At 43.5% G+C, this 72,089-nt stretch overlaps 1 protein-coding gene across 2 annotated transcripts; it reads right to left on the bottom strand.

Annotated features, from left to right (window-relative positions):
• Positions 1-24,873: 24,873 nt before the first annotated feature.
• On the bottom strand, positions 24,874-62,389 carry YTHDF2 (YTH N6-methyladenosine RNA binding protein F2). 2 transcript variants are annotated; one of them, XM_073666245.1, is made up of 6 exons: positions 62,204-62,389; positions 61,210-61,237; positions 53,470-53,549; positions 42,587-43,909; positions 35,460-35,492; positions 24,874-27,109 (listed from the first exon to the last, which is right to left on the bottom strand). In XM_073666245.1, exons 1-5 carry the CDS (start codon positions 62,381-62,383, stop codon positions 35,478-35,480), a joined length of 1,626 nt encoding a protein of 541 aa, XP_073522346.1. In that variant the 5' UTR covers positions 62,384-62,389; the 3' UTR covers positions 24,874-27,109; positions 35,460-35,477. The 2 variants fall into 2 exon arrangements, with proteins under 2 accessions (XP_073522346.1, XP_073522350.1); XM_073666249.1 differs by having other exon boundaries at positions 61,210-61,234; positions 62,204-62,388.
• Positions 62,390-72,089: the final 9,700 nt, after the last annotated feature.

Below are 72,089 nucleotides of genomic sequence, written 5' to 3'. Positions count from 1 at the left end.
TTGTTTGGCAGGAGCGATTCCTCATGAATCCATGTTGGTTTGGGATTAAAAGATTATTAGCATCAAGATGCTCCGTAATTGCCTCTTTAATGAAGCTTTCAAAAATTTTGCCCACAACGGACGTCAGACTCACCGGCCGATAGTTTCCGGCGTCACTTTTCGCTCCCTTTTTGAATATTGGCACTACATTCGCCTGTCGCCAATCAAGTGGCACAGACCCAGTCTCAACAGAGTCCTTAAATATAAGATATAACGGTCTGTCTATCACATTACTTAGTTCCCTTAGTACCCGTGGGTGTATGCCATCAGGTCCTGGTGATTTGTTTATTTTAATGTTACTGAGGCGTTTCTGTACCCCAGCTTGGGTTAGATTTGTCATACTTAGTGGAGGATTAAGCTTGTCACTTCTCATTTCTCCTGTTAGTTCGATTTCCTTTGTGAAAGTTGTCGAAAAAAAATTATTTAATAGATTAGCTTTATCCTCATCTTTCTCTTTGATTTTGCCTTCCTCACTTTTTATCGGTCCAATATTATCCGATTTAATCCTTTTACTATTTATATACGTAAAGAACAGTTTGGGATTTGATCTACTTTCCCTAGTAATACGTTTCTCTATTTCCTCCTTCGCTATTTTTATTTGTTTTTTACAGGTTCTCGTTTTTTCCTTGTAACACATTAGTGCCTCCTTACTGTTTTCCTGTTTTAATCTCTTGAATGCCTCTTTTTTGCTATTTAACGCCCCTTTTACGTTCTTGTTCAACCATATTGGTTTCCTCTTATTTCTGGCCCTTTTATTCCCATACGGTATATACCTCTCGCACTGAGTATTCAGAATTCTTTTGAAGGTTTCCCATTTACTATTCGTATTCCTTTGATTAAGAACTTTGTCCCAGTCAATAAGTTGAAGGCTTTCTTTCAGCTGATCAAACTTCGCCCTCCTAAAGTTTAATGTTTTTGTTGTTCCCTTATTGATAACCCTACTGAAGGGCATTTTGTATATGCTCCAGTCCCAGTGTCTCCTATGTGCTGTATATGCTTTAGCCCTAGTGTATCCTGTGATGTGTATTCACCAGTCTCAATGTCTCCTATGTGATGTACACAGCAGTCTAAGTGTATCCTATGTCGTGTATCCAGCAGACCGCCCACTGCTTAAGTTCTATAAATGTAACATGATCAGTGATGAATTTCCCACTGTGAAGAGATCTTCAGTGAAATATGAATCTTTATTAGCAACAACTTACTGCTGTGAGGCGTTCTTTACAAAACTTAGCACAAAAATTCGACTTCACTCCACTGATGTATGCTAACCTGGAAAAGCAGTTGCGAGTAGCAACACCATCCATACCACTAGCATCACAGCCTCATCAAAGAAAATCAGCTCCAGCCATCACATTAGGGGTAAGTTAATGGGAAGGTGCCATCCAAAAAATTTTTTTTTCCATTTTTTTCAACAATTAAAAAATGTAAAGTATTTTTTTTTTTAAATATTAGCATTTGTTTTTAATGAAGTAAAATATGAAAAATAATTTAAAAAGGGGGGAGCAGCTGCTGAAATTTGCCATGAAAACCTAGTGTACAACTAGCTCACATTACGACTGCAGTAAATGTGGGCTGGATCTGCTCACGTGTGTGACGTTGCTCCTCTCCTCCCCTTCTGGATGTTTGCAAAGAGATAAAGCATGAAGTTGAGGATCACAGTGCGCAACCATTTTGTTGGTGACTGCAAAGTATTACTGACAAGTAAAGTGTGACCGAGGATGGCCGGCAGCACCGATTCTTTTAGTTAGTGCTGCTCATTGTATCATAAACTGGGGTTAGATACGCAAAGTGTAACACACCCTCGGATTATTCACAGCACACGATAAAGTACACGTATCTAGATACAGGGCTCAGTGTAGTGTATCGCACATGATGGGATTAGATACACCGGTCTGGGGAGTATCCCACATGATGGGATTAGATGCACCAGTCTGGGGAGTATCGCACATGATGGGATTAGATGCACCAGTCTGGGGAGTATCACACATGATGGGATTAGATACACCAGTCTCGGGAGTATCGCACATGATGAGATTAGATACACCGGTCTGGGGGGTATCGCACATTTTGTTGGTGACTGCCAGTGATACTGACAAGCACAGTTTCACCGAGGATGGCCGGTAGCGCTGATTCTGTTAGTTGGTGTTGCTTGCTGTATCATAAACTGAGGTGGTGTGTATCACGAGCACGATTAGATACGCTTAGATTAACACACTGGGATTAGATACAGGACTAAGTGTAGTTTATCACATGATGGGATTAGATTTTGAGCTCAGCGGAGTGTATCACACAAGATGGGATTAGATACACAGTATTTAATGTATGGAGCAGGGTCACACATTTTTGGAGCAGTGGGGTAATGTGTGACCCCAGTCCGTCCAATATATTACTGCTCCCATAGAAGTGGACAGAGCGGTGTCACACACTATACCAATGCTCCCATAGAAGTGGACGGAGTGGGCGACACACATTACACCACTGCTCCCATAGAAATGTGACCTTGCTCTGTGCACTTCTATGGGAGCAGTGGTGTAATGTGTGACCCGGCTCTGTCCACTATATTACTGCTCCCATAGCAGTGGATGGTGCGGGGTCACACACAACACCACTGCTCCCACAGAAGTGGACGGAGCAGGGTCACGCATTACACCACTGCTCTCATAAAAGTGGACAGAGCAATGTCACGCATTACACCACTGCTCCCATAAAAGTGGATGGAACGGTGTCACACATTACACCATTGCTCCCTTAGAAATGTATAACCCTGCTCTGTCCACTTCTATGGGAGAAGTGGTATAATAGAATAAACGTCCAGTAGATATAGAATTTCACAATAACACATATTACATATAATAAACTTGCACCCTTTAGTGCCTTTCATGTGGCACTAAAGGGGGTTTACCCTATTAAATGAAAAAGATCAATGTGGGGTCCCCCCTATTTTTGGTAACCAGGCAAGGTAAAGCAGACAGCTGTGAGACAATATTATCAGGCTGCAAAGGTCCCTGGTTTTTGGGCCCTAACCAGCCTAAAAATACAAGCCCGCAGTGGCCTAGAATTGGAGCATCACATTAGATCACGCTTTGACTGCCCCTTCCCGATTTCCCTGGTGCGGTGGCAATCAGGGTAATGATAGCTGGGGTTGATAGCTGTGAATTGTCAAAAATCCCATATGGCATCAAGTCATCAAGGTTAGTAATGGAAAGGTGTCTATCAGATACCCCCATTACTAACCCACTAATGAAAAAAAACAGGCAGAAAAATACATTGGATTTGAATAAAGACTCCCCGATACTTTCCCTGGTTCACCAATTTATTTTTAAAAAATGTATGCAGGTTCGCTGTAGCCAATGGCGTTCCCACGATGATCCCCTGAATCCGACGTCCAAATGCTAGGAAGCCTTGTTCAGAGAACGATGCTCCATAGGCTGTAGCAGCAGCCACTCCGGGTCACGTTGCACTCCACAAGACCTGGCGGCTGTGATGAGCAGTGACATCTGTAATTACACCGCTCATCAGAGTCGCCGAGCTCTCTGTATAATAGCCCCATATAGTGCATCCTGGTATATATGCTCCCACCCTCCTGGTATATATCACCCCCCTATATTCACTACATTAAAAAAAAAAACAACAACTTGTATATACCTTCCCTGCGCTCCCACGCAGCGTTGCGTCCTGTTCAATGTGTTCAGGGCACAACAGATGGATGATCTCCCTGCTGTTCCCTGAACAGGTCGAGGACAGCGGTGACTTGCAGCCTGTACTGTAACACTAACAGGTTTTAATCACCACTGGCCCAGATACTCACCTCACGAGAGCCCTCTGCTCCCCGGAATTTCATCTCCCTGGCATTTCCTCTCCCCAGCAGCTTGTCATCGCACGCACTGAGCAGTGCATGCGATGAAAGGGGAAAATTAAACCCACAGCATACACTATGGGCTTCACAAAGATGGCTGCTATCTACTCCCACAACTGTGACCTGGACAGCCCAGGTCAAAGCTAGAGGCAGGAGGAGTGGCCTCTAACGTTAGACTGCGGTCGCAGTCCAACCGCATCTCTCTTATGCCCAGGACTGCTGTAAGTGAGGCAAGAGTCCTGCTTAGACTCTTACACACCCCTCAAATGAAAATGGCAGCCCCCATTGGCTGAAATAAAAAAAAAAAAAAGTATAAAGCATTACATTTAATAAAAATAATTGATTATATAATCAATAATTATTAATACAAAATTAAAAATCGCGGCACCTTCCCTTCAAGTGTTGGATCATTTTCAAGTTGATGATTTTGTACAGCCTGCGAATGAGGTTATAAATATGCAAATGGCCCATGACAGAAAAAAAGGTTTCCCACCCCTGTGCCAAATGCTTTATTTTCATAATATATTGTGCCCCTTACAGCCCTATTTAGATATACAGTTTTCCTCCTATTTTTAACTTGTTTGTTTATTTCCATATGGTATATATTATGCACAAGTATTACTTAGGATGCTTATAAAAGTCTCCCATTTGCTTTGTGTACTTATATTTTCAAGGATATTGTCCCAGTTTGTGACACCAAGATCATCTCATAGTCATTGGAAATTTCTGAGATTTAATGTCTTTGTAGACCCTCTACTATACATCTTATTAAAGGACACGTGAAAACATATTTTGTGATGGCTACTACCCAAGTGACCCCAACTCGAACATTTGATATTTTGTCTGTCCCCTAGGTTAAAATTAGGTCTAGAAGTGCCCCTACTCTTGAGTCCTGCATCAATTCTGAAAGTAAATGGTCTTTCATTATTGTAAAAAAAACAAAACATCAGGACCTATATTTTCCTGCTCCCTAATTTATATCAGGGTAATTGAAGTCCCCCATAAAAATTACTCCCCCCTGATTTGCTTTATCTTTCTGCTTTAGGCTATGTGCCCACGATGCAGAAATGCTCCGGATTTTTTCCTGAGCGTTTCAGCATTTCCCTGGCAGAAAAAACGCATGCGGATTTTACATGCGGATGTGAAGCGTTCTTCACATGCATTTTTCCGCATGCGGGTTGACAAGCGCTTTCCAAGCGATTTTAGCATCACTTGGAAAGTGCCTGACAACTTGGTCACACTATATAAATCCATGCAGCCGGCATGGATTTATATAGTGCGACCGAAAGAATGTTAAAAAATAAATATATACTTGCCTTCTGATGGCCCGCGGTGTGCTTGTGTTTGCTTGCCGACAGCTCACGATACACTGAAAGGACCTGCCGACGTCAGCGGTTGCGTGACCCGTCACATGACTAAATGACGTCATGGCAGGTCTTTGAGTCCACCGCGATCTGCCGGCAAGCCAGGACAAAGACACCGGAGGCCATCAGAAGTTTTTTTCTGAAAGGCCAAAGGCTGCATCACCATTAAGCAAGAGGTACCCCTAACCAAACAACACCATTAACACCAAGGAGATATCCAAACAAGTCAGGGACAAAGTTGTTGAGAAGTACAATTAGGGTTGGGTTATAAAAAAAATATCTAAATCTCTGCCGATCCTCCGGAGCACTATCAAATGGAAAGAACATGGTACCACAACAAACCTGCCAAGATAGTGCGGCCCACCAAAGCTCTCAGCCCGGGCAAGGAGGGTATTCATCAGAGAGGCAGCACAGAGACCAAATGTAACCCTGAAGGAGCTGCAGAGTTCCCAAGCAGAGACTGAAGTATCTGTCCATACAACCACAATAAGCCATACACTCCATAGAGGTGGCCTTTATGGAAGAGTGGGGAGAAAGAAGCCTTTAGGCTATGTGCCCATGATGCACAAATGCTTCAGATTTTTCCTGAGCGTTTCTGCATCTCCCTGGCAGAAAAAACACATGCAGATTTTACATGCGTATGTGACGCATTTTGCACATGCGATTTCGCATTCGGGTTGTCAAGCGCTTTTCCAAGCGATTTTAGCATCACTTGGAAAAGTGCTTGACAACTTGGTCACACTATATAAATCCATGCAACCAGCATGGATTTATATAGTGTGACCAAGTTAATAGTTAAAGAAAGGATAAAAATGGTAAAAAATAAAAACATTATACTCACCTTCCAATGGCCCCCGGTCTCCTTCTCCGGTGCGTCCGATGTCTTGGGTGGCTCGCGGTGGTGTAAAAGGACCTTCCATGACGTCATTTAGTCATGTGACAGGTCACGCGACCGCCGACGTCAGCGGTCAGGTGACTAAATAACGTCATAGAAGGTCCTTTTACACCACCGCGAGCCGAAGGGGAGCCAGGACACACTGGAGAGAAGACAGTGGGCCATCAGAAGGTGAGTATAATGTTTATTTTTTATTTTAAGTTTTTTTTTTTACAGGTACTATGGTACCTGGGGTCTGGAGGAGAGTCTCCTCTTCTCCAGACCCGAGTACCATCCGCACATTGAATCGCAGAATATCCGCATGTGCACATGTAGTCATGCGGATATTATGCGATTCAATGTAAGTCAATGGCGACGAAAACACGGCGATTACGCAAAATTAATGGTAGTGCTGCAGATTTTTCCGCAATGATAATCCGCAGCGGAATTTTACGCATGTGCACAGCACATGCAGATTATCATTGTGGAACATTGCAGAGCTTCTACCAAGCGTTTTTTAAGCATTTCCGCGACGGAATTGCCGCTGCACATGACCCCAAGAACACCATCCCCACAGTTAAACATAGTGGTGGCAGCATCATGCTGTGAGAATGATTTTCGACAGCAGGGACAGGGAAAATGGTCCAAGTCCAGGGGAAGATGGATGGTGCGAAATACAGCGATATTCTTGAGCAAAACCTTCCTGTTTCAGTCTATCAGTGATTTGAGACTGGGAAGGAGGTTCCCCTTCCAACAAGACAATGACCCAAATCATACTGCAAAAGCAACATTAGAGTGGTTTTACCCCTATCCGACCAAGTCAGTAATAGTACGTAGCAGCGCCTGGGACTTCTGGACCAGCTACGTACTATTACGCATAATGCGATCGCGCCCGAACACAAGCGGTGCGGGGCGATCTCCGCCAGGTGTCAGCTGATAGCACCTGGTGTCAACTGTGACAATGTGATAGGAGTGGTCCCGCACCGCTCCCAGCACATTAACCCCCGCAATGCTGTGATCTAAGTCAATTGCAGCATTGCGGGGGCAAAGAGGGAGGTAAGCGCCGGTACTCACCTCCTCTCCGGCGGCTCGCAGATGTTGTCATGACTACCCGATGTCGTCATAACAACATCAGGGTCACCAGGAGGCGGGAAATTACTTTGGTCATGCGCAGTGCATGACCAAAGTAACTGCAGCGCTGACAGGAGCTGCTGCTCTCTATGCTATACAGCCGATCAGGCTGCAAAAAGTGAAAGTCCCATAGTGGGAAAATGTGTAAAAGTTTAAAAAAAAGTGTAGGAAAGTGGAAAAAAAAAAAAAATCCCTAAAAAATTAAAATATATTATACCCATAATATTTAGTTATTATTAGTGTTGAGCGATACCTTCCGATATCAGGAAATATCGTATCGGATTGGATCGGGCCGATACCCAAAAAGTATCGGATATCGCCGATTCCGATACCGGAAACCAATGCAAGTCAATGGGACACAAATATCGGAATGAAAATAAACCCTTTCTTTCCTTGTAGGTTAATTCTACATGAAGTAAAACAACTAAGAATAATGTAGAATGACATGAAAAGCCGGCAATTCAGCAGCGGCATTCACCGGTACCCGACAATTTACAACAGACAGAATAGAGCTTCACACATAGATTAGATAGATAGAAACATGTCAGCCACATATATAAGAAGTACAGTGACAGTGTTGCTTACTGTACTTGTCATTTAGTGTAAAGGATTTATTTAAAAAAATAATAGTGTTTTCATGCACCGTCTCTTTAAGAAAGCCGGCCGGCAATTCAGCATCTGTACCCGACAATTTAGAATAGAAAGAATAGAGAATCACACATAGATTAGATAGATAGAAACATGTCAGTCACATATATATGAAGTACAGTGATAGTGTTGATTACTGTACTTGTCATTTAGTGTTAAAATAAAGGATTTATTTAAAAAAAAATTGGCGTGGGGTTCCCCTTAATTTTAGGCTCTAGCGGAGGTTAAGCAGACAGCTGGGGCAAATGTTTGAAGCCTGGGAAGGGGGTAATACCCACGGAGCTTCCCAGGCTACTAATATCAGCCCCCAGCTGAATACCTAGCCTTTACTAGCTATTAAAATGGGGGAACCCCCCAAAAAAAATAACGTGGGGTCCCCCCTAATTTAATAGCTAGCACAGGCTAGGCAGACAGCTGGGGGCTGATATTAATAGCCCAGGAAGGGTGCCATGAATATTGGCCCCCTCCCAGGCTAGAAACACCAGCCGTCAGCCGCCCCAGAAATGGCGCATCCATAGGATGCGCCAATTCTGGCACTTAGCCTCGCTCTTCCACGCTGCCCTGGTGCGGTGGCAGGGGGTAATAGGGTTGGGGTTGATGTCAGCTTATAATGCCAGCTGACATCAAGCCCAGGTTAGTAATGGAGAGGCGTCTATAAGACACCCCCATTACTAACCCCATAGTCAAAGTTAAAGAAAAACACAAACACCCAGAATAAAGTCCTTTAATTGAAATAAAGACACAATCCTTTATTGTTCTAAATTAAACCATACTTACCATCACGCCCATTCCAGCTGAAGCCAACGATCTCCTGCAATAAAAGTAAAATAATAAAGCAACCTCATCCTTACCTTTCCATGGTTCCCACGACAGCTTCAGCTCTGCTACATCGAGATGACAGGCTGGACCGCAGCAGAACGCTGCCATCCAGCCTGTCATCCCGCAGACACTGAGAAGCGCAGGCATGCTTGCGCTCCTCAGTGTCTCTCTGTGACGTCATCCAGATGAGCCGAGTTCATGTCCAATGAACTCAGCTCACCTCATGCACGTCACTGACAGCGTGGGAAAATTCTCACGCTGAAGTGCTGAGTGCAGGAGAATTTTCCCACGCTGTCAGTGACGTACATGAGGTGAGCTGAGTTCATTGGACATGACCTCGGCTCATCTGGATGCCGTCACAGCCAGACACTGAGGAGTGGAAGTATGCCTGCGCTTCTCAGTGTCTGCGGGATGACAGGATGGATGGCAGCGTTCTGCTGCGGTCCAGCCTGTCATCTCGATGTAGCAGAGCTGAAGCTGTCGTGGGAGCCATGGAAAGGTAAGGATGATGTTGCTTTATTATTTTACTTTTATTGCAGGAGATCGTTGGCTTCAGCTGGAATGGGCGTGATGGTAAGTATGGTTTAATTTAGAACAATAAAGAATTGTGTGTTTATTTCAATTAAAGGACTTTTTTCTGGGTGTGTTTTTTTAAATACTTTACTAGAAATTCATGGTGGTCATGTCTAATATTGGCGTGACCCCATGAATTTCGGGCTTAGGGCCAGCTGATAATGCCAAGCTGGCCTTAACCCCTTTATTACCCAGTGAGCCACCGCACCAGGGCCCTGGATGAGTTGGGTACAGCGCCAGAAGATGGTGCTTCTATGAACGCGCCATTTTCTGGGGCGGCTGCGGACTGCAATTTGCAGCGGGGGTGGCCCAGAAAGCTTGGGCCTCCCTGCGCTGCGGATTCCAGCCCCCAGCTGCCTAGTTGTATCTGGCTGGGCACAAAAATAGGGCGAAGCCCCACGCATTTTTTTTTTTAAATTATTTCATGAAATTCATGGAATAATTAAGAAAAAAAGGGCTTCCCTATATTGTTGTGTCCAACCAGGTACAAATAGGCAGCTGGTGGTTGGGGGCAGCCCATTCCTGCCTGCTGTACCTGGCTGGACACAAATATAGTGCGAAGCCCCACGTCAATTTTTTTTTAATTATTTCATGAAATAATTTTTTTTAAAAAAGGGCTTCCCTATATTGTTGTGTCCGGCCAGGTACAAATAGGCAGCTGGTGGTTGGGGGCAGCCCGTTCCTGCCTGCTGTACCTGGCTGGACACAAGTATAGTGCGAAGCCCCACGTCAATTTTTTTTTAATTATTTCATGAAATAATTTTTTTAAAAAAGGGCTTCCCTATATTGTTGTGTCCGGCCAGGTACAAATAGGCAGCTGGTGGTTGGGGGCAGCCTGTTCCTGCCTGCTGTACCTGGCTGGACACAAATATAGGGCGAAGCCCCACGTCAATTTTTTTTTAAATAAATCCTTTATTTTAACACTAAATGACATTTGAGGAGTTAATAAAGATGCAGTCCCTAAATTATTATTTATTTTTTAATTAATTTTTCCCAAAACTTTTGACGTGGGCTTCGCCATATTTTTGTATGCCAGCCAGGTACAGCATCCAGCTTCTATGAACGCGCCATTTTCCGGGGTGGCTCCGGACTGCAATTTTCAGCGTGGGGGGGGGGCAGAAAGCTTGGGCCTCCCTGCGCTGCAGATTCCAGCCCCCAGCTGCCTAGTTGTACCTGGCTGGACACAAAAATAGGGAGAAGCTTCAAGTATTTTTTTTTTTTAATTATTTCATGAAATTCATGAAATATTTAAGAAAAAAAGGGCTTCCCTATATTGTTGTGTCCAACCAGGTACAAATAGGCAGCTGGTGGTTGGGGGAAGCCCGTTCCTGCCTGCTGTACCTGGCTGGACACAAATATAGTGCGAAGCCCCACGTCAATTTTTTTTAAATCATTTCAGGAAATTCATGAAATAATTAAAAAAAATTGATGTGGGGCTTCGCCCTATATTTGTGTCCAGTCAGGTACAGCAGGCAGGAACGGGCTGCCCCCAACCACCAGCTGCCTATTTGTACCTAGCCGGACACAACAATATAGGGAAGCCCTTTTTTTCTTAATTATTCCATGAATTTAAAAAAAAAAAACGTGGAGCTTCGCCCTATTTTTGTGTCCAGCCAGGTACAACTAGGCAGCTGGGGGCTGGAATCTGCAGCGCCGGGAGGCCCAAGCTTTCTGGGCCCCACCCGCTGCAAATTGCAGTCCGCAGCCGCCCCGGAAAATGGCGCGTTCATAGAAGCGCCATCTTCTGGCGCTGTACCCAACTCATCCAGGGCCCTGGTGCGGTGGCTCACTGGGTAATAAAGGGGTTAAGGCCAGCTTGGCATTATCAGCTGGCCCTAAGCCCGAAATTCATGGGGTCACGCCAATATTAGACATGACCACCATGAATTTCTAGTAAAGTATTTAAAAAAAACACAAACACCCAGAAAAAAGTCCTTTAATTGAAATAAACACACAATTCTTTATTGTTCTAAAATAAACCATACTTAGTCACGCCCATTCCAGCTGAAGCCAACGATCTCCTGCAATAAAAGAAAAATAATAAACCAACCTCATACTTACCTTTCCATGGCTCCCACGACGGCTCCAGCTCTGCTACATCGAGATGACAGGCTGGACCGCAGCAGAACGCTGCCATCCAGCCTGTCATCCCGCAGACACTGAGAAGCACAGGCATACTTCCACTCCTCAGTGTCTGGCTGTGACGGCATCCAGATGAGCCGACAATGAACTCGGCTCACCTCATGTACGTCACTGACAGCGTGGGAGAATTCTCCTGCACTCAGCGCTTCAGCGTGAGAATTTTCCCACGCTGTCAGTGACGTGCATGAGGTGAGGTCATGTCCAATGAACTCGGCGCACCTCATGCACGTCACTGACAGCGTGGGAAAATTCTCACGCTGAAGCGCTGAGTGCAGGAGAATTTTCCCACGCTGTCAGTGACGTGCATGAGGTGAGCTGAGTTCATTGGACATGACCTCCGCTCATCTGGATGCCGTCACAGCGAGACACTGAGGAGCGCAAGCATGCCTGCGCTTCTCAGTGTCTGCGGGATGACAGGCTGGATGGCAGCGTTCTGCTGCGGTCCAGCCTGTCATCTCGATGTAGCAGAGCTGAAGCTGTCCTGGGAACCATGGAAAGGTAAGGATGAGGTTGCTTTATTATTTTACTTTTATTGCAGGAGATCGTTGGCTTCAGCTGGAATGGGCGTGACTGTAAGTATGGTTTAATTTAGAACAATAAAGAATTGTGTCTTTATTTCAATTAAAGGACTTTTTTCTGGGTGTTGTGTTTTTTTTAAATACTTTACTAGAAATTCATGGTGGTCATGTCTAATATTGGCGTGACCCCATGAATTTCGGGCTTAGGGCCAGCTGATAATGCCAAGCTGGCCTTAACCCCTTTATTACCCAGTGAGCCACCGCACCAGGGCCCTGGATGAGTTGGGTACAGCGCCAGAAGATGGCGCTTCTATGAACGCGCCATTTTCCGGGGCGGCTGCGGACTGCAATTTGCAGCGGGTGGGGCCCAGAAAGCTTGGGCCTCCCTGCGCTGCGGATTCCAGCCCCCAGCTGCCTTGTTGTACCTGGCTGGACACAAAAATAGGGCGAAGCCCCACGTATTTTTTTTTTTAAATTATTTCATGAAATTCATGGAATAATTAAGAAAAAAAGGGCTTCCCTATATTGTTGTGTCCGGCTAGGTACAAATAGGCAGCTGGTGGTTGGGGGCAGCCCGTTCCTGCCTGCTGTACCTGACTGGACACAAATATAGGGCGAAGCCCCACATAATTTTTTTTTAATTATTTCATGAATTTCCTGAAATAATTAAAAAAAAATTGACGTGGGGCTTTGCACTATATTTGGGTCCAGCCAGGTACAGCAGGCAGGAACGGGCTGCCCCCAACCACCAGCTGCCTATTTGTACCTGGTTGGACACAACAATATAGGGAAGCCCTTTTTTTCTTAATTATTCCATGAATTTCATGAAATAATTAAAAAAAAAAAAAAACGTGGAGCTTCTCCCTATTTTTGTGTCCAGCCAGGTACAACTAGGCAGCTGGGGGATGGAATCTGCAGCGCAGGGAGGCCCAAGCTTTCTGCCCCCCGCTGAAAATTGCAGTCCGCAGCCGCCCCGGAAAATGGCGCGTTCATAGAAGCTGGATGCTGTACCTGGCTGGCATACAAAAATATGGCGAAGCCCACGTCAAAAGTTTTGGGAAAAATTAATTAAAAAATAAATAATAATTTAGGGACTGCATCTTTATTAACTCCTCAAATGTCATTTAGTGTTAAAATAATGGATTTATTTAAAAAAAAAATGGCGTGGGATCCCCCATAATTTTAGTCTCTAGCGGAGGTTAAGCAGACGGCTGGGGCAGATGTTTGAAGCCTGGGAAGGGGGTAAAACCCACGGAGCTTCCCAGGCTACTAATATCAGCCCCCAGCTGAATACCTAGCCTTTACTAGCTATTAAAATGGGGGGACCCCCCCCCAAAAAAATGACGTGGGGTCCCCCCTATTTTAATAGCTAGCAAAGGCTAGGCAGACAGCTGGGGGCTGATATTAATAGCCCAGGAAGGGTGCCATGAATATTGGCCCCCTCCCAGGCTAGAAACACCAGTCGTCAGCCGCCCCAGAAATGGCGCATCCATAGGATGCGCCAACTCTGGCACTTAGCCTCGCTCTTCCACGCTGCCCTGGTGCGGTGGCAGGGGGTAATAGTGGTGGGGTTCATGTCAGCGCCAGCTGCCATGAAGCCCAGGTTAGTAATGATGGGCGTCTATAAGACACCTCCATTACTAACCTACAAAGTGTTAAAAAGAAAAAACACACACTACACCCAGAAAAAAATAATTTATTTGAAATAAAACACACAATTTTATTTAATTCTTAGTTTACTAAAAATAATAGTTACCTGTCCACGTTCCTGCGCTGATCTCCCATGCACAGCTGTCACATCTGGAGATGGTGACAGCTGTGCACGGCTGCTGTAAGCTCACGCTGCCGGGAACACGTCCGCTCCCGGCAGCGGGAGCCACTGACTGAGGTCACCGGAGTGCATTCAGTCAGCGCAGCTCCGGAGACCTCCTTTACGGCACTGCTGTACCGTGGGAATTTCTCACTATACAGCAGGGCCGTAAAGCAGCTAACCGGAGCAGCGCTGCCTGAACTCCGGTGAACCCGCTTATGCTGTCATTCTAGCGGCGGCAGCGGTTCAGAGCGGTCACATTCTATGTGGCTGCTCTGAACTGGAGATCTTCGTGGGACACTCGTGGACTACTACGGAGGGGTAAGGATAAGGTTGTGGTTTATTATTTTATATTTTATTACAGGAGATCGATGGCTTCGGGGAATTAGGTGTCTTGGTGAGTATAGGTGTAGTTTTTTATTTTTTACTTTATTTTAGGTGGCGATCGGCGGGGACAGGTAATGTATGAACTAATTTCTTTTAGGTAACCACTGGCCACCAATGACATGTATTTAACATTTATTGGGGACACAGTAGGGCAATTTAAATAGCAGGATCAGGCTGATGGGAACTACTGCTCCCATCGAGCTGATCCTGCTGGCAGGAGTGGACGGGGGACAGACACACCCGCACACATCGCACAGACACCCCGCACACACACCCCGCACACATCGCACAGACACCGCGCACACCCGCACAAACATCGCGCACACACCCCGCACACACACTAATCATGACGGGTCTGGGAGGTGAGGCTGACCTGTGCGGCCGTGGGAAAGTTCATGTGAGTTCATGCAGTCAAGCATGAACTCACATGAACCCTCTGAGGGCAACGCGGCGACTTCAAATGAACAGCTGATCGGCATCACCTGATACCTCAGCTGTTCATTTGAAATAACCGGCGGGAAAGCGCAGCACAGAACGGGAAAGCCGGCAGTGAAGTCTTTTCACTGCCGGCTTCCCCGCCCGGGTCCTTCACTCCCCGCTCCTTGGAGCTGCGCTCCCCGCCCGGTCCTAACTTACGATCGGGATGGGAGGTGGCGAGGGGAGCGGAGGATCGGGGTGGGAGGCTGCGGGGAAGCAGTATGGGGCTGTGTGATTGTTTAAAAGCCGGCGGCTTTATACCGCCCGCCGGCTTTTAAACAATCAGGAGAATTCTCCCCCGCTGGGATGGCATTCTGATGACAGGCTGGATCGCGCTGCCATCCAACTTGTCATCCTTCACAGACACTACAGAGCGCAGGCATTATGGGAACTTCCGATTCCGGTATCCGATATTGTAAAAGTATCGGAATTAAGTATCGGAATTCCGATACTGTAATATCGGGTATCGGCCGATATTCGCGGTATCGGAATGCTCAACACTAGTTATTATGAAAAAAAAACAAAACAAAAGTACACATATTTGGTATTGCCGCGTCCGGAACGACCTGACCTATAAAACTGTTCCGCTAGTTAACCCCTTTAGTGAACACTTTTAAAAAAAAAAAAAAAAAAAAAAAAAATGAAGCAAAATAACCAATGCTTTATCATCATACTGCCAAACCAAACAAAAAATGGACTAACACGTGATCAAAAAGACGAATGTAAATAAAAATGGTACCCCTGAAAACGTAATCTTGTCCCACAAAAAACAAGCCACCATACAGCTCCATCATCTGAAAAATAAAAAAGTTATAGCTCTCAGAATAAAGCGATAGAATTTTTTTTTTCTAGAAAATAGTTTTTTATTGTGTAAACGTACTGACCTGAAGAATAAAGCTGCCTTATCAATTTTACCACACGCAGAACAGCATAAAAAAACAATTCCGGAATTGCTGTTTTTTGTTTATTCTGTCTCCCAAAAATCAGAATAGAAAGCGATCAAAAAATATCACGTGCCCAAAAATGGTACCAATAAAAACGTCAACTAGTCTCGCAAAAAACAAGCCCTTACATGACTCTGTCGGCCAAAATATGGAAAAATTATAGCTCTCCAAATATGGCGATGCAAAAACTAGTATTTGCAAAAAAAAAAGTGTCTTTTAGTGTGTACAGCTGTTAATAATAAAAACTGATATGAAACTGGTATCGCTGTAAATCACACCGACCTGAAGAATAAAGTCATCTAATCACTTATACCACACGAGGAACGGCGTAAAAAAATAAACTCTAGGGATAGGGTTGGGCTATGGCTATATTAGGGTTGGGGTTGGGCTGGGGATATATTAGGGTTGGGCTAGGGTTAGGGTTGGGATTTTTTCAAAAATAAAGAAAAAATATGGCGACTAGTGTTGAACGCAAGTGCTCGCTACTCAAGTTTCATTGGGTGCCAGGGAATGCACTGAGTATCGCGGATGCTCGAGTGACATGCTCGAATCTCCGCCCCATATGCTTCGCGGCCAAAAAAAACGTTGCTGGGATCACCAGCCATACACGAGCAATCCCCGCATGTTTTTGGGTGTCTAACAATCATGAAACACACCGGACGGGGACTCGAACAGGTCACTCGAGCACCCGTGATACATGGTGCATACCCGAGTACCCGATGCAAAGTCAAGTAGCGAGCACTTGTGCTCAAGACTAATTACAACTTATTCAATATGATGACCTAATGTTATAAAATTCTGTGTCGTACCTCTGGGTTCAAAATGTACACTATACCCCTTGATAAAATCCTTGAGGGGGTCTAGTTCCAAAATGGAGTCAATCATGGGGGGTTTCCGCTAGTTAGGCACATCAGGGGCTCCCGAAATTCGACATGGTGACTGCTCTTGATTCCAGCCAAGTTTGCGTTCAAAAAGTCACACAGTGCTCCTTCTCTTCTGAACCCTGACGTTCCCCCAAACAGTGTATTTTCCCCACATATGGGGTATTAGCGGACTCAGGAGAAATTGCACAACAGTTTTTAGGTTCCATTTTCTCCTCTTACCCTTGTGAAAATAAAAAAATTGGGGCTAAAACATAATTTTAGTGGAAAAAGTTTGATTTTTTTATTTTCACGGCTCAATGTTATAAACTTCTGTGAAGCACTTGGGGGTTAAGGGTGCTCACTACATATCTAGATAAGTTCCCTGAGGGGTCTAGTTTCCAAAATGGTGTCACTTGTGAGGAGGTTTCCACTGTTTAGGCACATCAGGGGCTCTCCAAACGCAACAAGGCGTCCGCTAATTATTCAAAAAATTTTACATTCAAAAAGTCAAATGGCGCTCCTTCCCTTCCGAGCCCTGCCATGCGCCCAAACAGTGTTTTTTCCCCACATATGGGGTATCTACCTGCTCAAGGAAAATTGCACAACAAATTGTGGGGTCTATTTTTTCCTGTTACCCCTGCAAAAATAAAAAAATTGGATTTAAAGTAAAGTAACATTTTTGTGAAAAAACTTAAAATGTTAATTTTTTCTTCCCCATTCCAAAAATACCTGTGAAGCACCTGAAGGGTTAATAAACTTCTTGAATGTGGTTTTGAGCACCTTGAGGGGCGCAGTTTTTAGCATGGTGTCACTTTTGGGTATTTTCTGTCATAAAGGCCCATCAAAGTCACTTCAAATGTGATGTGGTTCCTAAAAAAAAAATGGTTTTGTAAATTTTGTTGTAAAAATGAGAAATCGCTGATCAACTTTTAACCCTTATAGCTCCCTAATAAAAAAAGATTTTGGTTCTAAAAATGTGCTGATGTAAAGTAGACATGTGGGAAATGTTATTTATTAACTATTTTGTGTGACATATCTCTCTGATTTAAGGGCATAAAAATAAAAATTTTGAAAATTGCGAAATTTTCAGAATTTTTGCCAAATTTCCGATTTTTTCACAAATAAATGCAAGTGATATTGAAGAAATTTTACCACTATCATGAAGTACAATATGTCACGAAAAAGCAGTCTCAGAATCAGCGGGATCTGTTGAAGCGTTCCAGAGTTATTACCTCAAAGTGACAGTGGTCAGAATTGTAAAATTTGGCTTGGTCATTAGGGTCAAAATTGGCTCGGTCACTAAGGGGTTAAATAAGGAAAGGACTAGAAATTTTTTGGCTTAATGTGAGGCTTTTGGCCTTTCTAGCTCATTCAGAACATACTTCTTTCTCTACTTCAGGTGTGTTAAATTCAGAGGGTCAGTTCTGTTGTGATTAATGATTAATAAAGTATTTTATGACTATTATGCTAATTTATATTCCTCCAGATGTGACATTGCCTTTAGTGAGGCGGCTGCTTTATTAGAGGATTTAACCCTTTGAAGGTTGTCTGAGGAGCAGTCAGCATTGCTTCACTCCCTTATTAATGAAATCAGATAATGGAAGCTGTTCAGTCCCTTCCTTCAGGCAGGATCCCTGGGCTGGATGGCCTGCTATACTTATGACCTATAAAAACTCTAGATAGAGATATCGCTACTACTTCTTAAAACGTTTACCTGTTTGCAGGATTTGGGTGCTCTCCCGCCCTCATTGAGGGAGGACGTGTTGATTACTGTGTTGGTGATCATTCTTAAGTCAGAGAAGAAACCTCATTCCCCTCCCTCACACCATCCTCTTCATTGAACTCTGATATTAACATTTTTGCCAGCACATGTCGACAAGATTAAGAGAAGTGATCTCATATCCAATTCACCCACATCAGACCGGCCTAATAACTTGTAAGGCTACCGATATTCGTATATGCCGTCTTTTCTCAAATACTTCTGCAGCTAATGTCTCTTCATTCTTGTAAGGCCTTTGATTCAGTTGAGTGTCCTTACCTTTCGGGGATCCTCAGGAGAGACAACATTGGACCCAAGTTTTTATCTTGGATTCAGCTATTGTACTTGTTAGCGCAAGTTCATATTAACTTTGATATATCTAGAACATTTTTCCTTGTAAGAGGTACAAGACAGCATAACCCCCTTCCCCTCTCCTGTTTGCATTAGCAATAGAGCCCATGGCAGTTGCTCTGCATCAATCTTCTCCTATTATAGGTGTGCAGACGACACACTACAACCCCTGGCAAAAATTATGGAATCACCAGGCTCGGAGGATGTTCATTCAGTTGTTTAATGTTGTTGAAAAAAAGCAGATCACAGACATGGCACAAAACTAAAGTCATTTCAAATGGCAACTTTAGGGCTTTAAGAAACACAAAGAAATCAAGATTAAAAATGTGGTACTCAGTAAGGGTAATTTTTTTCAGACCAAGCAGAGGGAAAAAATATGGAATCACCCTGTAAATTTTCATTTCCAAAACTAACACCTGCATCAAATTAGATCTGCTCGTTAGTCTGCATCTAAAAAGGAGTGATCACACCTTGGAGAGCTGCTGCACCAAGTGGACTGACATGAATCATGGCTCCAACATGAGAGATGTCAATTGAAACAAAGGAGAAGGTAAATCATCACGCAATGTTGCAAAAGATATTGGTTGTTCACAGTCAGCTGTGTCTAAAATCTGGACTAAATACAAAAACATGGGAAGGTTGTTAAAGGCAAACATACTGGTAGACCAAGGAAGACATCAAAGCGTCAAGACCGGAAACTTAAAGCAATGTGTTTCCAAAACAGGAAATGCACGACAAAACAAATGAGCAACGAATGGGAGGAAACTGGAGTCAATGTCTGTGACCGAACTGTAAGAAACCGCCTAAAGGAAATGGGATTTACATACAGAAAAGCTAAACATAAGCCATTATTAACACCTAAACAGAAAAAAACAAGGTTACAATGGGCTAAGGAAAAGCAATCGTGGACTGTGGATGACTGGATGAAAGTCATTCAGTGATGAATCACGAATCTGCATTGGGCAAGGTGATGATGCTGGGAACTTTTGTTTGGTGCCGTTCCAATGAGATTTATAAAGATGACTGCATGAAGAGAACATGCAAATTTCCACAGTCATTGATGATATGGGGCTGCATGTCAGGTAAAGGCACTGGGGAGATGGCTGTCATTACATCTTCAATAAATGCCCAAGTTTACATTGATATTTTGGACAGTTTTCTTATCCCATCAATTGAAAGGATGTTTGGGGATGATGACATCATTTTTCAAGATGATAATGCATCCTGCCATAGAGCAAAAACTGTGAAAACATTCCTTGAAAGAAGACACATAAGGTCAATGTCATGGCCTGCAAATAGTCCGGATCTCAATCCAATTGAAAATTTTTGGTGGAAGTTGAAGAAAATGGTCCATGACAAGGCTCTACCCTGCAAAGCTGATCTGGCAACAGCAATCAGAGAAAGTTGGAGCCAGATTGATGAAGAGTACTGTTTGTCACTCATTAAGGCCATGCCTCAGAAACTGCAAGCTGTTATTAAAGCCAGAGGTGGTGCAACAAAATACTAGTGATGTATTGGAGTGTTCTTTTGTGTGTTTGTTTTTCATGATTCCATAATTTTTTCCTCACAATTGAGTGATTCCATAATTTTTTTCCCTCTGCTTGGTCTGAAAAAAATTACCCTTACTAAGTACCACAATTTTTAATCTTGATTTCTTTTAGTGTTTCTTAAAGCCCTAAAGTTGCCATTTGAAATTACTTTAGTTTTGTGCCATGTCTGTGATCTGCTTTTTTTCAACAACATTAAACAACTGAATGAACATCCTCCGAGCCCGGTGATTCCATCATTTTTGCCAGGGGTTGTAGTATATCTAACCAATTTGTGGCCTTGTCTGTCTATCTTGTTACATCTCGTGGAGAGGCTTCAAATTTTCTCTGGTTTTAGAGTTAATTGGGCAAAATAGTCACTCTTTCCAATGCTGGCTGAGAACCCTGCCATCTCCCAGGTGACCTTGTCTGTGACAATCAGTGCAAATATCTTGGGTTATAGATATCTCCTACTCTAGAGCAATTATTAGGCAATTTGCATTTTTTGTGCTGTCTGGCAATACAAAAGGTTAATAAACCTGAATATTTAAGAAAGTAAAAGAGGTTGGAAAATATTTGTGTGCATTATTATTGGGAAACAATTAGTGTTCAGAATTATTATGCTAAAATTATTATACAAAATGAAAAAACAAAATTATCCCATCTTGTTTATTTTCATCTGTTAAAATGAGAATAAAAACCAAACAACTCAAAATGTACAAAAATACATTTCTGACATTAAAAAAATATATCTGACCAATTTAGCCACCCTTTTTTTTTCAGTAACAATCATAAGCCTTCCATCCATGGAGTCTGTCAGTTTCTTAATTTGTCAACTTTTTGGGCAGCACCAACCACACAGCCTCCCAGACACTATTCAGAGAGGTGTACCATTTTCTTTCATTGTAAGTCTCTTGCTTAAGAAGGGCCTGGACGCTCTCAGTAGGGTTTAGGTCTGGTGAAGGGGCCAGGTCATTATTCTTTCATCTTTAAGGCCTTTACTGGCCAGCTAAGCAGTGGAGCACTACGATGCATGCGATGGAGAATTGTCCTGTATAAAAATCATGGTTTTCTTGAAAGATGTAGACTCTTTCCTGTCCAACTGCTTGAAAAAAAGTGTCTTGTAAAAACTGGTATTAGGTTTAAGAGTTGATTTTGAGTCCATCTTCAAACCGAAAAGGGTCTACCAGTTCATCAATAATAATACCAGGCCATAGCAGTCCCCCTACCTCCACCTTGCTGGCTTCTGAGTCATCTATTTGGTCCGTCAAGCCTCACTCAACTCATAAGTTCATAAAATCTTTGAAAAAAAAAAAAAAAAATCTGTCTTCAGATATTTCTTGTTCCAGTCTTGACGTTTCCACTTCTGTGCCTAGATCAGTGGGAATCAGGCTTCAACCTCCCATAACTTGGCCATGTCTATAAGCACTTAAAGGGGTTGTCCACTACTTGGACAACCCCTTCTTGATCTAAGTGTTTGGCCCCAATAAAATAAAGCCTCTACTCATCTACCGTGCTGGCGTCGTTCCAGCGATGTCAGCACTCATGATCCCGGAGCTCTCGTGCGGTTATGACGCGTGACCCCGGTGCCCAATCAACGCCAGTGTCACTGTCTCCGCCATAAGAGAAATCAAACATGAAGATAAAGTCCGGGCTGCAGCTGATCTCTCACTTCCTCTTCATTTTCTATTCGACAGGATGCAGGGACAGTGACACCAGCGCTGATTGGGTGCCAGGGTCATGTGTCACAACAACAGCATGGGAGCCCCAGGGAGAGCGAGTACCGACACAGCAGGAGCGATGCAAGAACGGGAGGGGAGTATAAGCTTTTTTTTATCTTATCGGGGTCAAGCGTGGAGTACCACAAGTTGTCGTCCAAGTAGTGAACAACTTCTTTAATACCTTGGACTTCTGGAATATGACAGCACTGGAGGATGAGGCATTCCTAGTTGATTTTTTCTCAAATCTTTGGCACTTAATGTGCATTTTTTTCCGCAACACTTTTCTTCGATCCTGTTGACTATTTGCAACAACGTTTCATAAGTGCAGCATCCCTCTGTAAGAAGCTTAACAATTATTCACTTTTCAGAGTCAGTTAAATCTCTTTTTTGCTGCCTAATAATTCTGCACACCTCAATAAAGGGTATTGTATCCTTAGGCCACACCATCCCTCATTACACAAGTACACATCACCTGATCTGCTTCATCCAATAAGCATTCAAGTTTATACAGTTTGGAGTTGGAAATTATGCATAAAAATTACGTTATGGTCAAAATATTCACTTTCCTAATAATTCTGCTCAAAGTGTAGGCAGTTAAACTTAGACCCTTTGGTAAGACAGCAACTGACAATAAATTAAAGGCATGGTCTTCTTTCTTTATCCCTGTTAAGTAGAATTAATATCTTCAAAATTATATATCTTCCCAAGTCCCTATATTTATTTCATGCTTGTACTATTTTATTCCCCTTGGAGTTCCATGGTCTTGATTGACTGTAAAATGCAGTATTTTCTATTGGCAGATCTCCTAGATTGTCCAATCATAAGTAGGCTACACTCAAAAAAGAACATGCCCTCACCACAGCTCACAGCAGGTTTTTCGGTGTGGGATCAGAGCTACAGGTGCATCTCACTAAATTAGAATATCATCAAAAAGTTAATTTATTTCAGTTCTTCAATACAAAAAGTGAAACTCATTATATAGAGTCATTACAAACAGTGATCTATTTCAAGTGTTTATTTCTGTTAATGTTGATGATTATGGCTTACAGCAAATAAAAACACAAAAGTCATTATCTCAGTAAATTAGAATACTTTATAACAACAGCTTGAAAAATGTTTTTAAAATCTGAAATGTAGGCCTACTGAAATGTATGTTCAGTAAATGCACTCAATACTTGGTCGGGGCTCCTTTTGCATCAATTACTGCATCAATGTGGTGTGGCATGGAGGCGATCAGCCTGTGGCACTGCTGAGGTGTTATGGAAGCCCAGGTTGCTTTGATAGCAGCCTTCAGCTCATCTGCATTGTTGGGTCTGGTGTCTCTCATCTTCCTCTTGACAATAGTCTATAGCTTCTCTATGGGGTTAAGGTCAGGCGAGTTTGCTGGCCAATCAAGCACAGTGATACTGTTGTTTTTAAACCAGGTATTGGTACTTTTGGCAGTGTGGACAGGTGCCAAGTCCTGCTGGAGAATGACATTTCCATCTCCAAAAAGCTTGTTGGCAGAGGGAAGCATGAAGTGCTCTAAAATTTCCTGGTAGACTGCTGCGCTGACTTTGATCTTGATAAAACACAGTGGACCTACACCAGCAGATGACATGGCTCCCCAAACCATCACTGATTGTGGAAACTTCACACTAGACCTCAAGCAGCTTGGATTGTGTGCCTCTCCACTCTTCCTCCAGACTCTGGAACCTTGATTTCCAAATTAAAATTGGAACTCTGGGACCTTGCGGAGTATGTCAATGACTGCCTTCTGGACATCTGTCAAGTCAGCAGCCTTCCCCATGATTGTGTAGCCTACTGAAACAGACTAAGGGACATTTTCAAAAGCTTAGGAAGTCTTTACAGGTGTTTTTTGTTAATTATTTTAATTTACTGACATAATGACTGTTGTTTTTATTGGCTGTAAGCCATAATCATCAACATTAACAGAAATAAACACTTGAAATAGATCACTGTTTGTAATCGCTCTATATAATATAGGAGTTTCACTTTTTGTATTGAAGAACTGAAATAAATTAACTTTTTGATGATATTCTAATTTAGTGAGAAGCACCTGTATATCATTACATCTCACAAACTGAAAAACCTGCTCTAAGCTATTGTAAGGACATGTTAGTCTTTCCTTTACGTGTAACTGCTAACTTCTGATTGGGCAACATCAAACAAAGGGAAGAAGTACATGTCCCCAGTGAAAACTAACCATTTGGACTTAACTCATTACGGGCCAAACAATTTGAATTCCAGTATATAGGTAACAGAAAGGCGAAATAAAAAAAGAAGTTTTCTACCTGGCATAGCCTGAGCCAGATAGTCTGAACAGCGGTGGTGTCATTTAGAAGAGGAGAAGAAAGGCATTGGATCCAAGAGAAGGCAGCAATAAGTGAGTATATTAACACACTCATACTACATGCAAATATACAACGATTTAGTAAAAAAAAAAAATGATGAAAAATCTTTATGGGAGTGCTTCTTTAAGATATACTTTTTTACTGAAGAATATACTTCTATAAAACAAAATCAAAACTTGAGATGTGGCCTGAAACCTGTGTCTCACATGGGTATATTGACCTAAGCGCTACAACTTCATTTCAGTACCATAAGAAGGACCGATCTCTGATCAATGTACATTGTTTACTCAATTTTATTGATGCCCATTTCTTTGTCCACCAATAAAATGAAGTTCTGGAGCTTCCAATCAGAAGTGTCCAGGGAACTCAATCGTTCCTTTGGGCCATGTAGGCTTTTTTTTTTTTTTTTTTAAAGACTGCACAGTCGGAAAAAAAACACATATCCTCACACAAACCCTCATGGCACTTCTGACTGGATGGTAGCTGGTGCCCAATCAAGTGTAGAAAGGTTTCCAAACAAGGTCGCAGTTAAACAAGGGTTTATTTAAACAAATATGCCGGTAACACATTCTTAACCATGATCAACAACACCTCAACCATAATTCTTACACGCTCCCTTCTAGTGTTCTGAGACGACCCAGCATTACCTCCAGAATTGGTGGCACTTCGGATTCTTTCACATTTCAATCCAGTACATTCAATACATTAATTGCGCCATTTTCAATCCAACAAGAGAGCATATGTTTAATGTCCAAATGAAAATTCTGCATGGAACATAACATTTATTTTCAGGAAAAAAATATTGTAGCATATATAACAGATGTTACAGACTACACACAGGTCGGGCAGATTGTCCCCCTTCCCAAATTCTAAACACAGAGATGGCTAGTAGCCTTACATAATGAAAGAATTCAGGTAGCACAAAAGATAGCCCTCAATGGTGAGAAACAAGCCACGTGATAACAGGACAGAAAAACAATCTTGATGGAAATATAGGTCTTTAGTTATACAAGTCTTTAAAGGATTATTTAGAAGATAACAAGTTATTCCCTAATCCAAATGATAGTGAATAATTTACTGGTTGCTGGTGGACCGACTACTGGGATCTCCAGCAACCCCTTAGGCCTTGAAGCCTCATCTTGAATGCGAGAAGACTTGTGCATGCACAACCTCCGATCCATTCATTATCTAGAGACTCCTGGAAACAGTGGAGCGCTGTACTCTGCTCTCTCTGGCAGTCCCATAAGCAATGAATGTAATGGATGTCGGGCATGTGCACCTCAGCTCTACTGAAGATAGTTTGCAGCCTCATTCTCTGGAATAACTTGTTATTGCGGGAATAACCTTTTAAATGCAAGCATCCTCTTACTATAGACAATGCTTTGTCACTGAAAACATTTTTCTACTCTGGTATAAAATTCAAAAATACTAAAAATTGCACAGAAATGTATTCCCAAGTACAATCTTGCCATTTAATGATGCAAAACTCATTGTGTCAATTCTAGAAATGGATTTAAGTCTTCCTCCATGAAGTCAACAAATAGTTTATTATAGGGCTGTCCAAATAATAAACAAACCCTTGTTCTCAATAATTCTCTTGTGGGACTCATCACCATGCATCATATTTAATAACTGTATAGGACTTCCTTCAAGAGTGCCAAACTGGATCAGTCATGTGTCACCTTCTGCCCCATTGTTAGAAAGTGCAAGCTATTGAAATACTAGGTAGAAGACATATAACAAAGTATCCCTATAAGAAATGAAGTGGGGTTAGCCACTTAGAAAAACCCCTTGAACATTCTCGGTTTGCCATGCATGCGTAACTATGGCAAATAACATTCCTCAAACCATGACCTTTCCATCCTGGCTAACAATTTTCTAACACTGAAGCTATATTTGAAACACTTGAACATATCATGCAAGTCTTGGGTGAATTATTACTTTTTGTCGACACTATTTTAAAACAAGACATATTTATTCCAATTTAAAGGTAGTTGTTACCCTGAGCAAAACTATAGCCCACCAAAGTGGGTAAAAAAAAAAAAGAACACACCATGTGATGAAGGCAGTAATACCAGATTGTAAACAGTCATCTTGACATACATGCCTGTTCACAATAGATGTATCTATATAAAGAAAAGGAATTCATCTCAGGCTTCTTTCATCCATAAGAAACAAAATTGTGCATCTCTGCTTCAACTGGTAACACACACATACATACAGTGCGCAACGCTAAGTAATACCTCACGTGGTTATTATTCTTCAGATAGTTCTGCCTAACCGTGCTGCTGCTGGATAAAGGTAAAGGAGACGTACACGAACAAGTGAAAATTCATCTACTGTTCACTCACTGAGCAAGGCTCTGATAAGTACCTGCAAAACCCAGATTGTGGTCCTGCTTCTATGGGCTTTTTATACACCAAACAGTTTTCAACGTTTTGCATTGGTATCCTAAATAAATAGAGTATGAAGGGACCTAAACTTTGTGAACAAGACCCACTAATCTCACTAGTTGCATGGTTACGTGTAGTAAGCACCCTACCTATGTCCTTAGATAAATGATGAATCACACACACACACAAAACATGTATGCTCAAAACACAAACGTACTGGGTGCTGTCGGGGGTGGGGGACAAAAAAAAAAAAAAAAGGCTTCTGCCTCAATTTCATAAAAATAAAAATGTGGCTTCTGCCACAAAATAAGAAAGACACAAATTAATGACCACAGGACTTTCCAAAAATAATAAGTCTCCAGCCTCTGTGAGTGGGGAAGAAATCCAATCTTGATCGGCAACCCAGCATTATCTTAATCCCTGAAATATGGTGAAGTGGACAATTCAGAGGCTTTGACCCCAAGTTTTTGTTTGTCCTTTAAACACTGTCAAACACATTTACTTGCTTAGTTCTGTTCCACAAAAGATAAAGAGTTGAGGATAAATCCTGTGTGATAATCCTGTAGGAGGAAAATTTAGACTGTAAGGTCAGGATATGTGAATATACATTTCAATATATTTAAGTAATTGAAAGTCTCTACGTGGCAAACTGAATACTAATCCTTCTGCATATACATTACTGGTGAAAAATTTTAGGTAGGTGTGTTAAAGTGAACCTGTCATGTCTTATCTGCTAAGTAAACTGCCCCCATAGCGTTGTTAGTGATGCAATTTGCATCACTAACACACTTTTTTCATTAAAATTGGTAGTAATATAATGAGTTTATAACATTTTATATACTTAGAATCCTACCTGCTCGTTCAGTTGCAGGGGTGTGATCCTCACATTCAGTCAGTGCTGGCGCCACCCACGTATTTGAATTTCGCTCCCGGCGAGCGCTGAAGTTATGGGGCGCTTGCGCAGTATGACACAGCAGGCAGTAAAGCTTTGCAGCACTGGGAGCCGCGCATGTGCTGCGACGAGCGGCTCCCCGTGCCTGCGCAGTGAGGCTGTGTACTCTCCAGCTTCACTGTGTGCTGCTCGTCACAGTGCATGCGCGGCTCCCAGCGCTGCAAAGCTTTACTGCCTGCTGTGTCATACAGCGCAAGCGCCCCATAACTTCAGCGCTCGCCGGGAGCGAAATTCAAATACAGTGCTGGCCAAAAGTATTGGCACCCCTGCAATTCTGTCAGATAATACTCAGTTTCTTCCTGAAAATGATTGCAATCACAAATTCTTTGGTATTATTCTCTTCATTTAATTTGTCTTCAATGAAAAAAAACACAAAAAGAATTGTCCTAAAGCCAAATTGGATATAATTCCACACCAAACCTAAAAAAGGGGGTGGACAAAAGTATTGGCACCGTTTGAAAAATCATGTGATGCTTCTCTAATTCGTGTAATTAACAGCACCTGTAACTTACCTGTGGCACCTAACAGGTGTTGGCAATAAATAAATCACACTTGCAGCCAGTTAACATGGATTAAAGTTGACTCAACCTCTGTCCTTGTGTGTACAATATTGAGCATGGAGAAAAGAAAGAAGACCAAAGAACTGTCTGAGGACTTGAGAAACCAAATTGTGAGGAAGCATGAGCAATCTCAAGGCTACAAGTCCATCTCCAAAGACCTGAATGTTCCTGTGTCTTCCGTGCGCAGTGTCATCAAGAAGTTTAAAGCCCATGGCACTGTGGCTAACCTCCCTAGATGTGGACGGAAAAGAAAAATTGACGAGAGGTTTCAACGCAAGATTGTGCGGATGGTGGATAAAGAACCTCGACTAATATCCAAACAAGTTCAAGCTGCCCTGCAGTCCGAGGGTACAACAGTGTCTACCTGTACTATCCGTCGGCGTCTGAATGAAAAGGGACTGTATGGTAGGATACCCAGGAAGACCCCACTTCTTACCCCGAGACATAAAAAAGCCAGGCTGGAGTTTGCCAAAACTTACCTGAGAAAGCCTAAAACGTTTTGGAAGAATGTTCTCTGGTCAGATGAGACAAAAGTAGAGCTTTTTGGGAAAAATCATCAACATAGAGTGTACAGGAAAAAAAAAGAGGCATTCAAAGAAAAGAACACGGTCCCTACAGTCAAACATGGCGGAGGTTCCCTGATGTTTTGGGGTTGCTTTGCTGCCTCTGGCACTGGACTGCTTGACCGTGTGCATGGCATTATGAAGTCTGAAGGCTACCAACAAATTTTGCAGCATAATGTAGGGCCCAGTGTGAGAAAGCTGGGTCTCCCAGCAGGACAATGACCCAAAACACACTTCCAAAAGCACTATAAAATGGTTTGAAAGAAAGCACTGGAGACTTCTAAGGTGGCCAGCAATGAGTCCAGACCTGAATCCCATAGAACACCTGTGGAGAGATCTCAAAATGGCAGTTTGGAGAAGGCACTCTTCAAATATCAGGGACCTGGAGCAGTTTGCCAAAGAAGAATGGTCTACAATTCCAGCAAAGCATTGTAAGAAACTAGTTGATGGTTACGGGAAGCGGTTGTTCGCAGTTATTTTGGCTAAAGGTTGTGCAACCAAGTATTAGGCTGAGGGTGCCAATACTTTTGTCCGGCCCTTTTTGGGAGTTTTGTGTGAAATGATCAATGATTTGATTTTTGCTTCATTCTCTTTTGTGTTTTTTCCTTGCAAGCAAATTAAATGAAGAGAATAATACCAAAGAATTTGTGATTGCAATCATTTTCAGGAAGAAACTGAGTATTATCTGATAGAATTGCAGGGGTGCCAATACTTTTGGCCAGCACTGTACGTGGGTGGCGCCAGCACTGACTGAATGCTGCGCTCGCTCATGACTGAATGTAAGAATCACACCCCTATGACTGAACGAGCAGGTAGGATAAGTATATAAAATATTGTATCATTATATTACCACTAGATGGTAGCCTGATTCTAACGCATCGGGTATTCTAGAATATGTATGCGGCCGACCGGGCGCAATCAGCAGAATGTTGTTTAAATTTGGCGCCAAAATCGCTGATTAGTCGCGGCTGACGGCCGCGACCAATCAGCAGAGCGTTGTTTAAATTTTGCGCCAATACTGATTGATCTCGCCCAGCGACCGCGATCAATCAGCAGAGCGTTGTTTAAATGTGGCGCCAAGCTCGCTGATTGGTCGCGGCTGGCGTCCGTGAACAATTAGCACAGCAGTGTTTAAATGTGGCGGCAAGATCGGTGATTGGTCGCGGCCGTTATTTAAATGTGGCGCCCAAATCGGTGATTGGTCGCGGGCAGCGGCCGCGACCAATCAGCGGAGAGGTGTTTAACTTTAGCGCCAAGATCACTGATTGGTCGCGCTCTCCGCACGCGACCAATCAGCGAATCGTATTGGTGAGGAGCGGGGAGCGGAATCGTATTAGTGAGGATCGGGGAGCGTCGCTGCCTGTGCGGCTACTTCCGCTGCGAGAACCCGGGACATGAGCGACTGCTCGCAGCAGAAGTATCCCGACCCGCAGCGCCACTCCCCGGTCCTCCCTTCACACCCTAGCCCCTGATGTCCCCACAGTATCCGCATGGTGTTACAAAGGTCCGGACATTTGTGTTAAAAATCGCTGATTGGTCGCCGACGCTGGGCGCGACCAATCACCGATTTTGGCGCCACATTTAAATAGCGTCCGCGACCAATCAGTACAGCGGTGTTTAAATGTGGAGCCAAGATCGGTGATTGGTTGCGGCAGATATTTAAATTTGGCGCCCAAATCGGTGATTGGTCGGGTCCGAAGACCGCGACCAATCATCGAATCGTCTTGGTGAGGACCGGGGAGCGGCGCTGCCTGTGCGGCTACTTCCGCTGCGAGAACCCGGGACATGAGCGGGCGCTCGCAGAAGTATCCCGACCCGCAGCGCCGCTCCCCGGTCCTCCCTTCCGCATGGAGGTCAGCGAAGCCGGCGGTCCTTCCGCTGCTGCCGGCCGGGACATGAGCGCCTCGCGCCGCTCATCTCCCGGCTGCATCTCCGTCCCGCAGATGGGTCCGGCGGTCGGGGTCCTTCTGCTGGTACCGGCTGGGAGATGAGAGCCTCGCGGCGCTCATCTCCCGGCTGCAACGCCACTGAGCTCCGTCCCGCAGATGAGCCGCTAACGGCCGCCATCTTTTTTCTGAAATCCCGCGGCGCTGATTGGCCGCTGCCGGACCAATGAGCGACGCGGGATTTTCTGGACAGACAGACAAGACGGGATAAGACAATTATATAGTAGATTAAATTTAATGAAAAAAAACGTGTTCGTGATGCACATTGCATCACTAACAAAGCTATGGGGGCAGTTTACTTAGCAGATAAGACATGACAGGTTCACTTTAAAAACACTGCAAAGAAAAAACACTATCAAAAATAGAAGTGTTAATAGTTTATTTTTATCAATTAGCAAAATGCAAAGCGAGTAAACAAAAGAGAAATGTAAATTATATCAATATTCCGTGTGACCACCCTTTGCCTTCATGAATTCTTCTAGGGTACACCTGCACATAGGCCGCCGATTCATCATTTGTGAGGGATTTTACACCACTCTCCTTTTTTGTCTTGTATTCATTGCAGTTTTTGGAGCCAAATTAATTGAAATGGAGCAGGCGATTCATGAATCTTGTGCAAAGTCAAAAATGGGCTTTTTGCAAGTCTTGAACGGCCTTTGTGACTTTTGGCGCCAAAAATCAGAAAAAAAATTCAGCAAAATTTTAGCATACTCAAAAATACTCCGACGGGAGAAACGGAGTGAAATTGTGCCAAATTTTGTTACTTTTTTAAAAAGCCACAATTGATGAATCGTCCAAAAACATCTGGAATCGCTAAACTCTGTCCAAACAGCTGGGTAAAAAAAATACAAGCGAGCACATGTAAGACAGACTTCAAAAAAGGCGCAAATAGAATAATGAATTGGGTGCAAAACTAAACAAAAAAAAAAAAAACAGGCACAGAGGCAATGCTGAATCATGGGCATAGATTCTGAAGGAACTCTTGCTGGGAGGTTGATCCACACATCTTGGGAGAACTAACCACAGATCTTCTGTGGATGTAGGTTTGCTTGAATCCTTCTGTCTTTTCATGTAATCCCACAAAGACATTATGATGTTAAGATCATGATTCTGTGGAGCCATATAATCATTTCCAGGGCTTTTTGTTCTTTTTTAATTGAATATGGTATTCATTCATTCATGGTAACGGCTGTATGTTTGAAGTCATTGTCCTGCTGCAGAAAAAATTTGGAGCCAATCAGACGCATCCCTGATGGTATTACATGATGTATAAGTATCGGCCTGTAGTTCTCAGCACAGAAGATACCGTTAACCATGACCAAATCCCCAACACCATTTGCTGAAAGGCAGCCCCAAACTTGCAAGGAACCTCCACCATGCTTCCCTGTTGTCTGCAGACCCTCACTGTTGTACCGCTCTTCAGCCTTTAGGGAAAAAACGGTCTACTGTTACTGCCAAATATTTCACATTTTGAGTTATCATTCCAGAACAACTACTGCCATTTTCTGCTCCCCAGTTCATATATTTTCATTTATAGTTGAGTCGCTTGGCCTTGTTTACATGTCAAAGATGTTATTTTCTGGCCTCAATAATTCCATGAAACACACTTCTGGTCAGACTTCTCCAAACAATAGGTGAGTGAAGCTGTGTTGCACTGATTGCTGACAGCACTGCTGGACTTTGGATCTTCTAAATTCTAAGGGAAGTAAGCATAATGCATCTTTCATCATGCTTAACTAAATTTCTTTGGCTGACCACAGGATCTACAGTCCTCAACGTTGCCCACGTCTTGGTGGTTCTTCAAAAGAGCTTGTACAGCATATCCTGAAACTCCAGAGTGCTTTATAATCTTTGCCTGGGAGAGACCTTGCTGATGCAGTACAACTACTTGGTATCTTGCTACTGTGCTCATTCTTGCAATGGTTTTTGACCTTTACATGAAAGAAGAACCTGGGAAGTGAAAATATGGCCCCCACAAAGCTTTGATTCCAACAACATAGAGTCTGTTTAGGAATACCTGATGACGCGATGTGCAAGCCTACATCCTCAGAAGACTGTCTTTAATTAGCTTTGGATCCTACCAGCCCTGTAAATTTGCAGGTTTTAGGCCTGGGAGAGGTATGCCTGATAGAAATGGTTAAGGCCCCATCAGAGAAAGGCACGCCGTTGCAAGGCTTGTGAGCTCACACAAATTGGCCAATTTGTGTTAAGTACGTTAGTTTTATAAGAATATTCTACGTACCAGTAATGCAGTTTACATTTTACATATTCAATGTCTGCATACATCTTAGCGTATACAGTGACTGCTGTACTATTTGGTTTGTATATAATACAGTCAAAGTACCTTGCACCTGTTCACACTTGCATCATTCACTTACAATTTTCTGGTCAGTTTTTTGTTTCTTTGTACAACAACAGAAGATTTGTGGTCAGTTCTCCAAGATGGTTAGAACCTCCCTTCCAACCTCCTTCAAAAACTGTGTTCATGTGTGCCTAGAGTAACTGATGATTTGATACTGCTTTGAAGGCAAAGGGCGGTCACACAAAATGCTGATTTGATTTACATTTCTCTTTTGTTCTTTCATGACAATAAAAATATTAACACCTCTATTTTTGAAAGTATTCTTACTGTGCAGAATTTTTCCACACCTGCCTAAGACTTTTGTACTGTATATTTTTAGTTAAAGGGAATCTGGAAATCATAAGAAGTCTACTTCTACATAAAAAAAAAGAAAAACCATTGTAAGGTAGAGATGAAATAAACCAATAAGTTATCATTGCAATAATATGGAATTATTGGAAGTTTCTTCAAGGGGCAATTTATCGGTGGATGCCAGATTACTGGCATCTAAAGACCATTAAAGGTGTTCTCCAGAACTAAACAATTGATGACTTAAACATTGGATAGGTCATCAAAATGAGATAGACAAAAGGTCTGACCTTTGACACTTTGGGAGAATATTTCACCGATCTAATATAGGTCAACTGTTTAGTCCAGAACAATCCCTTTAAGTTTTAAATTCATATAGAAAAAAATCTGTTAAAGCACACACCCAATCTCCATCATCATCTATCACTGATCTTGGACTGATCACTAGTTAGCAGCATGTGTTATAATCCAGGGCTGTACTCACAATTCTGCTGGTTATCAGCAGAAATAGACAAGTAGCTTGCAGACTGCTTTGCAGTGTTGGTTTTCATGCATTAGGCATACAGTTTTTTCGAGGTGGTCAAAAAAGACGCGTTTCCTAATGAAAACCATTTCAGGAAACATGTTCATTCCCTGAAAAGTTTTGATGGTTTTGAAATGTTCTTCAAGAATTTTTTTGACAAATTATTACCTTAAAGAATTTCTTTTAGTTTTTTATTTGCAGTCTTTGACTGGACAGTGCCTAGTTTGGAACGTTTCCCATCAGGAGACGCTTCAAAGAGATGATGTACTTTCCTTTTCTCCCACCAGGCATTTTTTTAACACCTGAGTGGAAAAAAAATGCTGAAAAGACTGAATATATGAACAGGAAAGCGGTTTTAGAATAGAAGGAGTCTTCCAATTGTTTTCTCAACAACATTTCAGGCATCTTTTGGAGCAGACCACCTTCGAAAGACTGTGTACCTACTCTTACGGGTTTGGATCATGCCGGGTGAAGAGACTACAAGCTCTGTGCAGACATCAAATCACTGCCGTGGGAAATTAGCGTAAAAAATGTGGCCAATTGTGAAAACTGCTCTTTACAGAAAACAGACTAATTCATCAATACAAAAATAATGCAATACAATTTAAGGTGCCTAACCCCTTAAGGGTGCAGCCAATTTTATTTTTTTGTGTTTTCATTTTTTCCTCCCCTTTTTCAAATAGCCATAATTTTTTTATTTTTTTCGTCAACACAGATGTATGAAGGCTTGATTTTTGTGGAATCAGTTGTACTTTTGAATGACACCATTCAAATTACCATATAGAGTAAGGGAAACTGGCAAAAAAAATTCCAAGTGCAGTGAAATGGTGGAACTAAATGCAATTCTACCATTGGTTTTTATTCGCCGTTCTATTTTTTTGGTATTTCCGGTATATCAATAAAAATTACCTGGAAACATGATTCAGGTCACTACAATTACATAGAAACCAAACTTTTTTTTTTTTTTACTATTTTAGCAGCATAAAAAATTCTGACCATTGTAAACAAAATGTTGGTTTCTGTCGCCATTTTTGACCTATAACGTTTTTATCTTTACATCAATAGAACACGGTGAGGCCTTGCTTTTTAGCATGGCGAGGTGGTGTTCTTACATACTGTATACTATTTTGAAGTAAATACAACAAATTAAACACTTCTTAAATAATAATAATAAAAGCTTCTTATCACATGCACTTAGGGTGCTTTTTTAACATTTCTTTATTTTGAACTGTTGAAAAGTGGAGGTGATTCAAACCTGCATCTGTTTGATTGCTTGCACTATATATATGGATACTCCAGTATTACTATATATAGTTAAAATGATTATCTCTCTTAAGATGCCCAACCTATGGCTGGACGTCACAGGAGAAATAACATGACAGCCACATCGGTGTCTGAATGAAAGCCCACAGCACGGCACCTAAATGCTGCGATCAGTTATTGATATGCAATATAGCCGACATCTGTCCTGTGTGGAGTAGGCTCAGCTCTGGAGCCAGTCCCAAACATAGCGACAGGCTCCATGCCAAATCTGCCCGTCATGGAGCATTAAAGGGTTAGTCTTTTATCTAAATTTACCATATTTATGCTCTACATGTAAACTGTAAAATAGACATGTCATTCTCTCTGATTCTTTTAACAATGACAGAAAGATGACAGTACTCAAGAACAAAACTCAACATTCTCCTGTTCTTGCTGCATAGGTCAAAAACTTACCTGATTTTTGATGACCTTTTAATTCTTAATCACCTAAAATAAAGAGCAGAAGATATACAAACTTAAAGTTATAAAGAATACAGTCAATGTTTCCCTGGAAAAAAGAAAACATTGCACATGGCATTTTTCTAATATTCGTTAAATCATTACAACACTGACAATGCCATAATAACCAAACAGTGCACAGAGCAGATTGTAAAGACTGGCAGATGAATACAGTAGATTGTTTCATATAGACATGATAGTCCTGGTTAAAAACTGTTAAAGATGACCTTTCACCAAATTTTTCATGTTGAACTGGACACACGATGTAATAGTGTCCTGAGAGCTGTTTAAAATGTTGTTTTGTTTTTTTAATTCCGCCTCTCCATTTCGGAAATATTAGCAATTAAATAATTTGCCACCTAATGAACTACAAAATTTTAACCTCCAAATGGCTATCAGACAGTTTTCACTGGGACATGTATTCCTACTCCCTGTATTACACTGCCCAATCATAAGGAGGCAGCAACACTCATAGGAAACAAGAACATGCTCCCAAGGCTATGTACCCACGATGCAGAAATGCTCCGAATTTTTTCCTGAGCGTTTCTGCATCTCCCTGGCAAAAAAAACACATGCGGATTGTACATGCAGATTGTACATGCGGATTCCAGCCAGGGACATGCGGAAGTGAAGCTTTCTTCACATGCATTTCCGCATGCGGGATGACAAGCGCTTTCCAAGTGATTTTAGCATCATTTGGAAAGTGCTTGACAACTTGGTCACACTATATAAATCCATGCAAACTGCATGGATTTATATAGTGTGACTGTAAAGAATGTTTAAAAATAAATATATACTTACCTTCTGATGGCCCCCGGCGTCCTAGTCTTGGCTTGCCGGCAGCTCGCGGTAGACTAAAGGGCCTGCTGACGTCAGCGGTCGCGTGACCCGTCACATGACGTCACTGCAGGTCCTTTAGTCTACAGCGAGCTGCCAGCAAGCCAAGACAAGGACACCGGGGGCCATCAGAAGGTAAGCATAATATTTTTATTTTATTCTTTTTTTTTTTACAGTTTCTATGGTACCCAGGTCCGGAGGAGAGTCTCCTCTTCTCCAGACCCGGGTAACATCCACACATAGAAACGCATGGAATTCGCATGTACAGATACAGTGATGCGGATTACATGCGTTCCAATACAAGTCAATGGCGGCGAAAATGCAGCACTTCCGCAAAATAATTGGTAGTGCTGCCTTTTTTTCTGCAAGGATAATCCGCAGCGGAAATTTCCGCAGCATATAGCACATGCGAATTATCATTGGGGAACATGGCAGGCCTTCTACCAAGCGTTTAAGCGTTTCTGCAGCGGAATTGCAGCTGCGGAAGCGCTTAAAAAACGCATAGTGGGCACACAGCCTAAAGGAGATTTATCAAGGTGAGAGATATAGTTTCAGACAGCCATGATCTCCTGGTTTAACCTCCAGCAGGAGTCAATGTGGGGGAAAAGGGGGCACTGCAGCTGAGTTTAGCTGTGTCACTTAAGGCCCCGTCACACTTAGCGACGTTGCAACGATCCCGACAACGATATGACCTGTCAGGGATCGTTGCTGCGTCGCTATGTGGTCGCTGGTGAGCTGTCAAACAGGCAGGCTCACCAGCGATCAGCGACATCGTGGAAAGAATCTTTCCACGATGTCCTGCTCCTGATTACCAGCCTGCTGCTGAAGCAGGAGCAGGCTGGTAACCATGATAAACATCGGGTTACTAGGGGCACACGCGCACCTAGTAACCCGATGTTTACTATGGTTACCACTCTGCTACAGTGAGCGGGAGGTTACCGCTCACTTTAGCAGGCTCATAACCATGATAAACAACGGGTTACTAGGTGCGCGTGTGCCCCTAGTAACCCGATGTTTACCATGGTTACCAGCCTGCTCCTGCTTCAGCAGCAGGCTGGTAATCAGGAGCAGGACATCGTGGAAAGATTCTTTCCACGATGTCGCTGCTCCCCTGATCGCTGGTGAGCCTGCCTGTTTTGTGCCCCTAGTAACCCGATGTTTATCATGGTTACCAGCCTGCTAAAGTGAGCGGTAACCATGGTAAACAACGAGTTACTAGGTGCGCGTGTGCCCCTAGTAACCCGATGTTTACCATGGTAACCAGCCTAATTGTTGCTCCCGCTGGTCACACACAGCGATGTGTGCTGACCAGCGGGAGGGCAACGACCAAAAAAAATGGTCCAGGACACTTTGCAGCGATCAGCGACCTCACAGCAGGGGCCTGATCGCTGCAAAGTGTCACACATAGCGACATCGCTGGTGAGGTCGCTGTTGCGTCACCAAAATCGTGACTCAGCAGCGATCTCGCTATGTGAGCAGGCCGGTAACCTGGAGCAGGACATCGTGGAAAGATTCTTTCCACGATGTCGCTGCTCCCCTGATCGCTGGTGAGCCTGCCTGTTTGACAGCTCACCAGCGACCACATAGCGACGCAGTAGCGAACCCTGACAGGTCGTATCGTTGTCGGGATCGTTGCAGCGTCGCTAAGTGTGACGGGGCCTTTAGACCTGGAGATCAGGCTGTCATTAATCTCACACACTTCAAAAAAACTGCTGTATGCCATTGTAGGGGCATGTTCTTTCCTTTGAGTGTTGCTGACTGGTTATGGTTGGTTCATCAGCATCATACTGAGAGTAGTACACGCCCGATGTGAAAATTGTCTGATAACTTTTATTTTAATAGTGCAAGTTGGTGTTAATTCATTTGATATCCCAATATCTCTGCAAGAGAGATGGAATAAAAATAAAGTTTTAATTTTGCTCTGCAACCACTATAACATTGGGAAATTTATGCCCACCCAACAAGTGGCCATTCGTGGCAGTCCCATAGATAATAAATGGATGTGCAAGCTTGACTTCAGCTCCATTCAGACATCTCTCTGCAGAGCCTCATTTTCAGGATCACTGGTGGTCCCAGCAGAAAGTACCATGGCGAGCATATGCTACAGAAAGGGAACTTTCATAGTAACGCAAGTTGAATAAAGACCTAGGTCCATCAAGTTCAACCTTTCTCCCTACACTAACAATACACTAACTTACTAGAACTAGGCCTTACAAACGTGATAAAACACCTTTAAGACTTTACAACCGTATCGATAAGGGTTTCAGAATTGTATTTACTTCAGATTTCATTGTATTTATTTTTTATTCTTTTAGGTTTATGATCTAACTGGGCAGCCCAGCCCCTCTCAAAATGGGATAAGATGCTGCAAGAGGCACAGAGACAATCATATGGACATCTGTGTGCCTGGTACTGCAATATAGGAGCCCCACTAGGGTGCTTAACGGTGTAACCCTTTAAGGACACAGCAAATTTTAGTTATTTTTGCATCGCTGTGTTCTGAGATTGATAGCTTTTTAAACCCTTCTTGCTGTGGCCAATTTTCATTTTTGCGCTTTTATTTTTTCCTCTCCAGCAAAGAGTCATAACCTTTATTTTTTTGTCCACATAGTAGTATGAGGGATTGTTTTGTGTGTGATGAGTTGGAGTTTTGATCACCACCATTCATTTTACCATAAATTTTGAGAAACGAAAAAAAAAAAAAAATCCAAATGAAGAAAAATCAATGAAAAAAAAAAAAGAAAATGCAGTTTCACGGTCATTTATGGGGTTTCGTTTTTACAGCTTTAATTGTGTGGTAAAAAATTACCTGGCAACGGGATTATCCAGGACAGTATGATCACGACGATACTAAGCATACCTTTTATTTTTTCAAAACAATTATAGGTGCTTGGTGCATCATGACATGGTTAAACATTTAAATACACCTTCGCACCTGGTTGTTTTCCCTCAATCTCCACCCCCGTCTCCTTTGATTGACAGCTCTGGCTTCATAAAGCCAGAGAAGGGAGGAGATAGACAAAGACCATGCAGGTGGGAAGGTGTATATAAATGATTGGCCCTGCCATGAAGCACCGAGCACCTGTACTGGGTTTGAACAGTCATAGTTAAGACCACTGCAGTCCTTAGTAGATGCCATCTTCAGTATTCTGTCCGAGCAGAAGTCCAGTCTGGGAGGCAAGCATGAAGGATTTCTATTTTACAATTGCTAGTGGAGTCAATAGGATGGGGTTGTCCAGCAGTTGACAGCCAATTTAAAATTGAAGGGATACAGTGCAAAATGGAAAAGATCAGCATAGTCCAGGGATTTTCACAACGTACTGTATTTACCTCAATTTTTTTTGAGCAAGTGACAAGTCTTCTTTAATAAAATTCGTAATATGGGATAAAATAATTGCCAATAGTTGCCAATTTTATTTTAACATACAGTGAAGGAAATAATTATTTGATCCCTTGCTGTTTTTGTAAGTTTGCCCACTGACAAAGACATGAACAGTCTATAATTTTAAGGGTAGGTTAATTTTAACATTGAGAGATAGAATATCAAAAAAAAAAAAAAAAAAAAAAAAAAAATCAAGAAAATCACATTGTATAAATTAGATAAATTTATTTGCATTTTGCAGTGAGAAATAAGTATTTGATCCACTACAAACCATTAGGAGTTCTGGCTCCTACAGACCAGTTAGACGCTCCTAATCAACTCGTTACCTGCATTAAAGACAGCTGTATTACATAGTCACCTGTATAAAAGACTCCTGTCCACAGACTCAGTCAGACTCTAACCTCTACAACATGGGCAAGACCAAAGAGCTTTCTAAGGATGTCAGGGACAAGATCATAGACCTGCACAAAGCTAGAATGGGCTACAAAACCATAAGTAAGACGCTGGGTTAGAAGGAGACAACTGTTGGTGCAATAGTAAGAAAATGGAAGAAATACAAAATGACTGTCAATTGACATTGATCTGCGGCACCATGCAAAATCTCACCTCGTGGGGTATCCTTGATCATGAGGAAAGTGAGAGATCAGCCTAAAACTACACGAGGGGAACTTGTTAATAATCTCAAGGCAGCTGGGACCACAGTCACCAAGGAAACCATTGGTAACACATTACGTTTTAAAGGTTTAAAATCCTGCAGTGCCCGCAAGGTCCCCCTGCCCAAGAAGACACATGTGCATGTTCGTCTGAAGTTTGCCAATGAACACCTGGATTATTCTGTGAGTTATTGGGAGAAGGTGCTGTGGTCAGATGAGACAAAAATTGAGCTCTTTGGCATTAACTCAACTCGCCTTGTTTGGAAGAAGAGAAAGGCTGCCTATGACCCAAAGAACACCATCCCCACTGTCAAGCATGGAGGTGGAAACATTATGTTTTGGGGGTGTATCTCTCTGCTAAGGGCACAGGACTACTTCACCGCATCAATGGGAGAATGGATGGATCCATGTACTGTAAAATCCTGAGTGACAACCTCCTTCCCTCCACCAGGACACTAAAAATGGGTCGTGGCTGGGTCTTCCAGCAAGACAATGACCCAAAACATATAGCCAAGGCAACAAAGGAGTGGCTCAAAAAGAAGCACATTAAGGTCATGGAGTGGCCTAGCCAGTCCCCAGACCTTAATCCCATAGAAAACTTATGGAGGGAGTTGAAGCTCCGAGTTGCCAAGCGACAGCCTCAAAATCTTAATGATTTAGAGATAATCTGCAAAGAGGACTGGACCAAAATTCCTCCTGACATGTGTGCAACCCTCATCATCAACTGCAAAAAACATCTGACTGCTGTGCTTGCCAACAAGAGTTTTGCCTCCAAGTATTAAGTGTTGTTTGCCAGAGGAATCAAATACTTATTTCTCACTGCAAAATGCAAATAAATGTATCCAATTTAAACAATGTGATTTTCTTTTGGATATTCTATTTCTCAATGTTAAAATTAACCTACCCTTAAAATTATAGACTGTTCATGTCTTTGTCAGTGGGCAAACTTACAAAAACAGCAAGGGATCAAATAAGTATTTCCTTCATTGTACATGTAACAAAAAACCTGATTTAAAACAATAGGATATGCGGATAACAATAGCTTCCAGGAGGAGTTTTTACGATCAGTGGGGGACTCCTAGTAATCATTCATTTAACACATAACCTGCAGATAAATAATATATGTAGTTAATGGTCTACCCCCATTTAAAACCTTTCAATCTGCAATTTTGGAAATCACATTTAGGGCTTATTTGCTAACTTATGGAAAGCACTAAAATAAAAAACGGAGAAATGTCCGATTTGTGGTCCAAAACCACCAATTCAAATGACTGGGTCAAGGATAAAAACCAAACATGACATAGATGACATTTGAGCTGCATTGGTGTGATGTCCGATTGTTACTGACTGGTTGCTAGTACAAAATGGATGATATATGATCCAAATAACAAATGAAAATCTGACCCAGCAAACATGGGTCCATATTTCAAGGTGGTCATTGTGCAGTAAAAATGACCTGGTATCATTATTAAATTAGTATGACATTCATGTCAGTACAATTAGGGGAATACCAAAGTAAGCCAGGCAGGTTTAATTTGACTGAAACACTGCGGCGTTTCAGAGAAAAACATACTTTAAAAGTCACCGGGGAAATGAACCGTGCTGGAGACAGGTGGGTCCCCGAGAGCTTCTCCCCATCCCCGCTGCCCTAGATTGACAGGTCTCTGCCTGTATGCACAAGTATAGAGAATTATTTGAGGATAGCTTTTCTTTAAAAGGATCAGTAGTCTGGAATACACATTCACGCCATATTTTTTGTCTCTGTGCCTAATTGAGATAGCAGAGTACAGCATTTAGCCATCCACATGATTCCTAGTGGCTAATGCCTAGCAGAATTTTTAACGCATAGTGGAGAAATGTCCTGTCTAAATGACAAATAAAAGACACTCTTATATAACCATCTAACCCACGTTTTAAGCACTTGTCTACATTTAAAAAAAAAATAAAAAAAATACTGCAAATCATCTCTTCAAGGACAAGAAATTAAAGTGTCATATGTGCAAAAGACAAAAACCCTGGAGCCTACACTGAAATAAAGCCAGTCATAGGCATTTTTCGTAAAAATAATGCTGCTTCAATATTACGTGCTAGATCATTTAAGACATAACAGCTTCACATTACAGAACTCATTGTACTCAAACCAATGCTTCAAACACACACCCCTGAAAATTCATAGCCGAAAGCATGCCAACAAATCAGAAAAACATTACCTTCTTGGCACTGTCCTCCTCCTCTTGCCTCTTCTCATAATGTGAAAAGTCATCAAATATGGAAGTGGTATGCTTGTAGCTAGCTATGATTCGGAGCACCTGACGTGCCTTTTCTAGAGGAACTTCCTGGGTGTCTCGGGAGTTGGTAACCGGCTTATTCTCATTGTTCTCTAGTCGGATGTGTCGTAATTGCCCATTGGGTACATCCTTCACAAACACCCAGCGTACATCAAATCGGCCCTTCCACTTGTCCTGAGACCACACACCTGCACAAGTATTGTAGTCCACAGCAGATCGCATTTCTGCCACCCCACAAAAGTGACCACTTCCATTAACACTGAAAAGTAAATAGACAGGGCCTTTACCATTCAGCGAGCGATAAGCAGCGTCCAGACGTTTGTTCCCATGTTCTGTAGAACACCATACATTGTACTTGATAGAACGGTGTATGTCATCTTCTGAGTAGCTCTTCACAATAAATACTCGGCCAAATTTTGGATTGCAGTCAAAGTCCTTTGGATTATAGTTATTAAGAGAACGCAGTTTCTCCAGGACAGGATGTGGGTCCGTGGAGGATTGTGATACATGTGCTTGCTCTAAACCACGGCTACGAGGAGCTGACCAACGAGCTGGAGCATGTGAAGAGGAAATAATGGGTGTTGGCTGTTGAAGGACTGGAGGTGAAGGTAGCTGACAAATGTTGGCTGTGGTTACTTTATTTTCCCATGTTCCAATTTCCATGTTTTGCTTGACAGGTGGAGGAAGGATCTTTCCAGTGTTTGGCTTGGCAGGTTTGCTGGCAATGTCTGCCCAAGATGCTTGCTTTGGTGGTGCAATAGTTGCAGGAGGCAAATTGGTCACACCGGTTTTAATATTATTTCCTTCTCCCAATTTCAAGGCCCCCATGCTTTGCTCTAGACTGCCTACTGCTTTGCCACCGCCAAAACTTGCTGGGCCATCTAAAACAGCTCCTCCCAAACTGCTGGGAGCATAGGCATAACTACCACCATAGCCAGAGCTAGGTGCAGATGTACCTGGTGAGTTTCCTCCACTACCCCAGGCTGAAAAGTCCATGCCACTTGGGAAAAAGTTGAATCCAGGTTGTCCCAGGAAAGGAGCACTACTTAGCGGTCCAAACATGGCATCTGGCAAAAAATGTGGTTCTCCACTGCCTAACTGACCATAGGAAGCAAGAAAAGGCATAGTTGGTGGTGGGTCCCCGCCGGTAGACCATGCGGCATCACTTAAAGAATAAGAGAATCCAATGGATGGACTGTAGTAACTGGGAAGGTATGAATCTGACAATGCAGTGTATCCATTACTCTAGAATTAAGCAGAAATAAAACATTTAGGGCAAGGTTAGAAATAGGATTTTACCATTTTCTCACATTTTCCATCCTGAAAGTCTAAAATGATATTAGTTGAAGTAAACAATTATAAAACAAATATAAAGCACCTTCTTTGGAGGTAGCCAAAGTGACACTTGACATTTTTAAAGTGAACCGGGGCTTAGGGCAATGTTTGGCATTTTGCGATTCAAAAAGGAGGCACAGGAACACTATCTGAGATGGGTCACAAGTAGTGTTGAGCGATACCTTCCGATATCAGGAAATATCGTATCGGATTGGATCGGGCCGATACCCAAAAAGTATCGGATATCGCCGATTCCGATACCGGAAACCAATGCAAGTCAATGGGACACAAATATCGGAATGAAAATAAACCCTTTCTTTCCTTGTAGGTTAATTCTACATGAAGTAAAACAACTAAGAATAATGTAGAATGACATGAAAAGCCGGCAATTCATCAGCGGCATTCACCGGTACCCGACAATTTACAACAGAAAGAATAGAGCTTCACACATAGATTAGATAGATAGAAACATGTCAGTCACATATATATGAAGTACAGTGACAGTGTTGATTACTGTACTTGTCATTTAGTGTAAAGGATTTATTAAAAAAAATATTAGTGTTTTCGTGCACCGTCTCTTTAAAAAAGCCGGCCGGCAATTCAGCATCTGTACCCGACAATTTATAACAGACAGAATAGAGCTTCACACATAGATTAGATAGATAGAAACATGTCAGTCACATATATAAGAAGTACAGTGACAGTGTTGCTTACAGAACTTGTCATTTAGTGTAAAGGATTTATTTAAAAAAATAATAGTGTTTTCATGCACCGTCTCTTTAAGAAAGCCGGCCGGCAATTCAGCATGTGCACCCGACAATTTAGAATAGAAGGAATAGAGAATCACACATAGATTAGATAGATAGAAACATGTCAGTCACATATATATGAAGTACAGTGACAGTGTTGATTACTGTACTTGTCATTTAGTGTTAAAATAAAGGATTTATTTAAAAAAAAATTGGCGTGGGGTTCCCCTTAATTTTAGGCTCTAGCGGAGGTTAAGCAGACAGCTGGGGCAAATGTTTGAAGCCTGGGAAGGGGGTAATACCCACGGAGCTTCCCAGGCTACTAATATCAGCCCCCAGCTGAATACCTAGCCTTTACTAGCTATTAAAATGGGGGACCCCCCCAAAAAAATGACGTGGGGTCCCCCCTAATTTAATAGCTAGCACAGGCTAGGCAGACAGCTGGGGGCTGATATTAATAGCCCAGGAAGGGTGCCATGAATATTGGCCCCCTCCCAGGCTAGAAACACCAGCCGTCAGCCGCCCCAGAAATGGCGCATCCATAGGATGCGCCAATTCTGGCACTTAGCCTCGCTCTTCCACGCTGCCCTGGTGCGGTGGCAGGGGGTAATAGGGTTGGGGTTGATGTCAGCTTATAATGCCAGCTGACATCAAGCCCAGGTTAGTAATGGAGAGGCGTCTATAAGACACCCCCATTACTAACCCCATAGTCAAAGTTAAAAGAAAACACAAACACCCAGAATAAAGTCCTTTAATTGAAATAAAGACACAATTCTTTATTGTTCTAAATTAAACCATACTTACCATCACGCCCATTCCAGCTGAAGCCAACGATCTCCTGCAATAAAAGAAAAATAATAAAGCAACCTCATCCTTACCTTTCGATGGTTCCCAGGACAGCTCCAGCTCTGCTACATCGAGATGACAGGCTGGACCGCAGCAGAAAGCTGCCATCCAGCCTGTCATCCCGCAGACACTGAGAAGCGCAGGCATGCTTGCGCTCCTCAGTGTCTCTCTGTGACGTCATCCAGATGAGCCGAGTTCATGTCCAATGAACTCAGCTCACCTCATGCACGTCACTGACAGCGTGGGAAAATTCTCCTGCACTCAGCGCTTCAGCGTGAGAATTCTCCCACGCTGTCAGTGACATACATGAGGTGAGGTCATGTCCAATGAACTCAGCTCACCTCATGCACGTCACTGACAGCGTGGGAAAATTCTCACGCTGAAGTGCTGAGTGCAGGAGAATTTTCCCACGCTGTCAGTGACGTACATGAAGTGAGCGGAGTTCATTGGACATGACCTCGGCTCATCTGGATGCCGTCACAGCCAGACACTGAGGAGTGGAAGTATGCCTGCGCTTCTCAGTGTCTGCGGGATGACAGGATGGATGGCAGCGTTCTGCTGCGGTCCAGCCTGTCATCTCGATGTAGCAGAGCTGAAGCTGTCGTGGGAGCCATGGAAAGGTAAGGATGAGGTTGCTTTATTATTTTACTTTTATTGCAGGAGATCGTTGGCTTCAGCTGGAATGGGCGTGGTGGTAAGTATGGTTTAATTTAGAACAATAAAGAATTGTGTGTTTATTTCAATTAAAGGACTTTTTTCTGGGTGTTGTGTTTTTTTAAATACTTTACTAGAAATTCATGGTGGTCATGTCTAATATTGGCGTGACCCCATGAATTTTGGGCTTAGGGCCAGCTGATAATGCCAAGCTGGCCTTAACCCCTTTATTACCCAGTGAGCCACCGCACCAGGGCCCTGGATGAGTTGGGTACAGCGCCAGAAGATGGCGCTTCTATGAACGCGCCATTTTCTGGGGCGGCTGCGGACTGCAATTTGCAGCGGGGGTGGCCCAGAAAGCTTGGGTCTCCCTGCGCTGCGGATTCCAGCCCCCAGCTGCCTAGTTGTATCTGGCTGGGCACAAAAATAGGGCAAAGCCCCACGCATTTTTTTTTAAAATTATTTCATGAAATTCATGGAATAATTAAGAAAAAAAGGGCTTCCCTATATTGTTGTGTCCAACCAGGTACAAATAGGCAGCTGGTGGTTGGGGGCAGCCCATTCCTGCCTGCTGTACCTGGCTGGACACAAATATAGTGCGAAGCCCCACGTCAATTTTTTTTTAATTATTTCATGAAATAATTTTTTTAAAAAAGGGCTTCCCTATATTGTTGTGTCCGGCCAGGTACAAATAGGCAGCTGGTGGTTGGGGGCAGCCTGTTCCTGCCTGCTGTACCTGGCTGGACACAAATATAGGGCGAAGCCCCACGTCAATTTTTTTTTAAATAAGTCCTTTATTTTAACACTAAATGACATTTGAGGAGTTAATAAAGATGCAGTCCCTAAATTATTATTTATTTTTTAATTAATTTTTCCCAAAACTTTTGACGTGGGCTTCGCCATATTTTTGTATGCCAGCCAGGTACAGCATCCAGCTTCTATGAACGCGCCATTTTCCGGGGTGGCTGCGCACTGCAATTTTCAGCGGGGGGAGGGGGGGGGGCAGAAAGCTTGGGCCTCCCTGCGCTGCAGATTCCATCCCCCAGCTGCCTAGTTGTACCTGGCTGGACACAAAAATAGGGAGAAGCTTCACGTATTTTTTTTTTTTAATTATTTCATGAAATTCATGAAATAATTAAGAAAAAAAGGGCTTCCCTATATTGTTGTGTCCAACCAGGTACAAATAGGCAGCTGGTGGTTGGGGGCAGCCCGTTCCTGCCTGCTGTACCTGGCTGGACACAAATATAGTGCGAAGCCCCACGTCAATTTTTTTTAAATCATTTCAGGAAATTCATGAAATAATTTAAAAAAATTGATGTGGGGCTTCGCCCTATATTTGTGTCCAGTCAGGTACAGCAGGCAGGAACGGGCTGCCCCCAACCACCAGCAGCCTATTTGTACCTAGCCGGACACAACAATATAGGGAAGCCCTTTTTTTCTGAATTATTCCATGAATTTCATGAATTTAAAAAAAAAAAACGTGGAGCTTCGCCCTATTTTTGTGTCCAGCCAGGTACAACTAGGCAGCTGCGGGCTGGAATCTGCAGCGCAGGGAGGCCCAAGCTTTCTGGGCCCCACCCGCTGCAAATTGCAGTCCGCAGCCGCCCCGGAAAATGGCGCGTTCATAGAAGCGCCATCTTCTGGCGCTGTACCCAACTCATCCAGGGCCCTGATGCGGTGGCTCACTGGGTAATAAAGGGGTTAAGGCCAGCTTGGCATTATCAGCTGGCCCTAAGCCCGAAATTCATGGGGTCACGCCAATATTAGACATGACCACCATGAATTTCTAGTAAAGTATTTAAAAAAAAACAAACACCCAGAAAAAAGTCCTTTAATTGAAATAAACACACAATTCTTTATTGTTCTAAATTAAACCATACTTACCATCACGCCCATTCCAGCTGAAGCCAACGATCTCCTGCAATAAAAGAAAAATAATAAAGCAACCTCATCCTTACCTTTCCATGGCTCCCACGACGGCTCCAGCTCTGCTACATCGAGATGACAGGCTGGACCGCAGCAGAACGCTGCCATCCAGCCTGTCATCCCGCAGACACTGAGAAGCGCAGGCATACTTCCACTCCTCAGTGTCTGGCTGTGACGGCATCCAGATGAGCCGACAATGAACTCGGCTCACCTCATGTACGTCACTGACAGCGTGGGAGAATTCTCCTGCACTCAGCGCTTCAGCGTGAGAATTTTCCCACGCTGTCAGTGACGTGCATGAGGTGAGGTCATGTCCCATGAACTCGGCGCACCTCATGCACGTCACTGACAGCGTGGGAGAATTCTCACGCTGAAGCGCTGAGTGCAGGAGAATTTTCCCACGCTGTCAGTGACGTGCATGAGGTGAGCTGAGTTCATTGGACATGACCTCGGCTCATCTGGATGACGTCACAGAAAGACACTGAGGAGCGCAAGCATGCCTGCGCTTCTCAGTGTCCGCGGGATGACAGGCTGGATGGCAGCGTTCTGCTGCGGTCCAGCCTGTCATCTCGATGTAGCAGAGCTGAAGCTGTCCTGGGAACCATGGAAAGGTAAGGATGAGGTTGCTTTATTATTTTACTTTTATTGCAGGAGATCGTTGGCTTCAGCTGGAATGGGTGTGGCGGTAAGTATGGTTTAATTTAGAACAATAAAGAATTGTGTCTTTATTTCAATTAAAGGACTTTTTTCTGGGTGTTTGTGTTTTTTTTAAATACTTTACTAGAAATTCATGGCGGTCATGTCTAATATTGGCGTGACCCCATGAATTTCGGGCTTAGGGCCAGCTGATAATGCCAAGCTGGCCTTAACCCCTTTATTACCCAGTGAGCCACCGCACCAGGGCCCTGGATGAGTTGGGTACAGCGCCAGAAGATGGCGCTTCTATGAACGCGCCATTTTCCGGGGCGGCTGCGGACTGCAATTTGCAGCGGGTGGGACCCAGAAAGCTTGGGTCTCCCTGCGCTGCAGATTCCAGCCCCCAGCTGCCTAGTTGTACCTGGCTGGACACAAAAATAGGGCGAAGCGCCACACATTTTTTTTTTTAATTATTTCATGAAATTCATGGAATAATTAAGAAAAAAAGGGCTTCCCTATATTGTTGTGTCCGGCTAGGTACAAATAGGCAGCTGGTGGTTGGGGGCAGCCCGTTCCTGCCTGCTGTACCTGGCTGGACACAATTATAGGGCGAAGCCCCACATAATTTTTTTTTAATTATTTCATGAATTTCCTGAAATAATTAAAAAAAAATTGACGTGGGGCTTCACACTATATTTGTGTCCAGCCAGGTACAGCAGGCAGGAACGGGCTGCCCCCAACCACCAGCTGCCTATTTGTACCTAGCCGGACACAACAATATAGGGAAGCCCTTTTTTTCTTAATTATTCCATGAATTTCATGAAATAATTAAAAAAAAAAAAACGTGGAGCTTCTCCCTATTTTTGTGTCCAGCCAGGTACAACTAGGCAGCTGGGGGATGGAATCTGCAGCGCAGGGAGGCCCAAGCTTTTTGCCCTCCCCCCCCCCGCTGAAAATTGCAGTCCGCGGCCGCCCCGGAAAATGGCGCGTTCATAGAAGCTGGATGCTGTACCTGGCTGGCATACAAAAATATGGCGAAGCCCACGTCAAAAGTTTTGGGAAAAATTTATTAAAAAATAAATAATAATTTAGGGACTGCATCTTTATTAAGTCCTCAAATGTCATTTAGTGTTAAAATAAAGGATTTATTTAAAAAAAAAATGGCGTGGGATCCCCCATAATTTTAGTCTCTAGCGGAGGTTAAGCAGACGGCTGGGGCAGATGTTTGAAGCCTGGGAAGGGGGTAAAACCCACGGAGCTTCCCAGGCTACTAATATCAGCCCCCAGCTGAATACCTAGCCTTTACTAGCTATTAAAATGGGGGACCCCCCAAAAAAAAATGACGTGGGGTCCCCTCTATTTTAATAGCTAGCAAAGGCTAGGCAGACAGCTGGGGGCTGATATTAATAGCTCAGGAAGGGTGCCATGAATATTGGCCCCCTCACAGGCTAGAAACACCAGCCGTCAGCCGCCCCAGAAATGGCGCATCCATAGGATGCGCCAATTCTGGCACTTAGCCTCGCTCTTCCACGCTGCCCTGGTGCGGTGGCAGGGGGTAATAGTGGTGGGGTTCATGTCAGCGCCAGCTGCCATGAAGCCCAGGTTAGTAATGATGGCCGTCTATATGACACCCCCATTACTAACCTACAAAGTGTTAAAAAGAAAAAACACACTACACCCAGAAAAAAATAATTTATTTGAAATAAAACACCATTTTATTTAATTCTTAGTTTACTAAAAAAAAAATAGTTACCTGTCCACGTTCCTGCGCTGATCTCCCATGCACAGCTGTCACATCTGGAGATGGTGACAGCTGTGCATGGCTGCTGTAAGCTCACGCTGCCGGGAACACGTCCGCTCCCGGCAGCGGGAGCCACTGACTGAGGTCACCGGAGTGCATTCAGGCAGCGCAGCTCCGGAGACCTCCTTTACGGCAGTGCTGTACCGTGGGAATTTCTCACGATACAGCAGTGCCGTAAAGGAGCTAACCGGAGCAGCGCTGCCTGAACTCCGGTGAACCCTTACGGCCCCGTCATTCTAGCGGCGGCAGCGGTTCAGAGCGGTCACATTCTATGTGGCTGCTCTGAACTGGAGATCTTCGTGGGACACTCGTGGACTACTACGGAGGGGTAAGGATAAGGTTGTGGTTTATTATTTTATATTTTATTACAGGAGATCGATGGCTTCGGGGAATTAGGTGTCTAGGTGAGTATAGGTGTAGTTTTTTATTTTTTACTTTATTTTAGGTGGCGATCGGCGGGGACAGGTAATGTATGAACTAATTTCTTTTAGGTAACCACTGGCCACCAATGACATGTATTTAACATTTATTGGGGACACAGTAGGGCAATTTAAATAGCAGGATCAGGCTGATGGGAACTACTGCTCCCATCGAGCTGATCCTGCTGGCAGGAGTGGACGGGGGACAGACATAGGCCGATGGGAGTAGTAGTGTCACATCGGCCTATGTCTGCCCGCACACACACCCGCACACACACCCGCACACACACACCCCGCACACACACCGCACACACACCCCGCACACACACACCGCACACACACCCCGCACACACACACACCCCGCACACACTAATCATGACGGGTCCGGGAGGTGAGGCTGACCTGTGCGGCCGTGGGAAAGTTGATGCGAGTTCATGCAGTCAAGCATGAACTCACATGAACCCTCTGAGGGCACCGCGGCTACTTCAAATGAACAGCTGATCGGCATCACCTGATACCTCAGCTGTTCATTTGAAATAACCGGCGGGAAAGCGCAGCACAGAACGGGAAAGCCGGCGGTGAAGTCTTTTCACTGCCGGCTTCCCCGCCCGGGTCCTTCGCTCCTTGGTGCTGCGCTCCCCGCCCGGTCCTAATTTACGATCGGGATGGGAGGTGGCGAGGGGAGCGGAGGATCGGGGTGGGAGGCTGCGGGGAAGCAGTATGGGGCTGCGTGATTGTTTAAAAGCCGGCGGCTTTTTACCGCGCGCCGGCTTTTAAACAATCAGGAGAATTCTCCCACGCTGGGATGGCATTCTGATGACAAGCTGGATCGCAGCTGAGCGCTGCGATCCAGCTTGTCATCCTTCAGAGACACTGCAGAGCGCAGGCATTATGGGAACTTCCGATTCCGGTATTCGATATTATAAAAGTATCGGAATTAAGTATCGGAATTCCGATACAGTGAATATCGGCCGATACCCGATATTTCAGTATCGGAATGCTCAACACTAGTCACAAGTATTATGGCATACGGCAAAAGGGTATTCAGCAGGAGAGAAAATAATATATAGATACAATTAAAATGTAACTTTTAATGATATGTAGTAGGATATACTTTCTTGCCGTGGTGGGTCACTTTAGCTTATACTTGGGGTCTGTCCTTGTCAGGGCAGGAGCAATACAGGGGCACGACATGGGAGATGATATTGTACACATTCCCGGTCTGGTGTTTGCCTACTGAAGGTACTGTTGGCTTCTGTTTCACCAGTCTCCTGCTTCCTGAAACAAATCATCTAAGTGGTGAGATCTAACCATTTTTTTCTTAGAGCACTGGTTGATATTTGAAGCACTTGCACTTTAGAGGTTTTTGTGTGTAATTGATTCCGAGGTACCGTCTTTTAATACATATCATTAAAGGTTAAATTTTAATTGTATCTATATATTATTTTCTCTCCTGCTGAATACTCTGATTATTTATATGAGAGATGTCCTAGGGTCAGTGATGATACTGTTACCCTTGCTGTCATCACATACGACAGACTGGCAACATAGCGTGGGCACATCCGGTAGTCGAATCCATCCGCAAACAGAATAGTGTATATTGATTCCTTTATGTGAATGTCTATGCCTTTTTTCGCAAAACCGCACGGCTATTAACAATAAGTAATTTACATTGTTATCCATAATTTAATAGTCACATATGTCAGGATGTGACCACAGCACAGCAGAGCTTCTGTAAGATAATCGCCCCAATGACAGATCAAAATCTTCATAATAAAGGGGTTGTCCGGTCTAAAATGAAAAGTCTGCAGTCACTCTGTGTGACTGCAGACTTGTGAATCCTCCCAGTGCATACACTGTGCGTTCCGGGGATTCACCGTTCCCTACCCTGGGAATGAAGGTCAGGTAAGCTATATGCTTACTCCTAGGCAGAACCCGTCTAGTAGGCGCAGCATCGCTCAATACAGGTGTACTGAGTGAGGCTGCGCCCCCGTCTAGTGGGCATGGACATCTAGTCACACAGAGTGACTGCAGACTTTTCATTTTAAACCGGACAACCCCTTTAATGTATTGCTTTGTCATCGCAGAATACAAAGAAAACATATATATTTAAGTAGGAAAGAAAAAAAAGATTGCAACAAAAATATTTTGCCATGGTGCCTCCAGATCAGATCAAAGATGGTCTTACCTCTTAATATGAGGTTTTATTACTTTGCCAGAATTATTTTAATCTATACTTCATTCTATTTTGTTTTTGAACTTGGTATGTTAACTGTTGTGGTGCAACAATGTTAAGATGATCTTTATTTCCTTTTTTTTTTTCCTTCTCTCCTCTTCCTCCCTACCCCATTTTCTATTTTCCTTTGTTTGGTTGCCTTTCCTGACCCCTTATCCCCTATACTGTAAAATCCCCTAATAAAATGAATTTTGAAAGATTACCTGCCGCTCTTGTGTATGCAGATAGGGCTCAAACTCATCATCATTCACTCCATCTTTCTGGTGAACAGATCCATTTTGTACTAAAAATTAAAACACAAGATTAGTGACTGCAGAACACTGAAGGACAATGTTTGCTAAGCTAAATGTACCTTCACAGCTAACAAACATTCTCTCACCACACAGTGTGAATATAGTCAGAAGGTCCATTTAGGCTATGTGCCCACGATGCAGATTTGAAGCAGAAATTTCCTGAGCGTTTTTTCCTCTCTCTGGCAGAAAAAATGCATGCGGATTTTACATGCGCTTTTTCAAGCAGTTTTCCAAGCGATTTTGAGCATCACTTGGAAAAGGGCTTGACAATATAAGTTGGTCACACAATACAAATCCATGCAACTGGCATGGATTTATATAGTGTGAGCAACTTATGAGGAGAGCTGTGCTTTCAAATGGTGCATCTATACTAAAAAAAAAAAGAATTAAAAAGTAAAAAGAAAAAAAAAAACCTTATACTCACCTGTCCGGTGGCCCTCAGTCTCCTCATGGCGGCGATCCTCTCCCCTTGGCGGCCCGCGGTGTACTGGCAGAACCTGAGGTGATTTCATTTAATCAGCTAATGGTCACGCAACCATCACCTGATTAAATGACGTCACCACAGGTCCTGCTAGTACACTGCGGGCCGCCAAGGAGAGAGGATCGCCGCCTGGAGGAGACCGGGGGGCCACTGTTGAGGGGAGTATGAATATTTTTTTTTATTTTTTACTTTATAATTCTTTTTTAACTTGCGGGTACGATGGTACCTCGGTCGGATGAGAGTCTCCTCTTCTCCAGACCCGGGTACCCTCCGCACATTGAACCGCATAAAATACGCATGTATAAATCTATACATGCGGATTTTATGTGGTTCAATGCAAGTCAATGCAAGGAAATGCCACCGCGGAAACGCATTAAATCCGCATCGTGGGCACACAGTCTTAGAGTTTGTGAAGCGCAGCATTAAAAAGTAACTGCCATTTTGTTTCTTTTATTTCATAAGTCAATAGGACACATAAAATAAACAACTTTGTAATATATATGTTATCAGGGAAATCTGCTTCTTTCTCCTCCCGAGTTGATCTGTCATGGTAGAGGAGCAGCTGGAAGCAGACACAAACATTCATAACTGTAGAAAGAGACAAGGATCACACATCGATTTATTGCAGCAAAAGCAAAAACTGAACATGAGGTCCTTAATTTAACATTCTGATCAGACTGCATGAAGCCCACTGCCATGTATGACAACATTTCTGCTGAAAGTTCTCCTCAAATGACAATTACAGATCTCCATGGAACTTTATGAGAACCAACTGTCATCTCCTATCTCAGTAATGGGAAAATCTGTACTCACTGAAGACAGATTTCCTGAGAACTGAGAATTTTAAGAATGATCGATCAGCTCAGGAGGAGAAAGATGCAGATTTCTCAAATGAGATATATTACAAAAGATTCTGATCGTCACATGTACTATTGCTTTCTGTTAAAAATGTAACCAACAATTACTGTTTATAGGCCGTACACGCTTCTGGAGTGCACTGAACAATGAGTAATAACTTGTTTTATGTGCATATGCTGCTATTACTCTCAGCAGCACAGTCCTGTTTACACAGATGGAAAAGAGAGGTTTACGCATTCGTCAGATGATCGGCAGTTGATTTAAAATTGCACAAGTAACATGAATGAGTGTTCTTAGGAATGCTGGTTCACATTAATCCTGCAGTTGTAATTGGACCGTAACGGCGTCCTACGTAAAAGAAAAAACACCTGAATCCAACCTCATTCAAGCCTAATACAGACGCCCCTGATTTTTCTCACACACAAAAAACAGACTGATTTTCAGCAGTGTTATGTATCAGATTTTCAGCAGTGTTTGTTTTTACTACAATTTTTTTGGTGCACACTAAAGATTTTCTAGTTTCTCATCCAAGAAAAAAATCAGACACCAGCAGGATGAATATAGGGTGGCATCTGAGTCCTGTTTTTAGGGACCCATAGAGACTTACATTGACAAATTTGATACTAGACAAGGATTAAAAAAAACAGACAAGTCTGGGAGACAATTTGCAAAAAAACTTTAGATGTGAACAGCCAGATGGCTTATAAAGGGTAAAGTTACGTGCACACATTCACGAATATAATCCCAAATCTGGCATTACACACATTATGGGGTAGTCACAGGGATAAATTACCCCCAGAGAACTAATGATCTAACTCCATTTATAACTATGAAAAACAGGAGAAGATAGGAGTTTTTATAGATAAAAAAATAAAACCAATTATTGAAAGATACTCAGTACATCCAATATTGTGCAAAAGACAAGAGACATATAAAGTGACATAGTGCTTAGCCACACAATTTCTATGTGAAAATATAGCATGAGGTCACAAAGGTTACAAATGGTAATCAAAAATACAGTTTTAACCATACAATGAAATGAGGGAGGAAATCATGGTATCATTATCTACAATGACACCCAAGAGCTATACATAGTAACTCACAGTCATATATAACATATCCTATTGATGGTTACACAGAAAGAACCATAATCATCCCACAATCTGATAAGAAACATACCAAGGTAACAAAAAGACCTCAAAGCAAGTGGCCAGCAGGAAGAGAATCCCCCCCCTCAAGGACCCCTACGCGCGTTTCGCTGTATCTGTTCACCGCTTCATCATGGGGGGGGGATATTCAGTATTTGGTCAGTATTTTACATCAGTATTTGTCAGCCAAAACCAGGAGTGGGTGAGAAATACAGAAGTGGTGACGTGTTTCTATTACACTGTGTGCAGAATTATTAGGCAAATGAGTATTTTGACCACATGATACTTTTTAAACATGTTGTCCTACTCCAAGCTGCTTAGGCTTGAGAGCCAACTACCAATTAAGTAAATCTGGTGACGTGCATCTCTGTAATGAGGAGGGGTGTTGACTAATGACATCAACACCATATATAAGGTGTGCTTAATTATTAGGCAACTTCCTTTCCTTTGGCAAAATGGGTCAGAAGAGAGATTTGACGGGCTCTGAAAAGTCCAAAATTGTGAGATGTCTTGCAGAGGGATGCAGCAGTCTTGAAATTTCCAAACTTTTGAAGCGTGATCACTGAACAATCAAGCGTTTCATGGCAAATAGCCAACAGGGTCGCAAGAAGCATGTTGGCCAAAAAAGGCGCAAAATAACTGCCCATGAATTGAGGAAAATCAAGCGTGAAGCTGCCAAGATGCCATTTGCCACCAGCTTTGCTATATTTCAGAGCTGCAACATTACTGGAGTATCAAAAAGCACAAAGTGTGCGATACTCAGGGATATGGCCAAGGTAAGGAAGGATGAAAAACGACCACCTTTGAACAAGAAACATAACATAAAACGTCAAGAATGGGACAAGAAATATCTTAAGACTGATTTTTCAAAGGTTTTATGGACTGATGAAATGAGGAGACTCTTGATGGGCCAGATGGATGGGCCAGAGGCTGGATCAGTAAAGGGCAGAGAGCTCCACTCCGACTCAGACGCCAGCAAGGTGGAGGTGGGGTACTGGTATGGGCTGGTATCATCAAAGATGAACTTGTGGGACCTTTTCGGGCTGAGGATGGAGTGAAGCTTAACTCCCAGACCTACGGCCAGTTTCTGGAAGACAACTTCTTTAAGCAGTGGTACAGGAAGAAGTCGGTATCGTTCAAGAAAAACATGATTTTCATGCAGGACAATGCTCCATCACATGCATCCAACTACTCCACAGCGTGGCTGGCCAGTAGAGGTCTAAAAGAAGAAAAAATAATGACATGGCCCCCTTGTTCACCTGACCTGAACCCCATAGAGAACCTGTGGTCCATCATAAAATGTGACATCTACAGGGAGGGAAAACAGTACACCTCTCGGAACAGTGTCTGGGAGGCTGTGGTGGCTGCTGCACGCAATGTTGATCGAAAACAGATCAAGCAACTGACAGAATCTATGGATGGAAGGCTGTTGAGTGTCATCATAAAGAAAGGTGGCTATATTGATCACTATTTTTGGGGGTTTTTGTTTTTGCATGTCAGAAATGTTTATTTCTAAATTTTGTGCACTGATATTTGTTTACCTGGTGAAAATAAACAAGTGAGATGGGATTATATTTGGTTTTTATTAAGTTGCCTAATAATTCTGCACAGTAATAGTTACCTGCACAAACAGATATCCTCCTAAGATAGCCAAATCTGAAAAAAAAAACACTCCAACTTCCAAAAATATTAAGCTTGGATATTTGAGTTTTTTGGGTTGATTGAGAACATAGTTGTTGATCAATAATAAAAATAATCCTCTAAAATACAACTTTCCTAATAATTCTGCACAGTGTATACTTTTCCTCCGATTCTCCCAGCCCTAGTTTTGGCTTATAAATACTAAGATAAAAACCTCACCAAATACTCAACGTGTGCACGTGGCCTATGGGTTGCATTACTGAAAATCACGGACAGAACTTGTACAAAAATCACAGGTTTCTGTATGAGTTAATCACCCTGGCAAAACATGTCCATCTTTGCACCATGGCTTATTATCCTAGTTCAGTGGTGGTAAACCTATGGCACGTGTGCCAGAGGGGGCACTCAGAGCCCACTCCGTTGGCACGCATGCCAGGCCTAAGAGACGCAGCTACCTTCTTGGTATGTATGGTGTCTTTTAGACGTGAACACGGAGAACAGTGCTGCGCCGGGACTAGGGAAGAGAGAGCCCCGGGTCTGACGTGCAGGAACGTGATGTCATTACGCCACTGACCTCATCACACTGCAGCCTGCGCCAGGGCCACCGAGGAGTAGACAACGCGGGCACTGGTAAGAGCTCCAGGAGGATCAGAGGCAGAGGCAAATCAGGGATGTTCGTGGGCGGAGCCAATTTTTTTGCCGCAAACAAGCCGGAACCCTGAACACGAATTTGAAATGCTGAACAACTTCGCTTAACACTAGTCGTAACCCTGGATACCTAAGGTCCTGCAAAGCCTGCACATGAGGAACGAGACATAGCGAATCAGAAAAACTATACTACATTTCTAATTGGAGGTATTTGCTAATATATTATTATTACACCTGCTACATATTGGGATAGGAACTTGGAGATGGGAATGCCTCTTTAAAATGCTATTAAAAGGTGAACAGACTGTTTTAAAAAATATTTGTCCACAATTTCACAGCTTAAGGCCACGGCCCCACTATCAGTATTCGGTCAGTATTTTTTCTCAGGAGTGGGAGCCAAAACCAGGAGAGGAACAATCAGAGAAAAGGTATAATAGAAACAAGTCACCAATTCTGCATTTATCACCCACTCCTGGTTTTGGCTCCCACTCCTGAGAAAAAATACTGTCCGAATACTTGCCAAATACTGAAAGTGGGGCCGTGGATTAAAAGAGGTTATCTGACGCGTACGTGGATGTGAGAGGTACTACTGAAGTGGCCTCTGTCGGCCACTAGCCAAGTCTCGTGCATGTCCAGCAAGTATCAGGCACTCGTCATATTCTCGTTATTTGGCAGGTGCATGATATATGTGGCCAATGGATGCCACATTAGAAGTGCCTTTTCCACCTGACGGAGAAGCAAAATGCTGAGTAACACTCTTTAAAGGGTTTTCTCCTGCCAAGGCCACGAATGTGTGTTAAAAATAATAAAAAGCACATTCACCTACCAATCCCCTGCCGCCCTTCCATAATTGAGAACAGTTGACGAACGATAGCAGCAGCCAATCGTCCAGTCAGCAGTATGAAGAAGCAGTAGGGGATCTGTCCATGAGTATGTGCTTTTTATTATTTGTAAAACACAATCAGCCTGTTAGGGAATATCTCCCCATTAAAAAAATAAAAATCACCCCTACAGTGTTGTAATCGCAGCTTCCATTCTGTAGAAACTGAAGTTTAATCAAACATGCATATTAAGGTACTCATTGTACCCTTGGCATGGCCAGTAGACTCTGTTCCTGTTCCACCCATTGACTTTGCATGCACCGCCTCCCTCAAGGGTGGTTGGCCTGCCTTGGGCAAGTGCATTCCGCAGAGAATGCTCATGCAAACCAGTGATGTCAATCACCATTGAGGGAGGTGGTGCATGCAAAGTCAATGCATGGAACGGGCACGGAGTCTACTGACCATGCCAAGGTTACCCCGAGCATTCTACTCAAGATATATGATTCTGCAAAACAGAGTCATTGATTAAGATGCTTAGGCTGCATTCACAGATTGGTGTGAGCGTTACCATCCTAGTGAAACAGACTGATTTTTTTCCCCTGATGTCATTTTAATTGTATCTATCTGGTATCCTAGTTGCCTCTGGGTTTGTTTCCAAGCCAAGAAAAAGATCCCTGGAAGGTCACATAGTTTTATTCAAATTTATCACTATGCAACAGATCTGTGAAACACGGACGCAAATTGGAAGGCTTCGAATTTACACCCATACTTGTGTCTCACAGATCCCCATCGACTTTAATTGCCATCTCTGATCCGTAAACACAGATCAGAACATGCTCTGAATGACTTGGATCTCGTTCTCGGATCCGTGATTTTAACGGATACATGAATACAGGGCCGCCATCAGGGCATTACTGCCCTTACTGCTGTATGGGGCCGGGGCCAGTAAGCAGAGGGGACCCAGCCCAGTCACGGCACCTCCTTTTGTGCTTCTGCTCACCGGGCCCCAGGGTGTAACAAATTGCTGTGCGCCGTTGCGGAGGCGCTGGGAGCTTTCCCGGAGCTCCACAGCCGTCAAAGTATGTGAACGGCTGCGCAGCTCCAGCTCCCTCCACCTTTTCCAGACTTTTTTTTAATAATGATCAGTATTGTAATATTCAGTCACTATGTGGTGGTAATATGTGATCTGGTCACAGTGTGGCGGTATTTGTCCCTTGTATGTGGTATTGTTTGGTTACTATGTGGTGGTAATATGTGGCCTGATCATGGTGTGACAGTATTTGTCCCTTGTATGTGATATTATTGGTCATTTAAAAAAAAATGTATGTGACACATTCCCTTAAAGAAAAATATACCTAAAAAGAGTATTGGATATTTTAACATATTTTTAATATGTTACAGTAGAGTAGGACCGGGCCAAAAAAGTCTCCTTGTCAAGGTGGCGGCTTAAAAAAAAACCTTTTGGCCAAAACAAAAGCTGCCGGCTATGTATGTGATATGGTGTTCTATGGGAACTGTTAGTGTGTGATTGGTGAGGACGTGGCGCAGAAGTGGAGTTTTTTCAAGAGATAGGGGTGGGATGGAGGCAGAGCCTGAGCGGAGTCTCAAGGGGGCCCGAAAATGTTGCCAGTATGGGGGCCCGAAATTCCTGGTGACAGCCCTGCATGAATACATCCATTCAACCCCATGGGTCAATGTACAGCCAGATAAAAAAAAACAAAAAAAAAAAAACAGGACAGCACTCAGACATTTCACACAGATGTGGGGATACAGCCAAAAGGTGTGATTTTTATGTGCTTAGATTGTACTGTCACACTGGACTGATAGATGACTTATAAGAAGTCTAAAGTTCCCCTTCAGACTTTTTTTTCCCAAATAGGATCTAAGCAAATGTCTTAAGGGCCATTCAGACAAGCCAATAATCAGGAACGAACAATTGTTAGATCAGCCGTATACAGCCGATCAGCAGTCGATTTACAGCTACAGTCAGCAGATATAAATGCACCTTAAACTAAACTTCCAAGAGATATACCTAATATTAATCTCCTCTCACCTTTACTTCCTTGCCCCTTGGGTCTCTGCTAAAACAAAACAAAAATATTTCAGCACAAATAGAAACTACCAGGAAAGGAAAACAAAGTATTACAGAAGTGAAGGGAGGCGAGGGAGAGAGCGAGGGAGAGAGCGAGGGAGAGAGCGAGGGAGAGAGCGAGGGAGAGAGCGAGGGAGAGAGCGAGGGAGAGAGCGAGGGAGAGAGCGAAACACAAAGGGGAAGGGTGGGAAAAGAGAGAGACAAAGGGGGCGGGAAGAGAGAGACAAAGGGGGCGGGAAGAGAGAGACAAAGGGGGCGGGAAGAGAGAGACAAAGGGGGCGGGAAGAGAGAGACAAAGGGGGCGGGAAGAGAGAGACAGACAAAGGGGGCAGGGAAAGAGACAAAGGGGGCAGGGAAAGAGACAAAGGGGGCAGGGAAAGAGACAAAGGGGGCAGGGAAAGAGACAAAGGGGGCAGGGAAAGAGACAAAGGGGGCAGGGAAAGAGACAAAGGGGGCAGGGAAAGAGACAAAGGGGGCAGGGAAAGAGACAAAGGGGGCAGGGAAAGAGACAAAGGGGGCAGGGAAAGAGACAAAGGGGGCAGGGAAAGAGGCTAGGTAAAGTAGAGGTGTGGGAAGGAGGAGACTAAATGGAAGTGTTGAAAGACAGACAGTAAGAGGTCAGACTGGCAGGGGAATATGGAAAGGGAAAGAAAACAGCATAGAATTAGGAAATGACATAGGTGGGAGGGGAATGGTATGGGTGCAGCAGAACACACAGCATCAGCTTCAGCTAAATATTAAGAAATGGACCTTGGAAGATCATTTAGTAATGCTGATGGACACCAAGAGTAAAAAGAGGGGCAGTCCATGATAGATAGAGAATACAGGCACAAGACTGGGAAGGGGAATGACAAAATGGCAAAGGAGGACAGCGCACAAGACAGGCAATGCTGGCAGAGGTTTCTAGGGGTGCGGGGGACGGTGAGGAATAGTGAGGGCGGGGTCATCTCGGTACCGGCTCCAGCAGACTACTGGCGGACATATCGTCGGCGGAGAATTGATCCGGGAGATGCAGCAGGAGCGCGCCCTGAAAGCAGGAAAGGGGAGGGGACTGTGGCGCGTACACAGACGCGCCGACATCGACGTGTTGCTGTGCCCGGTCGGCCATGTTGAGTGAGGGCACTACGTCACGCATAAAAGGATCATGGGAACGTTCCTATGCTCCAGCGCGAGCTTCTAGGTGGACAGTGAGCGAGCTCTAGTTTGGCGCCAATTGACGTCACCTCTGCGCCGGCGGGAGGTGGCGGTGACGCCGGGTGATGCGGCTGCGCTCGGTTAGGTAGAGGCCAGTGGTTTGGCTCTTACATATGACGAGCTGAATTTCTCGTTCTTCGCTTCTCCTCCTGTATGATGCTGTCTGCTTAGCACTGGGCTGTTGGCATTGCTGGACTGGTTCTTCCCGGCCAAAGGCCTGGCTCCGCACAAACGTGAGGGTGGTGATAGCGCACACATAGGGCACAGTGGCTCACGACCTGGCTGACGTCTGCGACATTTAACCCCTTTACAACCCAAGGTGGTTTGCACATTAATGACCGGGCAAATTTTTACAATTCTGACCACTGTCACTTTATGAGGTAATTACTCTGGAACGCTTCAACAGATCCCGCTGATTCTGAGACTGTTTTTTCGTGACATATTGTACTTCATGATAGTGGTAAAATTTCTTCGATATCACTTGCGTTTATTTGTGAAAAAAAGGGACTTAACTTAAGCTGCATATTGGGATGATGGGCTGCAATGCTTGACTCGACCACAGGATGGCAGCACATTTTTCAATTTCAGACCAGGAAATGACTTCTGGCCTTGATACTGGATTAGAAGAAGCTGCAGTTTTTAACTCTTGACCTGTAATATAGAAAGAAATCAGAGGGAATTCAATGGAAATACTAAAATGAATCAGAACATCCACACGTCTGGATTAAAGTTTAATAATAGAACCAGGGAAAAAAGATTGTAACTAAATGGGATTATGTGTAGAATATCGGGGTTACACACGCCTGGTGATATATCTCATCAACATCTCATAGGAATATGAGTGTGGGGATTTATATAGTGTGACCTAGTTGTCACAAGCACTTACCAAGTGATGCTAAAATCGCTTGGAAAGCGCTTGTCAACCCGCATGCGGAAATGTCAGTGAATAATGCTCCATTTCCGCATGTCCCTGGCAGGAAAACGCATGTACAATCCACATATACAATCCGCATGTGTTTTTTTTCTGCCAGGGAGATGCAGAAACGCTCAGGAAAAAATCCTGAGCATTTCTGCATCGTGGGCACATAGCCCAGCGACTGATGACGCGACACAGCGCAGGGCTCAAGCACTGATTGGTTCACACTTCAAAACACCAACAGGACCACTTCCTGATTCCCGTTACGCGCGCCAAGGGGGCAATAAAGTATAGTATTTCAGTGAGGAGGCTCCCAGGGAGGTGGACAAAGGTCTCTCCACACTGCTGGACCTGTCAACTATGCCACCATAGTTGCGGCTTGGTGGCATTGAATGTGATGACAGGTCCTCTTTAACCCCTTTCCAACCCATGACGTCTTAGTATGCACATTTGCGTATCCCCCGTTCAGTGAGGGCTGCTGCGCTGAGCCCTCACTGAACCGAGCACATGTCAGCTGATTCTTACAGCTGACATGTGCCCGCAACAGCCACGGGTGGAATCGCGATCCACCCGCGGCTGTTAACATGTTAAATGCCACTGTCAATCTCCGACAGCGGCATTTAACGCGCGCTTCCGGGTTGCGCGTCATAAGCCCCGCCCATCGGCGACCCCGTCACGTGATCGCGGGTCACCGATGGGTGGGCATGACAACCCAGTGTCTGCAGCAGACGCTTGTGGTTGTCATGATCTGGTCGCTATGAGCGCCACCTAGTGGTCGGCGCTCATAGCACAGGACCATTTCTGCTGCGTGCAGGGGATCTGCTGGTCCCCTGTATGTAGCAGAGACGATCAGACAACTGCTGCTTCTAGTCTCCTATGGAGACTATTGAAGCATGCAGTAAGTGAAAAAAAAAAGTTTTTAAAAATATAAAAAAAATGAAAAAAATATAAAAGTTTAAATCACCCCATTCAAAATAAAATATATATATATATAAAAAAAAAACCTACATAGACATATTTGGTATCGCCGCGTTCAGAATCACCCCATCAATATAAAAAAGAATTAATCCGATCGGTAAACGGTGTAACGAGAAAAAAATTCTAAACGCCAGAATTACGTTTTTTGGTCGCGTCAAAATTGCAATAAAATGCAATAACGGGCGATCAAAATATCGGATCTACCCCAAAATGTTATCAATAAAAACGTCAGCCCGGCGCGCAAAAAATAAGCCCTCACACAGCCCCAGATCACGAAAAATGGAGACGCTACAGGTCTCGGAAAATGGTGCTATTTTTTTTTTTTTTTTTTTTTACCAAACTTTGGAATTTTTTTTCACCACTTAAATATAAAAGAACCTATACATGTTTGGTGTCTACGAACTCGTAATGACCTGGAGAATAAGAACGGCAGGTCAGTTTTAGCATTCAGTGAAAGTGGTAAAAAAATAAATAAAAATCAACTGTTGTATTGCACTTTTTTTGCAATTTTACCGCACTTGGAATTTTTTCCCCTTTTTACCATACACGATATGGTAAAACTAGTAATGGCGTTGAAAAGTACAACTCTTCTCGCAAAAAATAAGCCCTCACACGGCCTTATTGACTAAAAAATAAAAACGCTATGGCTCTGGGAACAAGGGGAGCAAAAAACGAAAAAGCAAAAACGACAAAACCCAAGGTTACTTAGGGGTTAAAGTGTCGAGTTGAAAATAGCCTGTGTTTTCCTGGTGAAATTTTATGCTTAGCTGCTCAGTCGTGCATAGCGTGTGCTGTCAACCAACAAACACCTTACCCCCACTAATTTCACATAAAATGTAATGTGATATGATCATCAGCTGTGGATGATTATATTATTGATTATTATCAATATTTATTTATATGGGGATTATGATTTGGATAACATGGTTACAAATCCCAACTCCCATATTTATCCTTTACCTGATAAAAAATATGCAGTAGAGTCTCTTTTATCCAAGCTAAACGGGACCAGAGGGAGCTTGGATTAGTGAAAAACTTGGATAACTCAAACAACTGAATAAAATGCCCCCCTTTGTATCCTGCTGTCCCGCTTTAGGTCTTCCTGTCCCTCTTGTATCCTTCTGTCCCTCTGTGTATCCTCCTTTTGTGTCATCCTACCTCTCTTTTATGTTCTACTGTCCGCTTTTGTCCCTTTTTTGTGTCGAAAAGGGGAGCCCTGGGCAGCTGCCTGGATGCTTGGATAAAGCAGTAAATTGGCTGGCAAAGTGCTGTATACGTTACCCTCATCTTTTTCCCACATACACACCAAAAAACAAAAACACACAAAAAAAAAATGAAAATAATTTATTTTTTGTTAAAGGGACTGCCACTGCCAAATCACATGTGTTGTGCTCAGCAGGCCTGCATTGACCTGCTGCCGCACAGCACAGTGATCCCAGCCACGCGCCGATCCGATGAGCCGTTCGGATGCTACGGCCCCCGGAATGGAGCGCTTGCTGGGCTGTCACAGCGCTGGGACTAGTCCTGTGACGTAGCTCCCCCATTCAAGTCAATGGGAGGAGACCCCGTGACCGGGACTAATCTCGGCTCTGACAGCCAGCATGTGCTCCATTCAAGGGGCCGTAGCACCCGAACAGCTCATCGGATCAGAGCGCGGCTGGGATCACTGTGCTGTGCTCAGCAGGCCTGTATTGGCCTGCTGACGTAGAGCATAGTGAGACCAGCGGCGCTCCGATCCGATGTACCGTTCCGGTTCTATGGTCCCTGGAACAGGGCGCACGCTGGCTGTCAGAGCCGAGTTTAGTCCGGTCACATGGTTTCCTCCATTGAGTTCAATGGAGGAGCTGCATCATGGGACTAGTCTCAGCGCTCTGACAGCCAGCACGTGCTCCATTCCAGGGGCCGTAGCACCCGAACGGTACATCGGATCGGAGCGCCTCTGGTCTCATTATGCTCTGTGTCAGCAGGTCAATGCAGGTCTGCTGACAGAAGCAAAGATAATTTTGAGGTGGCAGATTAAATGGCTTTTACAACTGCAGCATGTCTTTCTTTATACATGGAGAGATCCAGCTCAGGATGGTCACCTGACCCTTACCAAAGCAACATCTTAGGGGAAAAGTTACACATATTAGTACATAGTAGTTTGAAACACTTGGCTTTGAAAATAAAAAAAAAGGATATTTTCTAACTACTATGGGACTCTTGTTGGGTCAAAGTGGTCACTAAACCCCCTAAAACATTCCTTAGGGGGTGTAGTTTCCAAACTGGGGTCACTTTTTGGGGGTTCCACTGTTGAGTTACCTCAGGCGATCTTCAAATGGGACATTTCCTCCTAGATTTCTTCCAGTGAAATCTACCCCCAAAAAACCTCATAGCTCTCCTTCTGTGTTGTGCTCTGCTGTGCGCCCATACTTTAGTTTACGGGTACATGTGGGGTGTTTCTGTAAACGGCAGAATTCGGGTAACCCATTTTGGGTTTGATTTTGCTGTTAACCCTTGTTGGGTTGCAGGTAAAATTGGATTACAATGGAATATCTGCACAAAAAAATGAAAATTTGAAATTTCTCCTTCACTCTGCTTGAATTCCTGTGAACACGTAAAGGGTTAACAATGCTTTAAAAATCAGTTTTGAACACCTTGAGGGGTGTAGTTTGAAAAGTGGGGTCATTTATGGAGGGTTTCTGTTATGTAACCATTGTAATATGACTTCAGAAGTGACTTGGTCCTTTAAAAAGTGAGTTTTGAAAACTGCGTTGTAAATTTTAAAAATTGTGCGTAAAACTTTAAGCCCTATCACGTCCTAAAAAAAAAAATTTCATTTCCAAAATGATGCCAATATAAAGTAGACATGTGGAGAATTTTAACTAAGAAAAAATATGGGGGGTATCAGTATTTTTGTAAAAAGCAGAGCATTTCAAAGTTAAAAAATAGTGAATTTTTCAAAAATTTTTGCGCATTTTGTATTTTTTTATACAGAAAGGTATAATACAGTGGCTCACATTTAGCACTGACTTGAAGTACAATATGTCACGAGAAAACAGTCTCAGAATGGCTTGGATAGGTAAAAGCATTCCCCAGTTATTACCACATGAAGTGACACTGGTCAGATTAGCAAAAAATGGCCTGGGCATTTGGGTGAAAACAGGCATGGGGCTGAAGGGGTTAAGATGGTGGGATGTTCAATCACCATTTTTTTTTTTAATAATTAATAAAAACTGAAAGAACAACTGTCACCAAAATCTTTTTTTTCACCATTAGTTAGCTGCATCTATCAGCATGCTAGCCATGTTTTTTTCTTTGTTTGTTTTTTTAATGTCACTATTTACCTTGTATTTTGCTACTGCAACTCCAGAGATTGCGGCTTCCGGTCCACATCGTATGTCAGTTAGGCTGAGTTTGCACTTATGGACGGGCTCGTTATGGCCCTTCCGGATAGCTATGTCATAAGGCCTGCACAAAGCTGGCACTTTTGCCGGTTCCGTTAGCTCTTTATAGAGCTGACATCACAGGCAGTACCTTCTTGTGATTGGATGAGGGTGGGGAGCTCATCACCACCCATTCGATCCACTGACAGATCGGCCCGGCAGTGAGTTGCCATGCACCCGTCGGCACCCATCCACCTCCATGTCACTGCACCAACTGACCAATGCAGAAGAAGACGGGGTTCTCCTGCAACTAGAGGCAGAGAGGCCATCCCTGCCGCCCAGAGTGGACCTGACAGAGCCAGTGAGTACTTTAAACTGCGAGGGGAGGCAGGTGGGTGCCGGCCAGTGCGGGACAACTCGCGGCCGGGCCACATCGGCCCGGCAGCGAGCTGTCAGAGGGCTTGCACAGATGGATATCCGTACCAGTAAAATAGTGGGAAAACTAGATCAGTTACAGTATGTATGCAAATCTATGGAATTTTTAACGTTTGGATACCATAATCGTCACTCGGCCGCTCACGAATAACGACCGAAACTTCAGTCCTGATGCGTTCGTTGTACGGTGACCATTATTATAACTGTGTACATTCGTGCCACTTGTGTTATCAATCCAAGTCAATGGAGATTAGTAACACTCCGCTACTTCACCGTAAAGCATGGAGTTGTTACCCTCTGGCCTTAAGGGTGAACTAAAGCAGGTGCGAACCTAACCTAACAATACTGACGTACGATGTGGACCAGAAGCTGCATTCTGGTAGCTGTGGGTGTGAAACGGCAATTTCAGCATTGAGAATAGCCACCTGTGTTGAGCCAATGCTAATCAGGAGGGCTGCGCCGCATTGCATTTCTCAGGTCTCGCTATGGCTGGCGCCCGCACTGAGTTTATGCATCAGCTCAGTGTGGGCGCTATTACAAGACCTGTGTTAGGCAGCCTGATGCTAATTTTGTGGCCGACGCTGCATTGGCGTAATGCGATACAATGCCACCCATGAAATTAGAATCAGGCTGCCTCACACAGGTTTCGCGGTTGGGCCTGCACTAAGTTGATGCTAATGCATCAGTTCAGTGCGGGTGTCATAGCAAGACATGAGTAATGCAATGCAGCAACGCCTTCCTGATTAGCATTGGCCCAACACAGGCAGCCTGTGTCAAGGCTGAAATTCTGGCTCATGGTCACACTCGTCAGTGACGTGTGATGCAGAACAGAAGCCTTAATATGTGGAACTGTAGGTGCAAAATACAAGGTCAACCACTGTAGTAACATAAAAAAATAATTGGTCACAGTTGCTCTTTACAGATAAACTGACAAAAAAAAAAAAAGACCAACTGATTTATTTTTAGTCAGCTTTGTTTTGCACAGATTTTTGCAAATTCCCTTTCACAATGGAAAAATGATTTAGAAACCCACCTTTTTTGGAGTTGTGTTTCCACATACCACTTGCGCTGCTTGTTGTTTCCTCTTGAAATCCATCTGTATTGATCTCTTGAATAATCATTTTCTTGAAGACTATTTAGAGGCACAAAGATGTAAATTTCTCCTCCTTTGGGAGCCACTGGTGGACCATGCATAATTAGTTCTTCTGGAATTTCTCCTCTAGCTACCTTTTCAATCAGGTCAATAACCTGTTGATTTGTAAGGTCAGAGAAAGAAAACTCAGTTTAAGAATGTAGGCAGATTCTCCTTCATCCTGGGAGGGTCACTGAAAGGCTAGTAGTAGCATCTAATATGTGTAACTTTGTAACATTTCCCCTAAGATGTTGCTTTGATAACGGTCAGGTGACCATCCTGAGCTGGATCTCTCCATGTATAAAGAAAGACATGCTGCAGTTGTAAAAGCCATTTAATCTGCCACCTCAAAATCATCTTTGCTTCTGTCAGCAGACCTGCATTGACCTGCTGACACAGAGCATAATGAGACCAGAGGCGCTCCAATCCGATGTACCGTTCGGGTGCTACGGCCCCTCGAATGGAGCACGTGCTGGCTGTCAGAGCGCTGAGACTAGTCCCATGATGCAGCTCCTCCATTGAACTCAATGGAGGAAACCATGTGACCGGACTAAACCCGGCTTTGACAGCCAGCGTGCGCTCCGTTCCAGGGGCCGTAGAACCGGAACGGTACATCGGATCGGAGCACCGCTGGTCTCACTATGCTCTGTGTCAGCAGGCCAATACAGGCCTGCTGAGCACAGCACAGTAATCCCAGCCGCGCTCTGATCCGATGAGCTGTTCGGGTGCTACGGCCCCTGGAATGGAGCACATGCTGGCTGTGAGAGCCGAGATTAGTCCCGGGGACGGGGTCTCCTCCCATTGAATTGAATGGGGGAGCTACGTCACAGGACTAGTCCCAGCGCTGTGACAGCCCAGCAAGCGCTCCATTCCGGGGGCCGTAGCACCCGAACGGCTCATCGGATCGGCGCGCGGCTGGGATCACTGTGCTGTGCGGCAGCAGGTCAATGCAGGCCTGCTGAGCACAACACATGTGATTTGGCAGTGGCAGTCCCTTTAACAAAAAATAAATTATTTTCATTTTTTTTTGTGTGTGTGTTGTTTATGTTTTTTGGTGTGTCTGTGGGAAAAAGATGAGGGTAACGTATACAGCACTTTGCCAGCCAATTTACTGCTTTATCCAAGCATCCAGGCAGCTGCCCAGGGCTCCCCTTTTCGACACAAAAAAGGGACAAAAGCGGACAGTAGAACATAAGAGAGGTAGGATGACACAAAAGGAGGATACACAGAGGGACAGAAGGATACAAGAGGGACAGGAAGACCTAAAGCGGGACAGCAGGATACAAAGAGGGGCATTTTATTCAGTTGTTTGATTTATCCAAGTTTTTCACTAATCCAAGCTCCCCCTGGTTCCGTTTAGCTTGAGACTCTACTGCATATTTTTATCAGGTAAAGGATAAATATGGGAGTTGGGATTTGTAGCCATGTTATCCAAATCATAATCCGCATATAAATAAATATTGATAATAATCAATAATATAATCATCCACAGCTGATGATCATATCACATTACATTTTATGTGAAATTAGTGGGGTAAGGTGTTTGTTGGTTGACAGCACACGCTATGCACGATTGAGCAGCTAAGCATAAAATTTCACCAGGAAAACACAGGCTATTTTCAACTCGACGCTTTAAAGAGGACCTGTCATCACATTCAATGCCACCAAGCCGCAGCTATGGTGGCATAGTTGACAGGTCCAGCAGTGTGGAGAGACCTTTGTCCACCTCCCTGGGAGCCTCCTCACTGAAATACTATACTTTATTGCCCCCTTGGCGCGCGTAACGGGAATCAGGAAGTGGTCCTGTTGGTGTTTTGAAGTGTGAACCAATCAGTGCTTGAGCCCTGCGCTGTGTCGCGTCATCAGTCGCTGGGCAGTAAAAAAATTCCTGCCCAGCAACTGATGACGCAGTGCATTGTAGATAGCGCAGATTTGTTCACACTCCATCGGACCGATACAGACACTTCATGCTTCCAGTGGTGCCCGCCGAGGGGAATAAAGTGTAATATTTTAGTGAGGAGGCACCAGGGAGGCGGATAGAGGGCTGTCCACACTGCTGGACCTGTCAGCTATGCCACCATAGCTGCGGCTTGGTGGCATTGAATGTGATGACCGGTCAGCTTTAAGCCATTTTTTCAGTACTGAAGATAAACAGTCAAAAGTCTCTTAAATCAGCCTTCATTTGCTTATTTCAGCAACATTGACGTACAACCACAAAATATATCAATAAAGTCACAAAAGCTATTTTCAAGTCAATGCTTCAGACAGTTTTCACAATCTTGGAAAAAAAAAAAGCAAAAACTTTGTTAAACCCGTTTTTACAGGCCTGTTTCAGCATCGCTGAGCGTATAAACACTGCATATGTCCAGGAAATCAATGCTGATATTTTCAAATTAATAGTTCAAACTGTTTTCGCAATATTAATGAAAATCCGTCATATAGAGACAATAAACAGCCTATACTGACTTATTACGGCGCCATTGAATGCAGAATTACGAAGCTTTAAAAGGAAATTACTTAGCCTATTTGACACTGTAATATAAATGTACATATAGGTATTCATTTATTATGGAGCTTAGGTGCCCACAAGTTTTTAAAGATATTTTTTCAAACAAAGTTGCAAAATTATTTGGCCTCTGTAAATATAATATTTCACATTGAATTACCATGTAGGTGAATAATTATATGCATATTATTATGGGAAATTCATCAAATGTGGTATTGGGCATGACTATTTGGGATAATATATATATATATATATATATATATATATATATATATATATATATATATATATATATATATATATATACTGTACAGA

This window comes from Phyllobates terribilis, unplaced genomic scaffold (assembly GCF_046119375.1).
Source record: "Phyllobates terribilis strain yellow unplaced genomic scaffold, ASM4611937v1 Scaffold_2__4_contigs__length_985480577, whole genome shotgun sequence".
Taxonomy (NCBI): Eukaryota; Metazoa; Chordata; class Amphibia; order Anura; family Dendrobatidae; genus Phyllobates; species Phyllobates terribilis.
This window is presented reverse-complemented; position numbering and strand designations above follow the sequence as displayed.

What these genes read in the sequence shown, in the direction of transcription:
- YTHDF2 (XM_073666245.1), bottom strand. Translation starts at nt 62,383, where the DNA reads ATGCGTGACGTAGTGCCCTCACTCAACATGGCCGACCGGGCACAGCAA. An exon ending in CCAGTAGTCTGCTGGAGCCG is followed by an intron (nt 61,238 to 62,203) that starts GTACCGAGATGA and finishes GTTTTGTTTTAG; the next exon opens with CAGAGACCCAAGGGGCAAGG. An exon ending in CAAGGGGCAAGGAAGTAAAG is followed by an intron (nt 53,550 to 61,209) that starts GTGAGAGGAGAT and finishes TTTAATTTTTAG; the next exon opens with TACAAAATGGATCTGTTCAC.